The sequence below is a fragment of the Gobio gobio genome, assembly GCF_949357685.1.
Source record: "Gobio gobio genome assembly, chromosome: 4".
Taxonomy (NCBI): domain Eukaryota; kingdom Metazoa; phylum Chordata; class Actinopteri; order Cypriniformes; family Gobionidae; genus Gobio; species Gobio gobio.
In genome coordinates this window covers 4,517,403-4,585,754 of record NC_137100.1, presented here as the reverse complement: position 1 = coordinate 4,585,754, position 68,352 = coordinate 4,517,403, and the positions used below count along the sequence as shown (strand labels likewise).

The window sequence follows — 68,352 nt, the reverse complement described above, 5'->3', positions numbered from 1 at the left end:
GAGACTTCAGATGCCCCAACACCTGTGAAGAGACGACTCCACGCCTGTGAAGAGACGACTCAACGCCAGTGAAGAGACGACTCAACACCAGTGAAGAGACGACTCGACGCCTGTGAAGAGACGACTCAACACCAGTGAAGAGACGACTCGACGCCTGTGAAGAGACGACTCAACACCTGTGAAGAGACGACTCGACGCCTGTGAAGAGACGACTCAACGCCAGTGAAGAGACGACTCAACACCAGTGAAGAGACGACTCAACGCCAGTGAAGAGACGACTCAACACCAGTGAAGAGACGACTCGACGCCTGTGAAGAGACGACTCAACACCTGTGAAGAGACGACTCGACGCCTGTGAAGAGACGACTCAACGCCAGTGAAGAGACGACTCAACACCAGTGAAGAGACGACTCAACACCTGTGAAGAGACGACTCGACGCCTGTGAAGAGACGACTCAACACCAGTGAAGAGACGACTCGACGCCTGTGAAGAGACGACTCAACACCTGTGAAGAGACGACTCGACGCCTGTGAAGAGACGACTCAACGCCAGTGAAGAGACGACTCAACACCAGTGAAGAGACGACTCAACGCCAGTGAAGAGACGACTCAACACCAGTGAAGAGACGACTCGACGCCTGTGAAGAGACGACTCAACACCTGTGAAGAGACGACTCGACGCCTGTGAAGAGACGACTCAACGCCAGTGAAGAGACGACTCAACACCAGTGAAGAGACGACTCAACACCTGTGAAGAGACGACTCGACGCCTGTGAAGAGACGATTCAACACCTGTGAAGAGACGACTCAACGCCAGTGAAGAGACGACTCAACGCCAGTGAAGAGATGACTCAACACCAGTGAAGAGACGACTCAACACCTGTGAAGAGACGACTCGACGCCTGTGAAGAGACGACTCAACACCTGTGAAGAGACGACTCGACGCCTGTGAAGAGACGACTCAACGCCAGTGAAGAGACGACTCAACACCAGTGAAGAGACGACTCAACACCTGTGAAGAGACGACTCGACGCCTGTGAAGAGACGACTCAACGCCAGTGAAGAGACGACTCAACACCTGTGAAGAGACGACTCGACGCCTGTGAAGAGACGACTCAACACCTGTGAAGAGACGACTCGACGCCTGTGAAGAGACGACTCAACGCCAGTGAAGAGACGACTCAACACCAGTGAAGAGACGACTCAACTAGTGTTGTTTTTGGCGGCCTGTTTTCATTTTAGTTTTAGTCTAGTCTTTGTGTCAAGCTGTCATTTTAGTTTTTATTAGTTTTAGTCATAGTCATACTCTTTTTAGTCTAGTCAAGTTTTAGTCGACTAAAAGTCTGAGCATTTTAGTCTTATTTTAGTCAGAATTATCTATGACTATTTTCGTCTAGTTTTAGTCGACGAAAACTGATGACATTTTAGTCAAGTTTTAGTCAATGCAAATTGTATTTTAGTCTCTTTTTAGTAATGCAATTCTATTTAACCCAGTCAATGTAGTATAAGTACGTATTATAGACAAAACCAAAATCTTCTTTTAGCCAAACCCATTTCAAACAAGGTTATCTTATTATATTATTGTTACCTTAGACTCAAGAATACATCCATTCCAGACACGGAAGACGCTCTGATTTGAAGTTACAACATATTTATTTTACCAACTAAACATGTTAAAAGTACACACACATACATTTAAATTAAATAAATAAAAACATTGAGATGTCTCTTAAGGTTTGTGGTGTTTTTTCCTGTGATTTTTGTGGCCACATTTTTCCCTATCTATTTCCACAACACCCGTTTTATTTTCCACTTCAATGTAATAAAAGTTTTTCCAAATGTCTTAATAAGAATAAATGCATTTTTAATTTAATAATAGGAAAATAATTTCCAAATTATTATTTAATTATTTAAATATGTTTAAAATTAGACCCACATTATAGTTAAAATGTTTTTCTGTCTTGTATTTTATCTCAAAATAAAGGATGTAATTTTATTCCACATGGAAATGAGTGGAAATAAGTGAATATAGCCTCTTATTCGCTTATGAGGTATTCATAATGCTGCGGTTATTTTAACATATATAATTGCTGCCGTTATAACGGCACATTTCAAATGTTTACGTGCTTTTCTTTCTTTCTTTTTTTGAGCGGTGATGAAATATCTTGCTCTTGTAAATACTTACCAATATTTCAGTAATACAAGTCTAGATCTTTAAAATGCATCCAGATAACAGCGAAGCACAACCGCACGGTGCTCTGCAGTGGCCAAAAAGGATATAAACCGTGAATTCTGAAGTGATTGAAAACTCAGAGATGTGGATTCAGACGGCACCACACGACCTTGGTGTTTGTCAAACAGTAATTCAGTTAGGTAATTTGGCCGGAGATTTTTACACGGGTGGTGGGAGAAAAACACTGATATTCTGCATTAAGACGACAATAAAATCACTGACTAGCCCCTGTAAATGATGAAGACACCTTACGACCGCAGGACAAACAATTACCGTCCGAATAGGGCTTACGAACCCCGACTGGCCGGCCATAGGACCCGTTCACTCACCGGAGACGCCGCGCGAGTGGGGTTTGAAGAGAGTGATGTGGCCTGCGTCTGCGCAGTGAGACCTGATGCAGCCCCTGAATGAGACGCACAGAAATACTGCAAAATAAAAACACGACTTTTCGTCTCGTCTCATTTTCGTCAACGAAAATGAAGAGACATTTTAGCATAGTTTTTATTTTGTGAACCACATTTAGTCTCGTTTTTATTCGTCATCGTCACATGACCAGCATTAACGTTGCGTCTCGTCTCGTTTTCGTCACGTAATAAAGGTTCGTTGACGAAGATATTTAGTCATACTTTTCGTTGACGAAAACAACACTAGACTCAACACCTGTGAAGAGACGACTCGACGCCTGTGAAGAGACGACTCAACACCAGTGAAGAGACGACTCAACACCTGTGAAGAGACGACTCGACGCCTGTGAAGAGACGACTCAACACCTGTGAAGAGACGACTCGACGCCTGTGAAGAGACGACTCAACGCCAGTGAAGAGACGACTCAACGCCAGTGAAGAGACGACTCAACGCCAGTGAAGAGACGACTCAACACCAGTGAAGAGACGACTCAACACCTGTGAAGAGACGACTCGACGCCTGTGAAGAGACGACTCAACACCTGTGAAGAGACGACTCGACGCCTGTGAAGAGACGACTCAACGCCAGTGAAGAGACGACTCAACACCTGTGAAGAGACGACTCGACGCCTGTGAAGAGACGACTCAACGCCAGTGAAGAGACGACTCAACACCTGTGAAGAGACGACTCGACGCCTGTGAAGAGACGACTCAACGCCAGTGAAGAGACGACTCAACACCTGTGAAGAGACGACTCAACACCTGTGAAGAGACGACTCGACGCCTGTGAAGAGACGACTCCACGCCTGTGAAGAGACGACTCAACGCCAGTGAAGAGACGACTCAACACCAGTGAAGAGACGACTCAACACCTGTGAAGAGACGACTCAACGCCTGTGAAGAGACGACTCAACACCTGTGAAGAGACGACTCGACGCCTGTGAAGAGACGACTCAACGCCAGTGAAGAGACGACTCAACACCAGTGAAGAGACGACTCAACACCTGTGAAGAGACGACTCGACGCCTGTGAAGAGACGACTCAACACCTGTGAAGAGACGACTCGACGCCTGTGAAGAGACGACTCAACACTTGTGAAGAGACGACTCAACACCTGTGAAGAGACGACTCAACGCCAGTGAAGAGACGACTCAACGCCAGTGAAGAGACGACTCAACACCAGTGAAGAGACGACTCAACACCTGTGAAGAGACGACTCGACGCCTGTGAAGAGACGACTCAACGCCAGTGAAGAGACGACTCAACACCAGTGAAGAGACGACTCGACGCCAGTGAAGAGACGACTCAACGCCAGTGAAGAGACGACTCAACACCAGTGAAGAGACGACTCAACACCTGTGAAGAGACGACTCGACGCCTGTGAAGAGACGACTCAACACCTGTGAAGAGACGACTCAACGCCTGTGAAGAGACGACTCAACACCAGTGAAGAGACGACTCAACGCCAGTGAAGAGACGACTCAACACCAGTGAAGAGACGACTCAACACCTGTGAAGAGACGACTCGACGCCTGTGAAGAGACGACTCAACACCTGTGAAGAGACGACTCAACGCCTGTGAAGAGACGACTCAACCCAGTGAAGAGACGACTCAACACCAGTGAAGAGACGACTCAACACCTGTGAAGAGACGACTCAACGCCTGTGAAGAGACGACTCAACGCCTGTGAAGAGACGACTCAACACCTGTGAAGAGATGACTCAACACCTGTGAAGAGACGACTCAACACCTGTGAAGAGACGACTCAACGCCTGTGAAGAGACGACTCAACACCTGTGAAGAGATGACTCAACACCAGTGAAGAGACGACTCAACACCTGTGAAGAGACGACTCAACACCTGTGAAGAGACGACTCAACGCCTGTGAAGAGACGACTCAACACCTGTGAAGAGACGACTCAACGCCAGTGAAGAGACGACTCGACGCCTGTGAAGAGACGACTCAACACCAGTGAAGAGACGACTCAACACCTGTGAAGAGACGACTCAACGCCTGTGAAGAGACGACTCAACGCCTGTGAAGAGACGACTCAACACCTGTGAAGAGACGACTCAACACCTGTGAAGAGACGACTCAACACCTGTGAAGAGACGACTCAACACCTGTGAAGAGACGACTCAACACCAGTGAAGAGACGACTCAACACCTGTGAAGAGACGACTCAACACCTGTGAAGAGACGACTCAACGCCAGTGAAGAGACGACTCAACACCTGTGAAGAGACGACTCAACACCAGTGAAGAGACGACTCAACACCTGTGAAGAGACGACTCAACACCTGTGAAGAGACGACTCAACACCAGTGAAGAGACGACTCAACACCTGTGAAGAGACGACTCGACGCCTGTGAAGAGACGACTCAACACCTGTGAAGAGACGACTCGACGCCTGTGAAGAGACGACTCAACACCAGTGAAGAGACGACTCAACACCAGTGAAGAGACGACTCAACACCAGTGAAGAGACGACTCAACACCTGTGAAGAGACGACTCAACACCTGTGAAGAGACGACTCAACACCTGTGAAGAGACGACTCAACACCTGTGAAGAGACGACTCAACACCAGTGAAGAGACGACTCAACACCAGTGAAGAGACGACTCAACACCTGTGAAGAGACGACTCAACGCCAGTGAAGAGACGACTCAACACCTGTGAAGAGACGACTCAACACCAGTGAAGAGACGACTCAACACCTGTGAAGAGACGACTCAACGCCTGTGAAGAGACGACTCAACGCCAGTGAAGAGACGACTCAACACCTGTGAAGAGACGACTCAACACCTGTGAAGAGACGACTCAACACCTGTGAAGAGACGACTCAACGCCTGTGAAGAGACGACTCAACGCCTGTGAAGAGACGACTCAACACCAGTGAAGAGACGACTCAACACCAGTGAAGAGACGACTCGACGCCAGTGAAGAGACGACTCAACGCCAGTGTTGTTATGGCCTAAATTAATACATGATTGATTAAGTTTTTCTAAAATTTTTCTTTAACATTCTCTTTCTAACATTTTTCAATGTACGTTTATGAAATGCACTTTCTGTAAAGCTGCTTTGAAACAATGTGTATTGTGAAAAGCGCTATACACGGGTTTCCTGTTTACAAACATTACAGGGTGCGTGCGCATCCTGGAGGCAGAAAGATAGATCGCTGGTCCGCTACTGCAAGAACATTGAAGCTTTCCTTATTGTTTGTATATAACTGCTGACTCAATAAAACGTGATTTTAGTTGGATCTGTTTGTCTGTCTTTAATTTTGCAGTGTTGCTGTGATACATGTATGAATGATCATGTTAGGTAATAATTTTTTGGCAAACGCATGCTTCCCCCTAGGTATGTTAAACATCAGGCACCCAGCACTGGCTCTGTTGGTACAATTAAACACGCAGCAACTCCTTGGCATTTTGACTTACAGACACGCCGCTACTAACCTACAACACGAGAGGTTTCTTCTTTCTGCCTCTCGGGTGCGTGCGCAAGCAGTGATGACGTCGCCGAGAAATCCATGTATACAAATAAATTTGAATTGAATTGAATTGAATCTGTGAGTGTTTTAAACAACATAGTCTTCAGTGTATTCTTACTAGACCGCTTTCATTTTGCAGTGGTATGACTGCAACATCTTTGTTTTTAGTGTGACAATATGAACATGGACTTCAAAATTTATATTAATACAAAGAAATTGTGGTTTTGTTATAATTTTAGTTTTTTGACTAATAACTGCTACTTGTGATATGAACTGAACTGCTTTGCTCTTATCACTGAACTGAACTTTAATAAACTTTGAATTGGCAGATGAATATTAAGAATAGAATAAAAGTTTATAGTAAAAAGTTTTGAGACAAACGTTGATGTTGGCTTCAGAAAGCCTAGCCAGAAAGTCTGAAGATGGATGGGAATTAAAAAAAAATAATGAGCTTAAAGGGATAGTTCACCCAAAAATGAAAATCCTGTCATTAATTCCTCTTCCTCATGATGTTCCAAACCCGTAAGAAAGAACTTCATCTTCAGAACACAAAAGAAGATATTTTTGATGAAATCTGAGAGCTCTCTGACCCCTCCATAGACAGCAATTTAATGAACACTTTCAAGGTCCAGAAAGGCAGTAAAGACATCGTTTAAAACAGTCCATGTGACTCCAGTGGTTCAGCCTTAATGTTATGAAGCGACGAGAATAATGGCTTTTTTCAACACTTTCTTCTTTTTCGTTACGCTGTTCGCATTGTAGGGCTGTTCACAAAACCAAATTGTTAAAGTCGTTATTTTTGTTTGTTTTTGCACACAATAAGTATTGTCGTCTCTTCATAACATTAAGGTTGAACCACTGGAGTCACAAGAACTATTTTAACAATGTCAAGTCACCTTCATTTATACAGCGCTTTTTATAATACAGATTGTTTCAAAGTAGCTTCACAGTGATGATGGGAAATGAATGGAAGAGAGATTGTCCAGTTTTTGATTGATTTCCGTTGTAAAACATCATTAGTTACTTACTTTGGGGCTAAAATAGAAAACTTTTAATGCATTCTGGCCACTCATCTGCACGGCAACAGTGTTTGGTGGCTAGAGAATGCAAAAGGTTTTGAAGTAGTTTTGAAACGATACCGTTATCGTCTTCGTGTAAACTTCAAAAAACAGGAATCTGAGAAAATGGTGACGGCTTAAGCATTACGTGTTTAGACTATAGGCGAGCGCGTTTGAATACGCAGGCGCCTAGTTTTTCTTTACCAAATGACAGCCGAATTACTTGTCTGGCATGCATAATATAAGGGGTTAATTCCATGTGAACGGGAATCATTGATGCCGTTTTTATCTGTATAGAGGGAAAGTGAAGTGAAGGAGTCCTTCACAGGGGATTGTCTTGACGGTCTCTGCGGATCTTAATGCAAAGAGTAGCTCCTAGTGACTAAAATTCTAAGAAAATTCTTTGAAATGTGAGCGTTTACTCTTAAAATTAACAAAAAAATCTTAGTAAAAAAAAAGTAATTCAGAAAGCATCTTAACCCTTAAAAGAGGTCTTAAGGTCAAATTTGTTAGGAGCACGGACGAGAACTTTTAAGAGGCTTAAGAGTTTCTTTAGCAGCGGAGAAAATGGCAGAAAGACGAAGAGGGAGAAGAAATGTGTTGCAGACAATGGATGACAGTGACTTAATAAGACGCTATAGATCGTGCAGGGATCATGTTTGTTGCATTAAACCCAACTTTCAAACCACCAATTAAATAGACATGCCAGCAATCAGGAAAGAGTAGAACAATGTTTATAGTTATAAGCCAATCAAATACCTTATAGGAAATTAACAGCATGGTAAATAATAAAAGGATTTATATACAATTTGCGCTTGTAATTTCAAAGTGAAGGCTTAGAATAGACCCTATACTTAAAAGCGCTCCTTTTTTCCCCTTTTTGGACAACCAACCAATCACAGTCTTCAAAAGACTGTGTCATACGTAGCAACGGGGTCAGCCCCGCCTCTTCACTAAGATAAAGGTTTTTGTATTTTCCTTGCTCAGAGTTGCTCTCAGATCGGTCCCGAATAGCTCTTAAGCTAAGACTAAAAGCTAAATTAGGAGTTTTCTGAGAGGACTCTTAGAATCTTTATGAATACGGGCCCAGATCTGGATCCGGCTGACTACAGTAAACCTCGGGATAAACAGAGAGACTAACATTAGTGTAGATGCCATTCTTCTGATGAGTACATCAGGTGTTATGGGAAGTGTTCCCGGCTGACCTAGTTAATGCAGCCTAGCAATCATTTAACTGATATGCTAGGATAACAATGCTAGGAACACTTTTCCTTAGTTTAGGTGCTAAATAGGAAAAGGATCGACCGCCTGCAGTTGATTTTGATATTCTAGGTATCATCAACTGGCCAGAATTTTGAGACCGCAGTAGACGTGAAGGAGTATAATGTGTTAAGAGCTCGCTCAAGTACTGGGAGCTAAACCATTTAGTGCTTTGTAAGTAATAAGCAAGATTTTAAAATGTATGTGATGTTTAATAGGGAGCCAGTGCAGTGTTGACAGAACCGGTGCTTATATGGTCATACTTCCTGGTTCTAGTAAGAACTCGAGCTGCTGTGTTTTGGACCAGCTGGAGTTTGTTCATTAAAGGGTTAGTTCACCCAAAAAAAAAAAATTCTGTCATTAATTACTCTTACCCTTATGTCGTTCGACACCCGTAAGACCTCCGTTCATATTCGGAACACAAATGAAGATATTTTAGTTGAAAGCTGATGCTGAGAAAGGCTTCTGATAGGCCTCCATTGGCATTCAGTACATTCACACTTCCAAGACCCATAAAAGGCACTAAAAACGTCGTTACAAAGTCCATCTCACCACAGTGACTCTACAATAATCTTACGATGCGACGACAATAGTTTTTGTGTGCAAAAAAAAATCAAAATAACACCTTTATCCAACTTGTTATTGCCTTCCGTGTGTGCCTCCACGACGCATGCGCGAGAATATGAAGCAGATCCGGCGTTCGGACACATGACCCAGAAGCGATTTGTTTACAATCAGAGGAAGACGCGCGTGTCTAAGCTGTTGGATTCTACATTGATCGTGCTTTAGGTCTCGGCGTAGTGCTCAAAATGGGACTAAAGTGCGCATTTCATGGATTCCCGAACGCCGGCGCTACGTCATATTCTCGCGCATGCGTCGTGGAGGCATACACGGAAGACAATAACAAGTTGGATAAAGGTGTTATTTAGATTTTTTTTTGCGCACAAAAACTATTGTCGTCGCATCGTAAGATTATTGTAGAGTCACTGTGGTGAGATGGACTTTGTAACGACGTTTTAAGTGCCTTTTATCGGTCTTGGAAGTGTGAATGTACTGAATGCCAATGGAGGCCTATCTGAAGCCTTTCTCAGCCACCAGCTTTCAACTAAAATATCTTCATTTGTGTTCCGAATATGAACGGAGGTCTTACGGGTGTCGAACGACATGAGGGTGAGTAATTAATGACAGAATTTTCATTTTTGGGTGAACTAACCCTTTAAGCGAGCAGGGCAACCACCCAGTAGAGCATTACAATAATCTAGCCTTGAGCTCATGAACGCATGAACTGTTCACAATGTCTGTCCTTCCTTTCTGGGCTTTGAACGTGGTCGTTGTGTTGCTGTCTATGGAGGGACAGAAAGATCTTGTATTTCATCAAAAATATAATTTTTGTTTTGAAGATGAACGAAGGTCTTATGGGTTTGGAACTACATGAGGGTGAGTAATTAATAACAGAAATGTCATTTTTGGGTGAACCACCCCTTTAAGTAGTAGATCAGTATGTTGGCTTTCTTAATCCAACATAAATATTTGCAGAGAAGCTGGAGAAGTGACAGTTTGTTTCTCTGTTTATTTCGGTTCAAAGTTTCACATCAAGAAAGAAAGTTCTCAATGCTGGAGAGTTGGATGAACAGCCACACTTCTGATCTGACCTCTGTCAAATCTGATTTTCAGATCACAGGTGGGAGCTTTATCATCATCATCATCATCATCATCATCATCATCATCATCATCATCACAGATCAGTTTTTGGTAATGGACTTTTAATTGATAATTGTTTTTGACAGGTACTGATCTGGAAAAGAAGGTTTCTGAGCTGCAGAATTTGGTGTCCAGTCTGAGCTCATCTTTGAACACGTCTGGATCAAGTAACCCAATGACCAATGGTTAGTGTCTAGACTTTCGCCTAACTCTGTTTTATTTTGTTTTGTTAGTGATCCCAAGGTCATTTATGGATAAAAAAAAATACTGATGATAATTCATGATTTTTAAAAAAAATCTTTTTAGAACTACATTTAACCATAAATGTCCTTCAAATGCCCTCCATGAAAAATGTTACATTAATGTCTGTTTGGGGTCAAATATTTAAAGGTGCACTATGTAACTTTTCCATCCGCTAGAGGTCGCCTGTTCGAAACAAAGGCGTAGTTTGATGACGGCACGTTTGAGCGCAGAATCTTGAGACGTGGTCTTCTGCTCACAGCCGGTGGGAAAGAATCGGGAAAGGACTCGGGCAGAAATCATGTTGATGGATGAGATTATTAATGTTACTGTAGTTTGAAGCAGAGCAGGAGCGAGTGTTGTGGAGCTGAGGAACCGCTGGAGCGATAGTTAATGAGATGAACGCAACACACACCTCGCGAGCAGTGGGACTTTTATTATGAAGCCACAGTCGCCGGCGCCACTTCCGCTCCTCCGCTCATGAGTGTGCGGTAACGCAGCTCTGTTGATCATATTACACACATCTGAGTGTGTTGATGATGTTATGGCGTTACTCTGTGCGTTCTCTTGCCGCTGCTATGACACTTGTTCACACTGCAGTGAGAGTAAAGCGTTTCTGCAGAATAAAACCAGAAACCGAGGGGAACGCAGATATGATGTCATCGACAGGCCACGCCCTCACACGTCCCGGTTCCTCAGGTAAAATAGCATCTCACGATTTAACGATTTAACCAGGCTGATATGTTGTTCTGTTTGGCTTTTGTCTCGGTCATTGCACGGTATTCCACTGCTTTTGGACACTGGTGCCAGTGTGTCTCTCCTGAACATGCACACATTCAACATTTTCTTCAGAGCGCTACCACTTTCGGCACCCTCTGCTTCACTCTGTGGCTAAGGCGACTCAAAGATTGACCTAGTGGGTTCCCTGCAGGTGACTGTAGGGTATGGCAACAAGATGGTACCCAGCTTCACCTTCCATGTCGCCGTCGCGGGGCCAACCTGATGGGTCTGGATTTGTTCTCGGCTCTGGGATTCTCCCTAGTGGACACAAAGGGAGCTGCGATCCTGACAGTCTCCATGCCTTGGCAGCAAAAGTGGCCTTCCCTGTTTGAAGGTTTGGGTTGCCTTACTGCCTTTCCCCCTCAAATCTCTCCTGAACCCTGCCATTAAACCAGTCATCCAACCACTCCGCCGCATCCCCCTGGCTTTCCGTGATGGTGTCTCAGCTGAGCTTAAGCAGCTACTGGACGCTGGCATCATCGAACCAGTGGATGCATCGCCCTGGGTCTCGAACTTGGTGGTAGCTCAGAAGAAATCAGGGGCCCTACGGGTGTGTGTCGACCTGTGAGCAGTGAATAAGGCAGTAATCCCGGACAGGTTCCCACTGCCTACTTCAGAAGAGCTCATTGCTCAGTTCTATGGGTCAACCGTGTTCTCTAAACTGGATCTCAGACAGGGCTACCTACAAGTACTTCTCCACCCCAGCAGCAGAAACCTCACAGCTTTCGTGACCCATGCAGGTGTGTTTCGCTATACGCGTATGCCATTCGGACTTAGCTCCGCCCCCAGCTGTTTTCAAAAAATCATGGTGTCGGTGTTGGCTGGTATACCAGGGGTGGCCATTTACCTGGATGATGTGGTTATCCATGGGTCCACTCCCGAGAGCCACGACAAACAACTCAGCAGAGTCGTTGCAGCCCTAGCTGAACATAAACTAACAGTCAATGCTGAAAAATGGGTTTTCTCTGCACGACCATTGAGTATGTGGGTTTCCGGCTGTCGGCGGATGGCGGATGGCGTCACACCACTTCAGTCAAATGTAGACGCCATACTGGCAATTCCCGAACCCAGCTCAGCTGCGCAGGTCGCCTCCTTCTTGGGCATGACCGGCTACTATCTGAAGTTCCTCCCACATTATACTGCTACCACTGCCCCACTACGGCGTCTGCTGTGTAAGGATGAGCCATGGGTGTGGTCACAGGCATGCTCTGATGTGGTGCGTATGCTCAAAGTGCAGCTCACCACAGCTCCAGTGTTGGCTCACTTCAATATCTCTAGCCCCACCTTAGTGACCTGCGACGCGTCGGCCACAGCCATAGGAGCAGTGCTGTCACAGATCCAGCGGGGCGTGGAGAAGCCCATTGCCTTTGCGTCACGGGCCCTCAACCACAACGGAAACCAGACGGAGCAACGCCTGCATCTGGGCCTGCGAGAGGTGGCACTTGTATCTCTATGGCCGTGCCATAGAGACAGATCACCAGGCCCTGACTGCACTGCTTTCCACGTCTGGGACAGGCCACAGACCACTGAGGCTACACCGCTGGTCTGACCGCCTCCGCCACTTTGACTTGAAGTTCACCCCTGGCAGGGACAATGTTGTGGCTGATCTACTGTCTCGCTCAGCTCCACCTCACCCGGCCACACACACACACGCCGACACGGACCGGATGGAACAGGACATTGTCCAAATGTTACACACACCCCTCCAGGCCGTCATATCATTGCAAGAACTGAAGGAGGCATCTGAACAGGACCTGGCCCTTTCCCAGCTCCGTGTATATATCCTGAACGGTTGGCCTCAGGAGGTACCAGAGGGGATGGCAGCATTTTCCAGAATAAAGCAAGAGCTGTCCTGCTGGAACGACACCTGTGTGGCACGCGGCCTCTGCACAGTCATCCCCAGTACCCTGCGTGCACACGTCTTGGCAATGGCTCATGAGGGCCACCTGGGTATTGTGAAGTTGAAGCAGCGCTGCAGAGACTGGGTTTGTTGGCCAGGGATAGATAAAGACATCGAGGCCCTGGTGAAAGACTGTGCCGCCTGTCTCTTGAGCGGTAAGACGGGTCACCCGGCCCCCCCACCCTTACAACCTCTTGCTTGGCCATCGCAGCCCTGGGACCACCTGCAGCTGGACATATGTGGTGAGATACAGGGAGTTCCTCATCACCAACGCTTCCTAGTGGTTGTCTATGACCTGCACTTGAAATGGCCCGAGCTCATTGCCACCAGCTCTGTAACCTCTCAGGTCATAATTAACTTTCTGGACTCTCTGTTTTCCCACTGGGGCCTTCCAAATACCATCACTACTGACAATGGCCCGCAGCTAATCTCGGCTGAGTTCACCACATATCTCAAAAACAAGGGTATTCGTCACATACGCACGGCATACTATCACCCCCAAGCTAATGGTGGCGTCGAACGCTTCCACCAGTCACTGAAAGACAGTCTCAAAGCGCACTTGTTCCAGGGATGGACCTTCTCACAGGCCATCCGTCACACACTGCTGCATTACAGGGCCACCCAACACTCTACCAACACTCACTCTTTCCCTCATGCTTGGCCGTGAGCTCCACCTTCCCCTCGACAGGCTCAGCCCCTCACTACCTCAGGAACCACTACCGAGAGTTAACCCTTAATCGTCCCTTGGGGTCAGGCTGACCCCACTGGACTTTTCCTCCATTTTTTAAAAGTGTTCCCTTCATCTCAGGGCCATGAGACTCTGTGACTTTTCCTAAATAATCTATCTAAACATGCACAAAAAATCTGGGCTTGATTTGGTTGTTCTAAAGGTGTGTAAAAATTTTTTTACCGTTTAAGTCCCTCGGGGTCAGATTGACCCCACATTGAAAATGAATGGGAAAGTGTAAAAAAAGCTTTTTTTTCACTTTGTTTCTAAAAAAAAATCAACTAAATCCAGTAAAAATCTGAAAATGTCTACATTTATATCAAGATCTGGTCCTAGAGCATAAACACAAAGTGGAACGAACTTTCTGTCTCATACACACACGCACACACACACACAGAAACACACACATGTGTGTGACTGCAAAAGAGAGCATTTTTATAGAAACTGGCAAATAAAATCAACAAAACTGGCATAAATCTGAAAAAATTCCATACATAAATGAAGGACAAATACTAGAGCACAAATGCAACATGGAACAATCATGAGAAAGAGAGGGAAAAGGGCAAATAAAAGAAAGATGAAAGGCAGCTTAACTTTTGCATAACTTCCCTATGGACCTCTAGTGGATAATGTGGCCATTGCACTCTCTTTCTCTTTAACTATAATTCCTAAAGTTTTTCCACAAACCTACAGATGGCGGTATTCTATCCCTAACACATAGAGCAATGTCCAAAAACTATTTATATTTATTTAAGATCATCATTCAAGTGATTTTTTCATAAAAAAATAATTTTTAATGAGCCAATTTATGACATAGTTAAGTATTTGTGCAGTAAATAGGTAAAAAACTACCAAATACCCACAAAAATACAGCATAAATGTATAGTTGAGAAGTAAATAAAAAAAATGATATATAGTTTTCCATGTAAAAAAATTATATTTCCTTATGCAATCGCTCTGTAAAGGTTTGGGGTCTATCTGACCCCAAGGGACTCAAACGTAAACCCTACTTGAGGGACGATTAAGGGTTAAGGCTGCTGTTGCTCGCCAGCAGAGGCGGATGAAGCAGAAATTTGATCTCTCAGCACGTGCTAAGGTCCCTGACATACAGGCCGCAGATTGGGTCAGGGTTCGCAGGCCCCACAGAGACAACAAACTTGCATCATATTGGTCTTCCCCTCTCCAAGTTACCCATCAGCTGGGCCCAGTCACCTTCCTGCTCAGTGATGGCACGCGGTGGCACGCAAGCCGCCTCCGCAAAGTGCCGCGCCCGGCACATACAACGGGTGTCGCATCTCAAGCCACACCCCCAGCTTGGCAGGACACCCCAGGGTTTCAGCAGACACCTCAGATAGCTCCTGCACAGGCTCCAGACATGCCTATCAACCAGCCAGCTGAGATTTGTGCCTGCCCATCACAGGCTGCCCAGCCTCATCCACATGTTTCCCCGCGGCCTGTTCGCACTCGTTCTCGGCCGGGGCACTTACAGGACTTTGTGTCAACATTTCATGTTTGAAACCCCGTAGGAGGGGGGAAATGTTGTGTTCTCTTCAGTGTTGTTGGAGAATGCATTGAGTTCGTGTTCAGTGATGCATTGAGTTTGATTGTACTGAAGCATTCTGTTATGCCTGATGAATGGATGGGTTTGTTTACTTGGGTCTGGAAGTAGGGGTTAAGAACTAAAGGAGACGATAAGTCGATGCAACTCTCTGTGTCTGTGTAATTCTTACCCAAACATAACACTGGTATCATGGATTCTCGCAAATACCAACGGATAAAAAAAATCCAAACCTGATGCTTCTGCTAGAAATGTTACTTATAATGGGACGTGGTTGGATCTTCCATCAGGAGAAAGATCCAAAACAAGCATCAAAATCAACACAAAATGTGTCACTGAGCACAAAATGAAGCTTCTGTCATGGCCTTCCCAGTTCCCGGACCTAATCCCTATAGAAAATGAGAGGATGAACTGAAGAGAAGAGCTGGGAATCTGAAGGATCTGGAGAGATTCTGTATGGAGGAATGAATATCCAAACTCATCAAGCGTTATAGAACAAGACTCAGAGCTGTTATTGGACATTGAATACAAAAAGTATTTAATAAAAGGGTGACAAAAATTATGGCCAACGTGTTTTGGAGAAAAGCATTTATTTCATAATGTGATTTACCCCCCACTTTCAATTCTTTTACTTCAATGGAAGATAAGATTTTTGTGATTTTTAAAAAATAAAAGATCAAATGCAGATTTATTTTTACCGCCATGTTTGATCATGTTTACCAAGGGTGCCAATAATTCTGACCACCACTGTATATCCTGCCGTGATGAAGAGATAATCAGTGTTATTCACTTCACCGGTCATAATATTATGGCAGGAATGATCTCTGATCTCTTGTCAGGTGTTCTCCAAACTCATCAGGTGCTATAGGAGAAAACTCAGATCTTGGCAAACGGACATTGCAAAAAGTATTTAATAAAAGGGTGCCAATAATTATGGCCAACGTGTTTTGGAGAAAAGCATTTATTTCATAATGTGATATACCCCCCCCAAACACACACACACACACACACACACACACACACACACACACACACACACACACACACACACACACACACACACACACACACACACACACACACACACACACACACACACACACACATACGGGTTTATGTGTATTACAAGGACACTTCAGCCCAAACCAGTTTTTTGCTGTATTAGGGGGACACCCCTTTGCACTTGCTCTACAGAGTTGTGGTGCATATCAAAAAATTTTGTTTTAGCCACACAACACAGATTTCACTTCAGAATTAGTTTACACTCAACACAAGTGATAATGTAACAACCTGACAAAATACACAATTATGAGGACATATTATAATTACATGCAAGCCCCGCCTATGACACAAACCATTATTATAAGGACAGTAGCTATAACACACACACACACGTTATTATCGTGTATTAAAGGGACACAAATGTATTAATAGGACATATCTAAACATACACAAAATCAATGCATTGAGTATTGAAATGACATCGCTGACCTGAGGACAAATGGCTTATCACGTCAATATTTTTGTGAACCCTCATGAGACTACTGTCAGTCAAACCTTATAGTCACAAAGTTCTGGTCTGTTAATAATGCCCTGAATATCTAAATCCTTTAAAAGGTAGTAAACAGTTTTCTGACTTCTAAACTTTAAAAGCCTCCACAGCCCCGTTCTGAATTCAGACACACTTGATCAGTTTAAGTCTACAGACTCATCTCTTTAACCATGCATACACATAATTCAATGCAAAAACAATATAATGCCACAATAATTAGCTCAATCAGAATCAAGAGTAATTCTTTTTCTGTTCATCTTTTTACACTAAGTGTGAATGTGTGAGCTTTGTCTTATCCTTGGACAACCAAGCCATATATTTTTATATGCACCCCCTAGAACACCATTAATTGAAAACTTAAAAACGCAAACACAAGCGTGAAAACATTGTGTATTATAAGGACAAAGGTGATCTAGGAGGACAAACGGTTTAACACAAACACACAAACGTGAAAACATTGTGTATTATAAGGACAAAAGTGATCTATGAGGACAAACGGTTTAACACACACACACACAAACGTGAAAACATTGTGTATTATAAGGACAAAAGTGATCTATGAGGACAAACGGTTTAACACACACACACACAAACGTGAAAACATTGTGTATTATAAGGACAAAGGTGATCTATGAGGACAAACGGTTTAACACACACACACAAACGTGAAAACATTGTGTATTATAAGGACAAAGGTGATCTATGAGGACAAACGGTTTAACACACACACACACAAATGTGAAAACATTGTGTATTATAAGGACAAAGGTGATCTAGGAGGACAAACGGTTTAACACACACACACAAATGTGAAAACATTGTGTATTATAAGGACAAAAGTGATCTAGGAGGACAAACGGTTTAACACACACACACAAATGTGAAAACATTGTGTATTATAAGGACAAAAGTGATCTATGAGGACAAATGGTTTAACACAAACACGAAAAGTTTAACGCTAACCACTAGGCCATTTTTATATATATATATATATATATGTGTGTGTGTGTATAGGAACATAAAACAGTACACCAAGTACGGGAACAAGAAGCAAAGTTTAATGTGTGCTTTTTCAAATAAAAAAATAAAAAATAACTAAAATGCGAATTGAGGTAAAGCACTTTATCATTTCCCTTTGATAAACTTAAAGGATTAGTTCACTTTTAAATAAACTTTTGCTGATAATTTCCTCACCCCCATGTCATCCAAGATGTCCATGTCTTTCTTTTTGCGGTCGAAAAGAAATTAATGTTTTTGATGAAAGCATTTCTCCATATAATGGACTTCGATGGGCATCATTCTGTTCAAGGTCCAAATGACAGTTTCAGTGCAGCTTCAAAAGGGCTTTAAAGGTCCCGTTCTTCGTGTTTTTTGAAGCTTTGATTGTGTTTACAGTGTGCAATATAACATGTGTTCATGTTTCGCGTGTAAAAAAAAACACAGTATTTTTAACACAATTTACTCATCTGTACACCGCTGTTCTCACTGTCCTAAAAACGGCTGATGAGTTCCTTTATTCTATGAAGTCCCTCCTTCAGAAACACGTAACGAGTTCTGATTGTGCCAGCGGTTCCCGTGTTGTGATTTGACAGCAGCTTAGCGCACGTGGAAAGGTCACGCCTCTTAACGGGAGATGTATGCGCTTAATGATCTCTACAGCGTCCCTGGGAAAGCCAAACAAAGGTGATTTGACTCCGGGATGAAAATAACAGCGTCTCGACGACATGGCGACAAACACACTCAAACGCAACACTTCCTTTTCTCCACGCGACACTTCCTCTTCTCCACGTGGAACAGCAACAAGACCACGCCCCCTTTTTTCGCGTATTCTTGTGGGCGGAGGTTAGTCTGTTCTACCACTCTACTGACGTAATTAAAGCAGGCTGTACCAGGATGTAGTCCAAGCCAGCCGTTCGCTGTAGGCTTTGAAAGGGAACTTCTGTTAAATAAAATATCTCGCTTGGCATTGAACTTTGAGCTTTATAATTTTACAGGTATTATTTATGCTCTAACAGCAACATTACACACTAACTAAAGTTTGAACAATGGGATCACGAAGAACGGGACCTTTAAATAATACCAAACGACACCAGACGATTTACACTGAAACTCATTTGGACCTTGAACAGAATGATGCCCATCGAAGTCCATTATATGGAGAAATGCTTTCATCAAAAACATTAAAGGTCCCGTTTTCGTGTTTTTTTTAAAGCTTTGATTGTGTTTACAGTGTGCAATATAACATGTGTTCATGTTTCGCGTGTAAAAAAACACAGTATTTTTCACACAATTTACTCATCTGTATACCGCTGTTCTCACTGTCCTAAAAACGGCTGATGAGTTCCTTGTTCTATGAAGTCCCTCCTTCAGAAACACGTAACGAGTTCTGATTGTGCCAGCGGTTCCTGTATTGTGATTCGACCGCAGCTTAGCGCACGTTGCCCGGTTCCTGTGTTGTGATTGGACAGCAGCTTAGCGCACGTTGCCCGGTTCCTGTGTTGCACGTTGCACGGAAAGGTCACGCCTCTTACCGTAACGGGGAGATGTATGCGTTCAATAATCTCTACAGCGTCCCTGGGAAAGCCAAACAAAGGTGATTTGACTCCGGGAAGAAAATAACAGCGTCTCGACGACATGGCGACAAACACACTCAAACGCAACACTTCCTCTTCTCCACGCAACACTTCCTCTTCTCCACGTGGGAGAGCAACAAGACCACGCCCCCTTTTTGGCGTATTCTTGTGGGCGGAGGTTAGTCTGTTCTACTGACGTAATTAAAGCAGGAAGTAGAGGGATGTAGTCCAAACCGGCAGTTCGCTGTAGGCTTTGAAAGGGAACTTCTGTTAAATAAAATACAGTCCCTCCAGAAAAACGCGATTAGGCGATCGCAAGAGTTAATGCATAATCAGCCAAAGTCTGCATATTTATGCGGGGACAGCATTTTTTTCCAAATACGCCGCACTTTCGCTGCGTAAATTGCCTATTTCCGCGTGCAAAATATTTGGGGCTAGCATGATTTCATAATCCCCGCATTTTCGTTGCAATAAAGTCACATATATTAGTAGAAAGTTGAAAAATGTTCGTTTACTTCACACAAGAGCCGCCATTTCCCCCTGTTGCCATGGGAACGCTTTGAAGTGACGCCACCCGACGCCAACGGTCATCGAAAAGCTGCAAACCCCGTGGAGAAACCATAGATATCGGTGAAACCAGAACGCACCTTAAGACAGCTGGCTAAAAAAAAAAATGTAACCTTTAAACTGCGGAAGAATAATAGTTTAATTCTATAGTTTAGAGCAATAGAGCAAGCACGATTTCACTTTTCTAACTTTAGCTAGTGTGTAATGTTGCTGTTTGAGCATAAACAACATCTGGAAAGTTACAACGTTCAAAGTTTAAAGCAAAGGGAGATATTGGCTTTTAAAGAAATCAATTTCTAAGGACTACAGCAAACGGCCGCTAGGGACTACTAGACATTCCTCAGGGGTCTCTGACATCACCAGCCCCAATATTTGCATAAACCCCTCCTCCAAGAATATTAAATAAGGGTGGGCGAGGCCATTTTGTATCGCCGCGGGGAATAGTTGTTGTGGTAGGCTAGTTAGTAGGCTGGAGTGTTGCTGTGGTATAGTTAGTAGGCTGGAGTGTTGTTGCCAATGCCGACGAAACGCTGTTATTTTCATCCAGACTGCAGGTCCACTTTGTTCAGCCTTCCTAGGGACGGGGGGGTTGCAGTGCATTTAACATTCAACATGTTATATGCATGTGTGTATGAGACAGAGGGGAATAGGTCGCATCTGCAGCAGATATATGCTGCCCATCATAAATCAAAGCACGAGACAGACAGGGGTCGGAGGAGAAGACTGGAAAATGTGACAGAATGGACAATATTTGCCTGTATTTGCAATCCACGAGCCGCGGTTCAGCTGCACGGGACACACACTGCCAGTGTGAGCGCCGCTGATCCACTGGAGCTCACAACTCCGAAAACGCCAGATAAAATGTACAAATAGGCACTCTTTATATAAATAAACCACAGATTTGAGCTTTAAACAACTAGCCTGGCTCCGCCCTCCTACGTACTTCCGCTCAATTTTCATTTTCCTTCAGTACTACGTCTGGGACTGCGGTGTATGCTTAGGTTTTCCCCCGAACAATTTTTTACCGGTCCAATCAGCGCACAGAGGGAGTGGCTGAGAGCGATGACGTTGATGTCGTGCGCTAGTTTGAGTTGTAGTTCAGTAATGGCGTCGGAGAAAGATGCGAGTGTGTGGCAGCGCTGACGAATGTCCAGAAGTTAAAAGAGTGGCGAGGTGGACGAGCGAGCGAGACCGGTGTGCGTGATTGAGACACACCGGTCTCGAGTCCTCTCATGAGGGAGCACGGAGGCATATAAGGGCGAGCGACACCGGTGAAGGACGAGAGAGGACCAGGCCGGGATTTTAAGTTGGGTTTTGTTATGTTTGTGCGCGGCAGTCGTCCGTGAGGGGCTGCCGCTTTTACTTTCATTTTGTGTTTATTATTTGATTAAAAGTTGTTAAACGTTCGCCGGTTCCCGCCTCCTTCTTCCCTGAACAAACGAACTCCCGTTACACGGAGCAAGAACAATCACTGCTGTACTGCTGATGTTGTGGTCCGGGAAAAGTCTTTTCCAGCTCGCTCCGTTAGTGGTGAAGGAGTTGCTGAAGCCGTCCGTCTCCCACCACCCGCGAGAAAAACCCAGGCTGAATTATCGACTTTTGACAAACACCAAGGTCGTGTGGTAATGTAATTGCTGTCCGAATCCACATCTCTGAGTTTTCAAGAATATGTCACTTCAAAACTCACTGTTTATATCCTTTATAGACCCTTTCAGAGCACTGCGCGGTTGCGTGAGCTGTAATTTGCATTTCTAGACTTGTATTTCTTTAAATACTGGCAAGTGTTTACAAGAGCAAAATATTTCACCACCGCTCAAAAAATAAAAGAAAAGCACGTAAACATTTGAATTGGGCTGTTATTCAAGGCAGCATTTATTCTTATCATACTAAGCATATGACATTTTATTGACAGCATACAATCATGTTATGATTGCATGATATATGCACCACGAGAGCAGCGCGTTCCGATCACAAAACTCTCCTCCACTGTGAATAAATAACAATCCGAATGCACGAGGTTTTATCACTGATACTGAGGTGGTGTGCTCAGTTAATGTGAGAATCTAGGCGAACGGCGCGTGACATACGTCACGACCAAACGTTAGCGATTGGTTAGGCAGATTCAGAGCGGCTCTTGGCAGATCCAATAGTTTTAAACTTCAACAGAGAACCCGCCTTCAAGGAAGTAAACGCTTGTCAATGGAGAGTGGCCAGACTCTATGTACAAATGAAATGTACGAGAGTCTGGTAAAACCAGGCTATTAAACAACTACATTATCGACTGAAAAAGTCTTAAAACTCCGTTTTGTCACACATTAACAGTAGATTTTAACAAAAAAAAGATGTGTAGCAGCCCATGTCAGCCATTTCTCAACGAGACGAGCCGCTGGCAGAAGCCCCGCCCATGACACGGATTTGCGTCTGTTGTGCAGTGAATGTCACACGCGAATGAAGCGAATTTCACCCGCGAATGAAGCGAGTAAACTCAAAATGTTCAAGCGTCCACCTTCGCGCGAATAGCGCGATTTATTTGCGTCAATCGCGTCCGGTGTGAACGCCACATGAGACGGGCGTGCGCGGCTCCCGCTGCACATGTTCAATGAGTTCAATGCAGGATTCGCACAACGGCTTGTCCTGAAAGATGGATTTAAAAACAGAAGCTGTTTACGGGCCACAACCTGTAAGTGTGATTTATTTTTCTTCGCAGTGTTTTCCTGTAATAGTTTGTATTGTTAATTGTACGTTAGCAAGGAAATAAACAGATGACAACGCTCATTTGGCTCTGCAAACCAGTTCGTTAAATGCTCATTCATACTTAACGTTATCCGACAAACACTTAACGTTACAAACTGCTCAAATTTGTATGGTTTTATAGACGCCATTGTACTACCCAAAGCACAGGCTAGTAGCCTGAGGCTACCGGTAAAGGGAAGGGGCGTAGCGTTTCCGACATACGTGCACTAGGCGGTTAGCGAATCACAACACACTGGGCCAGCTAACCAATCTGAGCCCATTGCGTATTTTTGAGGAACCGGCTTCATACAACCCGGAAACCATCAGACCGTTTTTACAAGGAGGGACAGAGCAGTGTAGAATAAAGGTCAAATATATGAAAAATAATGCTTTTTTTTTAAACGAAGCATGAACACATGTTACATTCCACCCCACAAACACAATCAAGCCTTCGAAAGAATGTGTTTTACCACCCCTTTAAAAGTAGTGTAGTTTAGGGGGATGGACTTGGCATCCCCAACCGCTTGGACTGTTCCAATATGGTGAATTACCTACGTATAGCGGCTCATAGAAACAGATGCTAAGGCGGCTTGATCTACAGATCTAATAAAGTGTTTATTGTACATTTTTGTTGGTGTTTTTTACTAGCTTGTTCATGCTCTTCCCTACTGCTGTGCTGCTTCTTCTTCTTCTTCTTCTTCTTCTTCTTCTTCTTACATTTTTGGTAAACTGCTTAAAAACAAAACAGAAACATGTGCACATCTAATTTAAATCAATCAAGCAAATGCAAAAAGTGATCCAGAATCTCAAATTCTAGATATGCCACTGATTTTTTAGCTTCGACTAACATTTATATATCTTTAAAATCGATTAGTAGTTAAAAACTTCCATCTTGTCTTACCAGCAGATTCAAGGTCAGGGCTTTCCAAGGCTAATAATCCAAGAATAAAATAATACTGTAATATACAGTAGGCACTGCTTGGTCTACATGAACTGAATCAAACCTTGCTAAACATGCTAGTTAAATGAGATTAATGCCCATACCTTCTGAGGTGCCTGGAAGATCCTCGACAGGTCGCCTAACTCGCTTCAGTGCTGTGGTATGAATAATATAGTTTAATATTAAGGTTTTGGTGTCGCATGTTTATTTATATACAAGAATAAACTAGAGTAAACACCATGATGGCTAGATTTCATCTCACTATTCTTTTAACCAGTCTAATAATTATCTTTGGTCTAGGCTTGTTTGAATGATTGCTAGTCTTTACTAAAGTGTTGAGGGGCTGTTTTGGCCTGCTTGTTTTGTAATAGGGAAGCAGGTTTGTACCATTAAAATTTTTTACCATTCTTTTAAGATTAATGTTTAATTGCTTTCCCAACCTGTATATACACCGATCAGGTATAACATTAAGACCCCCCTTCTAATATTATGTTGGTTACACAGTAAATATGAGGACATTATACACAACACGTATCCCTATCTGACTGTAGAACCCTCACCTGGATCTTCACTCAACCCCCACAACATGACATCAACAGTAAATATGAGGACATTATACACAACACGTATCCCTATCTGACTGTAGAACCCTCACCTGGATCTTCACTCAACCCCCACAACATGACATCAACAGTAAATATGAGGACATTATACACAACACGTATCCCTATCTGACTGTAGAACCCTCACCTGGATCTTCACCCAACCCCCACAACATGACATCAACAGTAAATATGAGGACATTATACACAACACGTATCCCTATCTGACTGTGGAACCCTCACCTGGATCTTCACTCAGCCCCCACAACATGACATCAACAGTAAATATGAGGACATTATACACAACACGTATCCCTATCTGACTGTGGAACCCTCACCTGGATCTTCACCCAACCTCCACAACATGACATCAACAGTAAATATGAGGACATTATACACAACACGTATCCCTATCTGACTGTAGAACCCTCACCTGGATCTTCACCCAACCCCCACAACATGACATCAACAGTAAATATGAGGACATTATACACAACACGTATCCCTATCTGACTGTAGAACCCTCACCTGGATCTTCACCCAACCCCCACAACATGACATCAACAGTAAATATGAGGACATTATACACAACACGTATCCCTATCTGACTGTGGAACCCTCACCTGGATCTTCACTCAACCCCCACAACATGACATCAACAGTAAATATGAGGACATTATACACAACACGTATCCCTATCTGACTGTGGAACCCTCACCTGGATCTTCACTCAACCCCCACAACATGACATCAACAGTAAATATGAGGACATTATTCACAACACGTATCCCTATCTGACTGTAGAACCCTCACCTGGATCTTCACTCAACCCCCACAACATGACATCAACAGTAAATATGAGGACATTATACACAACACGTATCCCTATCTGACTGTAGAACCCTCACCTGGATCTTCACCCAACCCCCACAACATGACATCAACAGTAAATATGAGGACATTATACACAACACGTATCCCTATCTGACTGTAGAACCCTCACCTGGATCTTCACTCAACCCCCACAACATGACATCAACAGTAAATATGAGGACATTATACACAACACGTATCCCTATCTGACTGTAGAACCCTTACCTGGATCTTCACTCAGCCCCCACAACATGACATCAACAGTAAATATGAGGACATTATACACAACACGTATCCCTATCTGACTGTAGAACCCTTACCTGGATCTTCACTCAGCCCCCACAACATGACATCAACAGTAAATATGAGGACATTATACACAACACGTATCCCTATCTGACTGTGGAACCCTCACCTGGATCTTCACCCAACCTCCACAACATGACATCAACAGTAAATATGAGGACATTATACACAACACGTATCCCTATCTGACTGTGGAACCCTCACCTGGATCTTCACCCAACCTCCACAACATGACATCAACAGTAAATATTAGGACATTATACACAACACGTATCCCTATCTGACTGTAGAACCCTCACCTGGATCTTCACTCAACCCCCACAACATGACATCAACAGTAAATATGAGGACATTATACACAACACGTATCCCTATCTGACTGTAGAACCCTCACCTGGATCTTCACCCAACCCCCACAACATGACATCAACAGTAAATATGAGGACATTATACACAACACGTATCCCTATCTGACTGTAGAACCCTCACCTGGATCTTCACTCAACCCCCACAACATGACATCAACAGTAAATATGAGGACATTATACACAACACGTATCCCTATCTGACTGTGGAACCCTCACCTGGATCTTCACTCAACCCCCACAACATGACATCAACAGTAAATATGAGGACATTATACACAACACGTATCCCTATCTGACTGTAGAACCCTCACCTGGATCTTCACTCAGCCCCCACAACATGACATCAACAGTAAATATGAGGACATTATACACAACACATATCCCTATCTGACTGTGGAACCCTCACCTGGATCTTCACCCAACCTCCACAACATGACATCAACAGTAAATATGAGGACATTATACACAACACGTATCCCTATCTGACTGTAGAACCCTCACCTGGATCTTCACCCAACCCCCACAACATGACATCAACAGTAAATATGAGGACATTATACACAACACGTATCCCTATCTGACTGTGGAACCCTCGCCTGGATCTTCACTCAACCCCAACAACATGACATCAACAGTAAATATGAGGACATTATACACAACACGTATCCCTATCTGACTGTGGAACCCTCACCTGGATCTTCACTCAACCCCCACAACATGACATCAACAGTAAATATGAGGACATTATACACAACACGTATCCCTATCTGACTGTAGAACCCTCACCTGGATCTTCACTCAACCCCCACAACATGACATCAACAGTAAATATGAGGACATTATACACAACACGTATCCCTATCTGACTGTGGAACCCTCACCTGGATCTTCACTCAACCCCCACAACATGACATCAACAGTAAATATGAGGACATTATACACAACACGTATCCCTATCTGACTGTGGAACCCTCACCTGGATCTTCACTCAACCCCCACAACATGACATCAACAGTAAATATGAGGACATTATACACAACACGTATCCCTATCTGACTGTAGAACCCTCACCTGGATCTTCACCCAACCCCCACAACATGACATCAACAGTAAATATGAGGACATTATACACAACACGTATCCCTATCTGACTGTAGAACCCTCACCTGGATCTTCACTCAACCCCCACAACATGACATCAACAGTAAATATGAGGACATTATACACAACACGTATCCCTATCTGACTAGAACACACACCTGGATCTTCACTCAACCCCCACAACATGACATCAACAGTAAATATGAGGACATTATACACAACACGTGTCCCTATCTGACTGTAGAACCCTTACCTGGATCTTCACCCAACCCCCACAACATGACATCAACAGTAAATATGAGGACATTATACACAACACGTGTCCCTATCTGACTGTAGAACCCTCACCTGGATCTTCACCCAACCCCCACAACATGACATCAACAGTAAATATGAGGACATTATACACAACACGTATCCCTATCTGACTGTAGAACCCTCACCTGGATCTTCACCCAACCCCCACAACATGACATCAACAGTAAATATGAGGACATTATACACAACACGTATCCCTATCTGACTGTAGAACCCTCACCTGGATCTTCACTCAACCCCCACAACATGACATCAACAGTAAATATGAGGACATTATACACAACACGTATCCCTATCTGACTAGAACACACACCTGGATCTTCACTCAACCCCCACAACATGACATCAACAGTAAATATGAGGACATTATACACAACACGTGTCCCTATCTGACTGTAGAACCCTTACCTGGATCTTCACCCAACCCCCACAACATGACATCAACAGTAAATATGAGGACATTATACACAACACGTGTCCCTATCTGACTGTAGAACCCTCACCTGGATCTTCACCCAACCCCCACAACATGACATCAACAGTAAATATGAGGACATTATACACAACACGTATCCCTATCTGACTGTAGAACCCTCACCTGGATCTTCACCCAACCCCCACAACATGACATCAACAGTAAATATGAGGACATTATACACAACATGTATCCCTATCTGACTGTAGAACCCTCACCTGGATCTTCACCCAACCCCCACAACATGACATCAACAGTAAATATGAGGACATTATACACAACACGTATCCCTATCTGACTGTGGAACCCTCACCTGGATCTTCACTCAACCCCCACAACATGACATCAACAGTAAATATGAGGACATTATACACAACACGTATCCCTATCTGACTGTAGAACCCTCACCTGGATCTTCACTCAACCCCCACAACATGACATCAACAGTAAATATGAGGACATTATACACAACACGTATCCCTATCTGACTGTAGAACCCTCACCTGGATCTTCACTCAACCCCCACAACATGACATCAACAGTAAATATGAGGACATTATACACAACACGTATCCCTATCTGACTGTGGAACCCTCACCTGGATCTTCACCCAACCCCCACAACATGACATCAACAGTAAATATGAGGACATTATACACAACACGTATCCCTATCTGACTGTAGAACCCTCACCTGGATCTTCACTCAACCCCCACAACATGACATCAACAGTAAATATGAGGACATTATACACAACACGTATCCCTATCTGAGTGTAGAACCCTCACCTGGATCTTCACTCAACCCCCACAACATGACATCAACAGTAAATATGAGGACATTATACACAACACGTATCCCTATCTGAGTGTAGAACCCTCACCTGGATCTTCACTCAACCCCCACAACATGACATCAACAGTAAATATGAGGACATTATACACAACACGTATCCCTATCTGACTGTGGAACCCTCACCTGGATCTTCACTCAACCCCCACAACATGACATCAACAGTAAATATGAGGACATTATACACAACACGTATCCCTATCTGACTGTAGAACCCACACCTGGATCTTCACTCAACCCCCACAACATGACATCAACAGTAAATATGAGGACATTATACACAACACGTATCCCTATCTGACTGTAGAACCCTCACCTGGATCTTCACTCAACCCCCACAACATGACATCAACAGTAAATATGAGGACATTATACACAACACGTATCCCTATCTGACTGTAGAACCCTCACCTGGATCTTCACTCAACCCCCACAACATGACAACAACAGTAAATATGAGTACATTATACACAACACGTATCCCTATCTGACTGTAGAACCCTCACCTGGATCTTCACCCAACCCCCACAACATGACATCAACAGTAAATATGAGGACATTATACACAACACGTATCCCTATCTGACTGTAGAACCCTCACCTGGATCTTCACTCAACCCCCACAACATGACATCAACAGTAAATATGAGGACATTATACACAACACGTATCCCTATCTGACTAGAACACACACCTGGATCTTCACTCAACCCCCACAACATGACATCAACAGTAAATATGAGGACATTATACACAACACGTGTCCCTATCTGACTGTAGAACCCTTACCTGGATCTTCACCCAACCCCCACAACATGACATCAACAGTAAATATGAGGACATTATACACAACACGTGTCCCTATCTGACTGTAGAACCCTCACCTGGATCTTCACCCAACCCCCACAACATGACATCAACAGTAAATATGAGGACATTATACACAACACGTATCCCTATCTGACTGTAGAACCCTCACCTGGATCTTCACCCAACCCCCACAACATGACATCAACAGTAAATATGAGGACATTATACACAACACGTATCCCTATCTGACTGTAGAACCCTCACCTGGATCTTCACTCAACCCCCACAACATGACATCAACAGTAAATATGAGGACATTATACACAACACGTATCCCTATCTGACTAGAACACACACCTGGATCTTCACTCAACCCCCACAACATGACATCAACAGTAAATATGAGGACATTATACACAACACGTGTCCCTATCTGACTGTAGAACCCTTACCTGGATCTTCACCCAACCCCCACAACATGACATCAACAGTAAATATGAGGACATTATACACAACACGTGTCCCTATCTGACTGTAGAACCCTCACCTGGATCTTCACCCAACCCCCACAACATGACATCAACAGTAAATATGAGGACATTATACACAACACGTATCCCTATCTGACTGTAGAACCCTCACCTGGATCTTCACCCAACCCCCACAACATGACATCAACAGTAAATATGAGGACATTATACACAACATGTATCCCTATCTGACTGTAGAACCCTCACCTGGATCTTCACCCAACCCCCACAACATGACATCAACAGTAAATATGAGGACATTATACACAACACGTATCCCTATCTGACTGTGGAACCCTCACCTGGATCTTCACTCAACCCCCACAACATGACATCAACAGTAAATATGAGGACATTATACACAACACGTATCCCTATCTGACTGTAGAACCCTCACCTGGATCTTCACTCAACCCCCACAACATGACATCAACAGTAAATATGAGGACATTATACACAACACGTATCCCTATCTGACTGTAGAACCCTCACCTGGATCTTCACTCAACCCCCACAACATGACATCAACAGTAAATATGAGGACATTATACACAACACGTATCCCTATCTGACTGTGGAACCCTCACCTGGATCTTCACCCAACCCCCACAACATGACATCAACAGTAAATATGAGGACATTATACACAACACGTATCCCTATCTGACTGTAGAACCCTCACCTGGATCTTCACTCAACCCCCACAACATGACATCAACAGTAAATATGAGGACATTATACACAACACGTATCCCTATCTGAGTGTAGAACCCTCACCTGGATCTTCACTCAACCCCCACAACATGACATCAACAGTAAATATGAGGACATTATACACAACACGTATCCCTATCTGAGTGTAGAACCCTCACCTGGATCTTCACTCAACCCCCACAACATGACATCAACAGTAAATATGAGGACATTATACACAACACGTATCCCTATCTGACTGTGGAACCCTCACCTGGATCTTCACTCAACCCCCACAACATGACATCAACAGTAAATATGAGGACATTATACACAACACGTATCCCTATCTGACTGTAGAACCCACACCTGGATCTTCACTCAACCCCCACAACATGACATCAACAGTAAATATGAGGACATTATACACAACACGTATCCCTATCTGACTGTAGAACCCTCACCTGGATCTTCACTCAACCCCCACAACATGACATCAACAGTAAATATGAGGACATTATACACAACACGTATCCCTATCTGACTGTAGAACCCTCACCTGGATCTTCACTCAACCCCCACAACATGACAACAACAGTAAATATGAGTACATTATACACAACACGTATCCCTATCTGACTGTAGAACCCTCACCTGGATCTTCACTCAACCCCCACAACATGACATCAACAGTAAATATGAGGACATTATACACAACACGTATCCCTATCTGACTGTGGAACCCTCACCTGGATCTTCACTCAACCCCCACAACATGACATCAACAGTAAATATGAGGACATTATACACAACACGTATCCCTATCTGACTGTAGAACCCTCACCTGGATCTTCACTCAACCCCCACAACATGACATCAACAGTAAATATGAGGACATTATACACAACACGTATCCCTATCTGACTGTAGAACCCTCACCTGGATCTTCACCCAACCCCCACAACATGACATCAACAGTAAATATGAGGACATTATACACAACACGTATCCCTATCTGACTGTGGAACCCTCACCTGGATCTTCACCCAACCCCCACAACATGACATCAACAGTAAATATGAGGACATTATACACAACACGTATCCCTATCTGACTGTAGAACCCTCAACTGGATCTTCACTCAACCCCCACAACATGACATCAACAGTAAATATGAGGACATTATACACAACACGTGTCCCTATCTGACTGTAGAACCCTCACCTGGATCTTCACCCAACCCCCACAACATGACATCAACAGTAAATATGAGGACATTATACACAACACGTATCCCTATCTGACTGTGGAACCCTCACCTGGATCTTCACTCAACCCCCACAACATGACATCAACAGTAAATATGAGGACATTATACACAACACGTATCCCTATCTGACTGTAGAACCCACACCTGGATCTTCACTCAACCCCCACAACATGACATCAACAGTAAATATGAGGACATTATACACAACACGTATCCCTATCTGACTGTGGAACCCTCACCTGGATCTTCACTCAACCCCCACAACATGACATCAACAGTAAATATGAGGACATTATACACAACACGTATCCCTATCTGACTGTAGAACCCTCACCTGGATCTTCACCCAACCCCCACAACATGACATCAACAGTAAATATGAGGACATTATACACAACACGTATCCCTATCTGACTGTAGAACCCTCACCTGGATCTTCACCCAACCCCCACAACATGACATCAACAGTAAATATGAGGACATTATACACAACACGTATCCCTATCTGACTGTAGAACCCTCACCTGGATCTTCACTCAACCCCCACAACATGACATCAACAGTAAATATGAGGACATTATACACAATTCGTGATCCATTAAGGGAAACGCCTGTTTTACACTGCACATGTAAGCAGTATATTGATGATGTGGGGGCATAAAGGGTTTATTCACTATAGGAGAGAGTGATTTGTGATGCAATCATTTTTCCTTTTTTTCATATTTGTGAATGGCGAATGAAATGTGTAGTTTGAAGCCCTTCTCCTTTACTGTTCTTGATGTATGGCTTCTGTGTGAATGACTAAACACATGACATTGCTCCCTATTAAAGCAACATGCGCTTGATGGAACAAAGCTGGCTGAGATTTTAGCGGAAATATGTCATCGCCACATAAGCATATACCCCAGTCAGCATGAGCAACGCAGTAAAAATAGACTTGGCTCTGAAATTATGTAGGGCCCTATAAATTCCGCGATCACGGATGGGCAGACGGAATCGCAGAATTGGCATATTAACGCGGAATCTAGTGTTAACACGGAATTTCACTGAATTTTACATATTTGGAATGCAATGCTGTTTTGTGTGGGAGAAGAACGCATGTCTGGGGAAAATGCAGACCGGGGGAAGCACAACCCCCCCCCCCCCGTCATTTCAGCCCCCCCTTCAAAACAATGAAAGCATGGCGAAGCGGATCACCACGGCTCTGCTTTCGCTGGTGAAAAAGTTAAGAAACTCAACGCTAAGCCCTCGGTACCGAGCAGTTCCCTCGCGGGGAGTACTTACTGTATTTTCCTTTGCTTTTAATTCACTTTAATGTACTGTATGGAAAATTTCTTAAATTAACTTGTGAGAAAATGAGATGCGCGGGACAGCGTCAGATCTGCGTCATGTTCGTCAGTGGCCGTTTTTAAAGGGACAGGAGCACTGATGATGTCTGTCATTAATGTTCATCAAAGAACAAAAGGAACAGAGACAAATGTAGCTTTAATGATGAATAATCTAGATTATTTATGCAGTTAATAAAGGTGTTGATAACTTTATTCAATTTCTATTTAGGCTATGTCTAACAGGGCTAGGCCATGGGTAAATATAACATTTATTATAATGGGTTTATGTAAAGATTGTTTTAAAAGTTTTTTTAAAGCCTAATAAATGTTAAATTGGTATCTTTCAGTGATACTGTAATGTAACGTCATTAATGTTTTACTAAGAGACATTAGTATCAGTGATACTGGCCTTCATTCATAAAAATCTGCTGTCTTTAAAATTGTATCTACATTAATTTGGAGAGTAACTGAAATTAATACAATATCAAAATATTAAAAACTCCAATGTTTTTTAAATGCAATTAATCATGATTAATTACAGAATTTTTTTTATTAATTTGAATTGATCTATTCACAGCACTAATATTTTGTTGTGACTTGAGGTACTTAGAGTGCAGTGTTATGTTGCATCATGCAGTATTTGTCTTGAAGTACAGAGTAAATGTTTGTTTGTTTCCTCAATCAATTTTAGGTCATTCCTATGTTCTATTATATTAACATTAAAAGCACAATCTTTTTACGACTAAAATAACAGTTAAGGATGAAAAAATATATAATTCCCAAAAATTTTAATGGAAAAAAATGTAATTTGGGGAAATAAAACGGAATTTGGGAAAAAATAAAACAGATTTTATAGGGCCCTAATGATGGCTGCACTGCTTATGAATGCTTTGTGATTTGCTCTTAGGTGCCAAAAAAAGATGTGTTGCTTACGCATTGCTTACACGTGCAGTATGAAATGGGTGTAACTCTCTGAAGGACATTGGCTCTCTAGGAGCAGGATTCCTTTACCCTTATTAAAGGGTTAGTTCACCCAAAAATGAAAATTATGTCATTAATTACTCACCCTCATGTCGTTCGACACCCGTAAGACATTCGTTCATCTTCGGAACACAAATGAAGATATTTTTGTTGAAAGCTGATGCTGAGAAAGGCCTCCATTGACATTCAGTACATTTACACTCACAAGACCCATAAAAGGCACTAAAGACGCCGTTACAAAGTTCATCTCACTACAGTGGCTCTACAATAATTTTACAAAGCGACGACAATAGTTTTTGTGCGCAAAAAAAAAAATCTAAATAACGACTTTATTCAACACAAACTTTGGCCTCTGCCGTGAACTCACGAAGCACCACGACGCATGTGCGAGAATATGACGCAGATCCGGCATTCGGACACGTGACCCAGACGTGAGGAGATGTGTTTACAAGCAGAGGAAGACGCGCCGTATCTAAGCTGTTGAATTCTACATTGATCCTTCTTTAGGTCTCGTCGTAGAGCTCAATATGGGACTAAAGTGTGCATTTCATGGATTCCCGAACGCCGGTTCTGCGTCATATTCTCGCACATGCGTCGTGGTGGTTCATGAGTTCACGGCAGAGGTCAAAGTTTGTGTTGAATAAAGTCGTTATTTTGATTTTTTTTTGCGCACAAAAACTATTGTCGTCACTTTGTAAAATTATTGTAGAGCCACTGTAGTGAGATGGACTTTGTAATAACGTGTTTAGTGCCTTTTATGGGTCTTGTGAGTGTAAATGTACTGTGACTGTGTTCGTGACTGTGTGCGTGACTGTGTGCGTGACTGTGTGCGTGACAGTGTGCGTGACAGTGTGCGTGACAGTGTGCGTGACTGTGTGCGTGACTGTGTGCCTGACTGTGTGCCTGACTGTGTGCCTGACTGTGTGCCTGACTGTGTGCCTGACTGTGTGCGTGACTGTGTGCGTGACTGTGTGCGTGACTGTGTGCGTGACTGTGTGCCTGACTGTGTGCCTGACTGTGTGCCTGACTGTGTGCGTGACTGTGTGCGTGACTGTGTGCGTGACTGTGTGCGTGACACTGTGCGTGACTGTGTGCGTGACTGTGTGCCTGACAGTGTGCCTGACTGTGTGCCTGACTGTGTGCCTGACTGTGTGCCTGACTGTGTGCGTGACAGTGTGCGTGACACTGTGCGTGACTGTGTGCGTGACTGTGTGCGTGACTGTGTGCGTGACTGTGTGCGTGACTGTGTGCCTGACAGTGTGCCTGACTGTGTGCCTGACTGTGTGCCTGACTGTGTGCGTGACAGTGTGCGTGACTGTGTGCGTGACTGTGTGCGTGACTGTGTGCCTGACTGTGTGCCTGACTGTGTGCCTGACTGTGTGCCTGACTGTGTGCGTGACAGTGTGCGTGACTGTGTGCCTGACTGTGTGCCTGACTGTGTGCCTGACTGTGTGCCTGACTGTGTGCCTGACTGTGTGCGTGACTGTGTGCGTGACTGTGTGCCTGACTGTGTGCCTGACTGTGTGCCTGACTGTGTGCGTGACTGTGTGCGTGACTGTGTGCGTGACTGTGTGCGTGACAGTGTGCGTGACAGTGTGCGTGACTGTGTGCGTGACTGTGTGCGTGACTGTGTGCCTGACTGTGTGCCTGACTGTGTGCCTGACTGTGTGCCTGACTGTGTGCGTGACTGTGTGCGTGACAGTGTGCGTGACTGTGTGCCTGACTGTGTGCCTGACTGTGTGCGTGACTGTGTGCGTGACTGTGTGCGTGACTGTGTGCGTGACTGTGTGCCTGACTGTGTGCCTGACTGTGTGCGTGACTGTGTGCGTGACTGTGTGCGTGACTGTGTGCGTGACTGTGTGCGTGACTGTGTGCCTGACTGTGTGCCTGACTGTGTGCCTGACTGTGTGCGTGACAGTGTGCGTGACAGTGTGCGTGACTGTGTGCCTGACAGTGTGCCTGACAGTGTGCCTGACTGTGTGCCTGACTGTGTGCCTGACTGTGTGCGTGACTGTGTGCGTGACTGTGTGCGTGACTGTGTGCGTGACTGTGTGCCTGACTGTGTGCGTGACTGTGTGCGTGACTGTGTGCGTGACTGTGTGCGTGACTGTGTGCGTGACAGTGTGCGTGACAGTGTGCGTGACTGTGTGCGTGACTGTGTGCCTGACTGTGTGCCTGACTGTGTGCCTGACTGTGTGCGTGACTGTGTGCGTGACTGTGTGCGTGACTGTGTGCCTGACTGTGTGCCTGACTGTGTGCGTGACTGTGTGCGTGACTGTGTGCCTGACTGTGTGCCTGACTGTGTGCCTGACTGTGTGCCTGACTGTGTGCGTGACTGTGTGCGTGACTGTGTGCCTGACTGTGTGCCTGACTGTGTGCCTGACTGTGTGCGTGACTGTGTGCCTGACTGTGTGCGTGACTGTGTGCGTGACTGTGTGCGTGACAGTGTGCGTGACTGTGTGCGTGACTGTGTGCCTGACTGTGTGCCTGACTGTGTGCGTGACTGTGTGCGTGACTGTGTGCTTGACTGTGTGCGTGACTGTGTGCCTGACTGTGTGCCTGACTGTGTGCGTGACTGTGTGCTTGACTGTGTGCGTGACTGTGTGCCTGACTGTGTGCGTGACAGTGTGCGTGACTGTGTGCGTGACAGTGTGCCTGACTGTGTGCCTGACTGTGTGCCTGACTGTGTGCGTGACTGTGTGCTTGACTGTGTGCGTGACTGTGTGCTTGACTGTGTGCGTGACTGTGTGCCTGACTGTGTGCGTGACTGTGTGCGTGACTGTGTGCGTGACTGTGTGCGTGACAGTGTGCGTGACTGTGTGCGTGACAGTGTGCCTGACTGTGTGCCTGACTGTGTGCCTGACTGTGTGCGTGACTGTGTGCTTGACTGTGTGCGTGACTGTGTGCCTGACTGTGTGCCTGACTGTGTGCGTGACTGTGTGCTTGACTGTGTGCCTGACTGTGTGCCTGACTGTGTGCCTGACTGTGTGCCTGACTGTGTGCGTGACTGTGTGCGTGACTGTGTGCGTGACTGTGTGCCTGACTGTGTGCCTGACTGTGTGCGTGACTGTGTGCCTGACTGTGTGCGTGACTGTGTGCGTGACAGTGTGCCTGACTGTGTGCCTGACTGTGTGCGTGACTGTGTGCGTGACAGTGTGCCTGACTGTGTGCGTGACTGTGTGCGTGACTGTGTGCCTGACTGTGTGCCTGACTGTGTGCCTGACTGTGTGCGTGACTGTGTGCGTGACTGTGTGCCTGACTGTGTGCCTGACTGTGTGCCTGACTGTGTGCGTGACTGTGTGACATGCATGTTTGAAGGAGAATATATAGAATAAAACGAGAAGACCCAAAATGCAGTCACTTTTCATGAACACTTACCATCTGCGATGCTTTACTTCCATCTCCACAGACGAGTGAGGCAGGTTCTTCAGTCTCCGAAGTTACCTGCGTAGATTAACAATAAACTATAAATAAATCTTTAACATGATTAAAGCTTATGTTTGAATAATTGTTTAGAGCAAAATAACATTTAAGAAATAAGGGTTATGAAAGTCACTAGTTTACTATTACTATTGCTATTACTTGCAGAAAATGCAGTTTGCATTTCTGGTTCACTTACAACTTACAAATATATTTATAAGAACCAATAAAACCATATACATACCATAATTGTTTTCCATTAAAACGGAATTCAAATAAAAACACTTCAAGTGAACTGTCATAGGTTTGGAGTCTTCTTTCATATTCCTCTTTATTAATGACCTCTCCTCGATATTCCATCAGAACATCTCCTTTTTGAAAGTGAGAAGTGGTGAACACTCCCGACCTAACAAAAGAATTAGTCTGATTAATCAGAGAAAAGTTTTAAATAAAGATTTAGAGCAGGGGTGGAAATCCCTGACTCAAACATAGGTCTGCGTTACTTACCTTTGAATGAAGTGATATATTTTGCTTCAAATCCATCCTTGTCTTTTTACACATTGATCATAATATACAGCCTCCTCTTCTGGGCCTTATTCCTGCAATTTTCTGCAAAGGTCCAGCAAGTCATTTTTTTGTGATTTATTGTTTTATACATAAAAGCATCTTACATAATGAAAGAAACATTCTGTGAAAACATATCCTTGATATTTTGAATACTGAATAATACTGAACTTAATGATTTGACAGACAGGGTTACAGCTGAAACCTTAAGACACATTATAACTCATAGCGATCTATTAGCTCAGACTAAGTAAAATGACAACATTAAAGTTATCATGCAGTTACAGAATCTGTTGCATTTCTTAGGGATGCACAAATAATTATTTCAGTACCGTTATCATTCAGATTCAGATTAATGTGTTACAGTAACAGCTGAAGCTGAGAAGCATTACGACATTTCGCTAAATAATGTGATCTTAAACGACAGTAATTATAGTTAAACTAAAGTTTGGGGTAAAACTGTGGTTATTTAAATGGTAATCAGTAAGCCAAACAAAACATGGTTACACTTTTACTATAATAAAACCATGGTTTATTTTCGTAAGGGATGTTTCACCAAAGCTAACTTGATTAAAAGTTCATGCTCTTTAATTTCACAGTTGTCTTAATAACAGTCATAGTTTAAATCGTTATAAACTAAAGCAGATTTTAACACAGATAGCAGCTGTGCTGATCATTGATCTTACCTGTGCGACTGCGATGAGTGATGATATCGTCAGAAAAGACTTCGGTCAGGAGAAAAGGCTTCAGTGTGCAGTGTTTTTATAACTTAGTCCATGTAACATGTGGCTATTATTTTATACTTAGAATGATATATTTTCCAATACCGTCGTTGTCGTCGACCTGTGTTAAAGGGGCTTGAGTTTGACAAATTCCAACATTATGAGGACTTCTAGCGGTCAGCCAATCAGAAGCCGCGATTCATACACACGTATTAATAATTAATGAGGAGGCGCAGTACCAAGTCCGTCCTACAGAGGCGCACTTCCGATACACACGTCATACACAAATTCAGGTCTATGTGAATTATAAAGACATGTGGAGAAATTTTGGATTTTAGCTCCCCCTAGCTTCTGGAGCACTTCTACATTCCCCGAATTATGAGGACATCGGCCCTGTCCTCATAATTCAAAATGTCCTCATAATGTGGCGTGTATTCATGTCAAATGTCCTCGTAAATCACATAGGCGCACACACACACACACACACACACACACACACACACACACACACACACACACACACACTTTCAATTATTTTACTTCAATGAAAGGTTAGATTTTTGTGAATTTTTTTAATAAAAGATCAAAAGGATAATCGATGTAGATTTATTTTTACAGCCATATTTGATCATATTTACCAGGGGTGCCAATAATTCTGACCACCACTCCGAAATTAGTTATTATACACAACTGATTTAATTTATTTAATAAAATATCAATACATTACTATTTAATAACACGCATTGTTTTATTAACATTTAAAAAAATAATAATGTACATGAAAAATTAAATAATTTGAGAATTTCTTCGGTTCGTCTCTGCTTTAATAAAGGAAGAAAAAGCTTGATGTCACGAATTTAGTACATATCTTTTTAATATTTATTTTTTAATTTGATAGAATAACTTGCTTTTTTTAAACTCTGAACTCTGTTTACGGTATATAAGATTGTAAAAATGCAACAAAAAAATGCATTTACACTTCTACTTCTGCGTGTACTCAAAATTCACTTCAGTACATTTTGAAATTAGTTTTTACATTATTTATTGAGTTTAGAACTGACCAATTATTAATTTTTTGGTCTATTATTGTTCATTACTGTCGTATATTGTTTTTTGTATTTGTTATTGTTGCATAATAAAAACAAACAAACAAATACATAAATAAAAGAACTGACCAATTATGTTATCGGCAAGATGTTAATTTCACGATTATCGGTCTGACCAATATATCTATTTAAAAATCCACGTAAAATTATTATTTATTAAAAGTTTCTAGCTAAAACTATATTCACGTTAATAGTTTATAAGAAAGAAAAACACCTTTCCAAGTCCGTTGTTCAGTAGCACTGCGGTCCTCCAATCACACGGCGGCGCTGTAGGTCCGTATATGATCGTCACTTCCGCTGTACTGCAGCAGGACCGTCGTGCACTGGCGGGAGTTCACCTGATTAAAGCCTTTTAACCTGGTTATCGGTTAGTATTGTACTTAAAAACTATATTTGTGTGTTTAACCACTGGTTTTTAACATTTATTGAACGTTATACGTTCAATTTATCCAAGTTTGTCTGAACGTGTCGCTCTTTGTCGCGGTTAGCGACTTTTTCCCTACGCAACTCGACGGAGCCGGTATGAATACGCGCCATTTGTTCTTATTCTATGAATAATCGCGTTACTTGTTCATTTGGGTGTCTAAAATATGCCATAATTTACACTACACTGGTTAAGTTGACGGCTGATTTATCGGGACACGAGTTCGACGCACGCGCATGGCGCTTTCTATTGTGTCTATAAGTTAGTCTGTGTATTAATGATACAAGTTTTTGTATTCATAATTGTGTTATTAATTTCATACACAATGCTCTGTGTATCACACAAGCTATTAACAAAAGATAGGATGTGTCGAGTCAGTGTTTTAAAGGGACAGTGCACCCAAAAGTGAAAATTCTGGCATTTGACGTTACTCACCCTAAAGTTGTTCCTCAAGTGTCTTTCTTCTGCTGAACGCAAAATAATTAATTTTGAAGAATATGGTTAACCAATCAGTTGATGGAGCCCACTGACTTTCAAAATATCATCTTTTGTGTTCAACAGAAGAAAGAAGTTCATACAGGTTTGGGACAAGGTGAGGGTCAAACAATATTGGGTGCACTGTCCCTTTAAGAGAAATGGGGATTTGGTAATTGAATGCATTTGTGCATTGTCATCTGCCAATAATTAACATTCATCTGCACTCTGTGTGTCACAGCAAACCTTTCCTGATACTCGCCCTTGTTTGAACACCATGGGCGACAGCGACGACGAGTACGACCGCAGACGCAGAGACAAATTTCGCAGAGAGAGGAGCGATTATGACCGATCGCGGGAGAGAGAGGACCGCCGGAGAGATGACTGGAATGACAGGTGAGGGAGAGCGAATTAACCCTTTCACACACTTATATTTGAATATACAATGCCCACTTTACTTGACATCTAGATTTGGAAGCGAGGTAGAAAAGAGACTGCTTTCTAATCTAGTCAAATAAACCTGGCCTTGTATATTACAATAGGGCTGGGTATTAAAATATTGATTTCTCGATTATAATCGATTCTCACTTTTACAAAACGATATCGATTCTTAAATCCCAAGAATCGATTAGTCATCCTGTTTCAGTTGATGAATGAACGGGACATTACAGCGCGCCTCCCATTCAATAAATCGCATTAATATTTGTGCTTTATTACTATTGATATGAAACAAAGTCTCAGATTTCAAATTACGTCTATTTTTATTTATTTATACGAAATTCAAAAATATAAATAGCGTTTATCGCTCCGGTGTAGCTCAAGAGAACCGGCAGATGAACGGATCTTCTCTTCCGCCTTAATACCAGTAACAGCACGAAATAAACATGAATGAGCTTCTGAAAGTGTGTTAAAGATACAGGACAACTTACCGAAATCTGTATCAAGTCACACTCTAGAGAGGAGCGTTTTGCTAGTTATATGCACCACATTACATAGGATATTCATTGTCAATGTTCTTCAATATTTAATGCATGTATGTATGAATAAATCTGGCACGTTTTTATGACAGCCACCATTTAAATGTTTACATTTCAAAAAACTAATTAGAGTAGAATTATGATTACGTAATTGTAAAGTTAATATTATAACTTTATTATTATAAAAAAAACATAATTTAGTGTCATTTAAGTGTTTGTATACAAATCTGTTCATATTTACCTTCAATATTAGTAGGCTAATGTAGTATCAACTGACTCCCATAGTTTACAACATTAGTTCAGAAATGTTTTCCTTGAGAACATTTTCCATGTATTATACCTGATACATATCCAAAATAATCGAAACGAATCGAATTGTGTAATTTGTGTCAATACCCAGCCCTAATATTACATGCATTGTTGACAAATTGCATCCTCTCGGTTCTGCTTTTGTAAGTCACTTTGGATAAGAGCCTTTAAGAGTCAACCACACTTTATAGCTTATACCATTAACAAAACTCAAAACCAATTGGTTGCAAAGTATTACTGTATGCACAACTGACTGTTTTTCGCATGCTTTGGCAAGTGGTATTTATAATTCAGGAGGGCATGTTCTTGATTTTTAATTATTGGGGTATGATATTAGTCAATAGGCTTGTATGTTTGCACTTTTTTATGTATATTTCTTGTGGTTGTCGTTTACTGGCGGCCCTCGGCGAGAGAGTGGGACCGGGGCCGCGAGCGGCGAAGCCGAGGAGAATACCGGGACTACGAGAGAGGCAGGCGAGAGAGATTTTCCCCTCCGCGTCATGACATGAGCCCCCAGCAGAAGCGCATGAGGAGAGACTGGTAAGAGCATTCATAGAAAGAAGAGCCTGTTATTCAGTGCTGCATTGATTGTATTTTTGTAGGCCAGCCTGGAAATTGGCATCGCCCTGGTTCCCTTGTGTAAAAACAACAATAGGGTTTTTCCATTGGCTTTTGAATTATAGCACGAAATAAGCCCTGCTGTGACCAAACAAAAGTTTATAATTCTTATTTTTGTTGATCATTTTCACAAAAGAACAACTATAAACGAACTACACCATGGTCACATTACTTCAGTGTCACCACCATTTAATAGGGGTGTGCCAAAAAATCGATTCACAGAAGAATCTAGATTCTCATTTGCAACGATTCAGAATCGATCTGAAATGTCCAAGAATCGATTTAATAAATTAATAAAATCAGCTTAATAAATTAATAAAATATACGCGACGTCCGGACGTCACCACGCAGCCAGTTTTTGAACGCGAGCGGCAAATCACTAAAACAGAGAGGAAGCAAATATGGATTAGAGGGAGATCCAACCAGCCCCGTCTTCACTTAAAGCTAAAGTTTGGCGTCATTTCGGTTTTTACCGAATGCCTGGAAGCACTGCGCTGGACATGACACACACAGTGGGCAAGCTTTGCAAAATGAAGACCAAGTACTTCGGCAGCACAACAAATGCGCTGGCTCCTATTACTAGGCATCACCCGGAGCTCAGCGACACGGAGCAGAGTCAGCCGCCAGCTGCAGACCAACGCACACTGCAGTGTTTCACGAAACTCCCAGCACTTTATTTTCATAACTTGTTATTCTTTACGTTACTTTGTCTGACTGAGAAATATAGATTTTTTTTTTGGTCTTCACCGGTTGTGTTCTACATGATATTTGTGGTAAACTGCAACTTTCCTGGGAAATGCATCTATTTTCAACCATTTTGTATTTTGAAGAAGCACTTTATTTTTGTTCCAACTTATTTTATAGCTAGCTACTAATGAGTAGCAATTGAGAACCAGACAATGTTTTTGATAAAAGGCACTTTCCTGAGAATTGAACTTAATAAATGTGAAAAAGACACTTTAATGTATTTGTTTGTCATTCTGTATAGCAAAGCAGATGAGAGTAGATCATGATCAGAAACCTGATTAGAAATCATTATGGATAAAATCGAATCGAAAATCGATTATGAATCGAATCGTGGCCTCAAGAATCGGAATCGAATTGAATCGTGAGATGGTAAAAGATTCCCACCCCTACCATTTAACCAAACTTTTAACATCTTTCAATATTTAATTATTTTTTGTTAAAATAGTTTGCAAGGGCTCGATTTATAAACTCAATAAGGGCGTGTTTACACTTGACGTCTTTTTTTTTGAAGCTGACAGCGTCTGTTTTACATTATAATCCTATTGAGTAAAGAGTGTTTTCAAAAAAGTCATAAACGCCAACGTCTTTTTATGCAGCTCAGCGCGTCTTTTCAAGTTGAGAAAATTTAAACTTTTCGAATAAAAATGCCCTACGTGCCTTTTTGACAGCTGACCAATGACAAGCGTGTAGCGAGACCTGAAAGTAGAAAAGGTGCTGGTTATCTCTATGTATATTTTAGTCTACAATAAAATGAAATGTCATAACACAACCCTGCCTCTTTTCGTTTACATTTAAAACTATATTAAACATTAATATGTGGTTTAGACAAGTGTGCATATATGATTATCACTGTAATAAAATTAAATATGACATAAAACCCAACAGTCTCTTTTTGTTAAATGTAAGTTTGTGTGATCAATAATAGCCATTATAAAAGTATAAGTAAAAGGTATAAGAAGCTATACAATAAATAAAGCAAACAATTCAGTCAAACATACAAAGTCAGCACTAGAACAATGGTACCGTTAAATAGCCTAAAAATATGAAGTAATGAAACTTCACTTTGCCCTCTGTTAAAACGATTTGCCAGGGAACAAATTATAGATTCATGAGACCAAAGATTGGACGTTAGATCTACACAAAACAAATTATATCTCATGTTTAACCACCACAGAGACATCAGAGCCAGTGGCAAATGTCAACTTGTCAACTTTTTCTTGCCAAAAAAGACGTCAAGTGTGAACTAAGGCTGTGAAAGTGAACTAGTGAGTTTATGAGTTGACCTGTTCGGTATGCTGACTTTTAGCCCTTTCACACGGATCTGCGAAGATGACTAAAAAGGCTGTATTATGCATGCCAGTCCAGTAGATGGCGATGTCACTTAAAAAAAAAAACTTTGAACACGTAACACGCATGATGTCACCGTTTTCACAAATTCCCGTTTTTTTTGTTGTTTACATGGAGACGTTAAAGGCATCGTTTTCAAAACCTTGCATTTTTAGACATCTAAAACTGTGTGAATGGCCAAAATGCATAAGTTTTCCATTTTAAATTTGAAAACGGTGTTGTGCAAACCAACCCTTAAAGGTGCAGTGTGTAAATTTTAGCGGCATCTAGTGGTAAGGTTGCGTATTGCAACCGCCCACCGCTCACCCCTCCCTTTCCCTGTCCTGGCCGACACAGGACAAAGATGTCGTTGTCTGAGACCACAGAGAGTAGCTAGCGCTCTGTAGAGCAGTTTGTCCCTTTAGGGCTACCGTAGAAACATGGCGGCGCAAAAAGGCGACATCACTGTAAGGAGACCCGCAGTGTGTGTAGATAGAAATGTCTCATTCTAAGGTAATAAAATCATAACGCTTCATTATGTAAGGTCTTTATAAACCACTGAAAACATAATTATGTATATTATATTGCATTTCTGTCAATACATCCTCATAAATATTACACACTGCACCTTTAATGTCCTTGACAACCTACCCATTTAGACACTTATTAGCAAACGCCTTTTTCCAAGACAAATAAAAGCTTTACTCTTGTGAATTAAAAATAAGTTATTTGTCTTCGAATAAAAGGAAAACACATCTTGAGCTTGTCTACGACAGACCTTGTTTCAAGCATTTAACACAAACAAAAAAAGTTGGCCAGGATGGTGGAACCGGCAGGTTTTGGACTACAAATGTAATCCCTGCATCACTCTCGTGTAGACCGATTATTTGCTTGGGGAAAAACAGTTAGAGCATTAGAGACTATAATGCATTCTGCATGTCTTTCTCTCTCTCGTGTATTCTCAGGGATGACCATGGAGGTGACCCTTACCATGGTGGTTATGATCTGGGTTATGGAGGCGGTGGAGGACCCAGCTATGCCCCTCCTCAGCCGTGGGGTCACCCAGACATGCACCTCATGCAGCCCCATCATGGAATCCCCATTCAGGCCAGGTGAGCAGGAAGGAAATAAGCAGCTCTAAAGTCCTTGTGTTTAACCTGTTAACCTCCTTCTCTCTGGTCTTCCTCCAGGCTGGGAAACATCCACGATATGGATCTTGGTCCTCCACCTCCTGTGATGAAGACCTTTAAGGAGTTCCTGCTGTCTCTGGACGACTCCGTGGACGAGACGGAGTCGGTCAAACGCTACAATGAGTACAAGATCGATTTTAGGCGTCAGCAGATGCAGGACTTCTTCCTGGCCCATAAAGAAGAAGAGTGGTACGACAACAGTTGCTGTTTTTTCTCTAGTGTTTTGTTTAGGTGATGTTTGCGCATTTAAGCTAGTGATCGCAAGAGAGTGGCGAAACAAGTCCTGCATCTCAACAAAGAAGAGGCTATTTTCTGCATCCTCCTGAACCTCTGAACTGTCTTCTGTTTATAACTACATCCGGCCTTTAGTTAGAATGGTTTGTTAAAAGGCTTTTGCCACACAGTTTTGTCTTTTTGTACCAATGAGTACGACTTTATAGTCAAATATACAAGTGATGCACCAAAAAAAAATGTTTAACTCTGAAAACCAATAATCAAATAATTTAAGACAATAGTTTTTCCCCCCAACATACCTTCTGATGTTCATGTTTGTGTGCTATAACTAGTAGTAAAGAAGGAAGAGATGATAATTTAACGTGCGCTATGAACTGATGCGGCTACAGCGTAAATAGACAATATGGGACGCATTCATATTTTCAGTTGCTGAAGTTTTGGTGCATTACGCATAGTTAAAAATAAATGACCACAGTAAGTTGTGTTTTAAGGCTTGTTTACACTAAATTAATTTACTTTCCATATGGTCGAATGATAATGTCTTATGACATCAGTTTGTCTCTACAGCAACTGAATTGATCTCATCATTGACTTTATGCAGATGCTTTAAACATTCATTTCATTTCAGGTTTTGGCATATTGTTTTTTACAAATTAACAAACCCTTCTTCCCTCCATCAACACAAGGTATTGGAAGAAAAGCGCTTGGACCCGTCGCAGGAGTCGCTGTTAGTTAGTCAGGGTTTGCACTGCGCACAATGCAGCTGCCATTAGAATCCAAGTACCAGGGCTCTTAGTTAGACAGTCGAACACTCACAATCCAAACCTGCCGTCGCGTTCACGGAAAGATTTTTTTTCTTTTCTGTAGTGTGTGATGCCTTTCTTCCCTTTTCTTTTGTCGTTTTTTGATATTTGGATCAATCAAACCCCCCCCAATGTACACACTCCGCTGAGAAGACCGCTCTCAGTGTAAATGTGTTGTAATGCGGGGAGTACATCAGGTAAATTTAGTGCACACAATGGAAAATGTTTCACCCAACTGTTTGACTTTCATTTCCTGATAATGCATCAGTTTTTATTGTTTTTTACTTTTTTAATTTTTCTTCTTTGGTGGTGAGTGTTACTGTATTACACACACTTGAACACACATGTTCTTTTTTATAGTATGTAGTAAGACTGACAAGTGCACTTAAAACTTTAACCAACAAATTGGTGTCAATGCTCTATTCAAAAACCTAGTGCTGTCTAATGCCTAAGGCTACGTCTACATTAATCCGGATACATTTGAAAACGGCGTTTTCATTTTAAACCGCTCTCCGTCCACACTAGCGTTTTCAAAGTTTTGTCCACAATGAAACGTTCGGAAAAACATTAAATTCACCTTACTCTGCATGCGTTAAACCTCATAAAAGCTCATGAGATGACGGACAGAACAAAACATTATCTAGTTATCACACAAATATCTCACCTTTTACTGATGCATCCAGGTCCCACTCACCATTTATATGTTTGGTCTAAAACGCAAATTTTGCCACAGGACAGCAATTGCGAGTAAATTGTGTCATCTTTGCAGGTCTGTGACTATGAAGAGTGTGCAAAGTCTGTATAAACATGAATACCTATTGGCAGTGTTCTAGTCTAAACCACCTAAACCGAGACCAAGACCAGCGTGTGCCAAGACCAAGACTTTGTCTTGCCCTGCCTTGGTCTCAACCCCACAGAGTCAAGACCAGACCAGTGCTCCTTAAATTAATTTAAAAGATCCATATCTACTGTCTGAGAAATGACTTGTATTTAATGAATAAATACAATTAGAATAGTAAGACACTATAGCACTGTTACCAATCAAATCACTAACAATAAAATTAATGGCACAGAAGTTGGTATAATTACACCTGCTTAAATAATCTTTTATTCAACCGATTTGTTCAAAGCAGCCGATTCATTTAATAACGAAACGTTGCTGAATTAGCAAAGACACAGTTTAAAATGTTGTTTAATATTAACTTGTTTATTGAACGTTTGTTTAAATCAATATAATTTGCAATCACGCTTCTATTCATGAAAACAGCTCTGTTGTGCTTGCGATATTGCTTATATTCTATGTTAAATAAAAAAAACGAAATCTCAGAATTTTGTGGGAATTTATATTAATTTTGGGCATTTGTGACAATGCTGCAATGATTTTGAAACCGGCAGCACAGAAACAAAAGAAATCACATTTTTAACAAGTTATTGATTGCATTAAGCTGTTTTACATCGAAGCACATTAATGATGTTCAATCAGACAATGCACCAGCAATTTAGTGATATCCTTACAGTTGTGGTCTTGACTGGTCTTGAGATAAAATCCCGAGTCCTCTAAGTCCGAGACCAAGACAAGACCATCAAAAAAGGGTCTTCAGACCGTTCTCGAGTACTACAACACAACCACAACATGACTAAACATGCATCATTGTTTTCAAATACCTCCGTTTTCACAGTCCACACTACAACGCTAGGCGGCGTTTTCAAATTGATCCGCTTTGGAGAGCGTTTTCAAAAAGCGATTGTTTTTGTTAACTTAAAACGCGTCTGTGTGGACGGAAGGCCAAAACACAGAGAAAAACTTACGTTTTCAAACAAATGTGTATTCGTGTGGACATGGCCTAAATATGCTACCTTCTAAGACAGCATCTTTACTGGAATGATTTGGAGTGCTCTACATAAATATTTAGCAACATTAGTGCTGAACTGTATATGTTTATTAATAATAACTTATCATTTCTCTCGCCTCATCTTGAAAGGAGGCATGCAATGCTGTCTTTCAATCTAGCCAAAGAAGGTGACAAAAATCATGCTGCCTAACTTTTGGAGCAGTCTTCATATTAGGAGGATGCTTATGTCACCTGTGTAGTCAGCTCACTAGTTTTAGAATAGAGCTACAATATCATATAATGATAAGGTTGGTAGATTATAATTGTTTAGTTTAAAAATTGGTGGTTTACATAAGATCATCAATTGTCAAATCACTTAGATCTATTTAGATGGCAGGCTAGGACTAGAACGTGACTAATTTCTGAGGTTGAAGCTCACATGACTGGGAAATGGTTGCTAATGTCTTGTTTTTATTTCCCCAAACACCCCATTTGTCCCTCTTTCTCCTCTGTCCGCTTGTCAGGTTCCGTTCAAAGTACCACCCGGATGAGGCTGGGAGGCGCAAAGCAGAATCCCACAGTGCTCTACAGAACCGGTTGAACGTCTACATGTTTCTCATGGACAATAGCTGGTTTGAGTCCGTCAATTTGGACATCGAGCGTGCTCCACAAATCACCAAGATTTTAGATGCAGGTTTGGAGAAGTGCATGCTCATTTTAATCATCTAAAAGAAAAGAAATAAAAGAAAAATTTAATTTATTCACCCTCATGTTATTCCAAACTGTATAATTACCCAACTGTATAATTGCGAGGGAACACGAAAGCGTTGAAATATATTTTTTCCTCCCATCTCATGTATTTCAATCACCATTTTCCTCTTTTCATTTTCTTTCTGAACAACACATGTGGCTATGGGCACATCCCTAATATCTGGGCCTTTACTGTACATTTCCTCAAAGCAAGCGTTTTGTTTGTTTTTGTTAGCTGTCATAAAGATGGAAGGAGGAGGGGATAATGACCTGCGCATCTTGGAACAGCCCAACGAGGAGGAGGAAGAGCGAGAGCGAGAGAGACTCTCATCTGGTGGGCCTGGTTCTGAACCTCCCAAACGAGACGAACCCAGGCCTGTGGATGTTGAGCGCAAGCCCTCTATTGAAAAAGACAAGATGGTGAGTGAACGTTGCATAATGGAGCAAAGGGTCATGTAGTATTAGGAGGAATGATGATGTTTAATTTTGTACGTCAATAGGGAGAGGGTGATGAGGTGAATGAGAAGGATGCAGCCGCTTCTGCAGGAGGGAGTGAAGGAGAGAAGACTGAGAAAGAAGCACCTGCCGAACCAATCCCAGAACCCAAGAAGGTTAGCCAAGTTCTGCCAGTTTGGGTAGTTGATGCGCCATCGTTGGGCTAGACTGTTTTAATATAGATTATATTTAATTAGTGTTGTAGTCAAGACCACCTAATCCGAGACCAAGTCAAGACCAAGACCAATGTGTGTTGAGACCAAGACAAATTAAATTACCCAATTACATTTATGATGTTAATAAATAAATCAGACAATGCACTGGCAATTTATTGATATCCCGGCAATTTATTGATATCCCAGCAGTTGTGGTCTTGACTGGTCTTGAAACAAAATCCAGAGTCCTCCAAGTCTGAGACCAAGACCTTGTGGTCGAGACCGAAACAAGACCAAGACCTTCAAAAAATCGTCTTAAGACCGGTCTTGAGTACTACAACACAATTTTTTTTAATTGATCTTAGCATGTCTACTTGCTTTCAATAGAATCCAGTGTTTCCCATTAATTAACTACATTGTGATGGCCCGCCTAATAGTCTAACCTGCCACACAAAAATATAAAAGATCTCCATTATTCTTTTCTGAGCCCTCTATCAATCACAGACATGTCTGCAACACTGATCACAAGCGAACAGCTAGTGATTTTTACAGCATCTCCGTTCACAAACTTGATCTCTGCATGTGCTGAGAGTTTTAAGTGCGTTTGGGATGCATGGAATATGCGTTACTCTTTTTCATATTCGCATAATTTCTAACATTTGTTCGGACAGATGATTACAGTATTTCACTAGATTTGTAATAAAGTCTACCCGTTTGTCATAGAAATGCAAAGGTCTTCCAGCAGTTTTCTGCCTAAATAAAAGACTAACTTCTTGCAAGGATTTAAGACATGTATTTTTACTACTGGAGTGTAAAGTAAATTAAGTATTTTTGTCGTAGAATAATAACAAGGATTATAATACTACTACAACAACTCTGGACCACAAACCCAGTCATAAGGGTATTTATTTATTGTAAATGTATACATCATCTGAAAGCTGAATAAATAAGCTTTCCATTAGGGATGGCTCGATAGCACAATTTTGGCTTTGGTACGATACCACAATCTAAAACCGTTCCAATATTAAATCAATACCATGCAGGGTCTGAATTTTAGCGCGGGTATTGCGCATAATTTTACTCACTCTCGCAAGTTCGGGGTTTATGAACTGGGAAATTACTGCAAATGTTTATTATTAAATGAATCAACAAAGATTATCACATCAAATCAGGCATTTGGAAACTTTCTTGTGAGAAATAATTTCAGCAATACTGCGTCTCCCTTCTCTAGATCTCAAAATGGCTACAAAAGACATCGCACCTGCACTATAAAAGCAATCTGCGCGCTCAGATTCAACACTTTCGCTGTCTTTTCGGGAGAGCTGACGGAAATCACTTGCCCACATCTTTTTAAACCTTGCCAATTTGAACGTACAAACGATTTATAAAATTTTGTAATACAAGGTATGGGAGCTCTTTGAGAGTTTTCTAGGCGCTCATACCAACAACAAACACACAAGCCTAAAGAGCTTGCACATTCCAAATTAAGCTGTTTTTCATTAGTCAAATACACACACACACACAATTGTCAAAAATGTCCATCTTTAGTGAGTAGTCACATAAACACAGTCGGTTATGTCTTACGCAAATGTAAATAGTGCAAATATGAAATCTAAACGTCACTTGTATTTAAATGATACGATCTTATGTATGTGTGTTGATCAGTGTTAAAAGAAAATAAATGTCTAAATTAGATCGTTTGAATTATGCACTCACCTGTCGATCTCTTAATGTCTTGTACAAGACAGGAATGGCAAGTGACAGATGCTTGGCAAGGTTTGATGGTTCTTCAGCAGTTTTATAAGCAAAGTAATTCCAAATTTCACTTCTACTCCTCTCTTTATTAAAGAGTTTTGAGCGATTCAAATGTTCAAATGTTGGGTAGTGCACTGCCACCTAGCGGTGAACTTCGGAAAAGCAGCATATACCAAAATGAGCAAAATCATGAAATTGTACCGTTTGAAATAAAATGTATACAGGTATTTTCCCAGTACCGGTATACGGTGCATCCCTACTTTTCATTGATGTATGGTTTGTTAGGACCGGACGATATTTGGCCGAGATGCTTGGAATCTGAGGGTGCAAAAAAAATTCTAAATAATGAGAAAATCGCCTTTTAAAAGTTGTCCAAATGAAGTCCTTAGCCATGCATATTACTAATAATAATACATTTTTTATATATTTGTTAGGAGGTTTACTAAATATGTTCATGGACCATGATGTTTACTTAATATCGTAATGATTTTTGGCATAAAAGAAAAATGTATCGTTTTGACCCATACAATATATTGTTGGCTATTGCCACAAATATACCTGAGATGCATGACTGGTTTTGGGCTCCAGGGTCACAAATACAAATAGTTTGATTTCCTAAATACACCAGTATGAATGTGATGCATACTGAGGTACTATCACCACTAAAAAGAGGTTTGAGTCCCAGTACAAGTCAATGCAAAGACACTTTCTGTTCATTTTTGCTCTCAAAGTGCACCAGATTGATGCATTAACTTTAAAATGCATCATTTAAAATGTAAACTCGGATGGAAAACACTGCATTCTCCTTCTCTCGCCAGCTGAGTAAGAAGAGGAAGAGGAAGCACAGTGGAGACAGTGAAGATGAAGCCAGTGCCTCCGAGAGCGAATCCGACTCTGACTCCGACTCAAACTCTCACTGTTCTGAGAAACCCTCCGAGAAAGAGAGAGAACCCGACGAGGGAGAGGACAAGGAGGAAGAGGAAGAAGAGGAGGGGGAAGGTCAGTGTCAAGGCTTCTGACAGTGAATCAGCAGAGTCAAAGTCTCATGGTTGCTGACAACCCTGTTCCTGTTCTTTTAAAGCCGCTGATGTAAAGGAGCGGACGGAGGAGCAGAAGGAAAGGGAGAAAGAAAAGGAGAAGAAGCCGAAGGATGATCAACCTCCACGACCTCGCCCTCTTCACAGGACGTGCTCGCTCTTCATGAGGAGCATCGCTCCAACTATATCTAAAGCGGAGATCGTCGCTGTGAGTTTTCACGCAAAACACTGCTGAGTTTATTGTCCATGTTGTTGAATCCTGATGATTAAAGACATGTCACTTTCTTGGCAGCTGTGTCGACGTTATCCAGGATTTATGCGCGTTTGTTTGTCAGAACCACAGCCAGAGCGCAGGTAAGTTGAATTTGATTTCAACACACTTGAGGTCAAGTGGTATAGCTGAGAATTGAGGATATTTGACTGGAATTTGCATTGAATTTTCTGTTTGGCTGCTTTGAATTTATGATACGAAGGACCTGCAGGGACTCTGAATACATATTTTAGTTTCATCAAATTTGAGGTCATAAAATATCTCTTAATAGTTATAACACATTTCTTAATTATTGTAAGAGGTCTTAAATTTGGGCATGGAAAAATAAAATGAATTGTAATACAACCGAATGTGATTTATTAAACTTCAGAAGTTGTAATTTCATTTATTAAATGAATGTAATCACACATTTCGGTAACACTTTATGTGTGCATAAGACTGACACCCATATGTGGGTGTGCATAAGACTGACATGACACCTTCATAATCATGACACGACATGAATATGAAGGAGTTTTTATGCATGTTCATGACAACTGTCATTAAGTGTTATTCGCTCAATTATGTCATTCTTAATGCAAAGATGACATTATTTGAGATGTCTTAGTTATGACAACTTGACATAAACCAATACATAATAAACTGTCATAAACATGACATAGCAGATTAATTATCAAACTTAAGTATTAAAATATTAAATATTATCCAAATTAAGTGTCAGTACTCTGTCAAATTATTTTATAACTGTCATGAATATTTTTCTTGACCTAAACTACAGTGGTACAAGTTGAATTTGTCATTAAAATGTCATTAAGTGTCAATACTCTGTCAAATTATTTTATAACAGTAAAAAAAACTCAAATGATAGAGTGGCACCACTGGTTAGGTGTACGCCATTATGATGGTGTCTTGGCTAGACTTATCCATGATGTAAAAAAGCATTTCAAGAAAATATAAATGTGTGGGATGCTGTAATTAACTGTTTAGGAAACCTTTTTTGAAAAAACATTATGAACTGAAAAATATTCATGACGTTGTTATAAAATAATTTGACAGAGTATTAACACTTAACCTGTCATGAATCTTTTTTTGAAGTTGAATTTGTCATTTTAAAATATCATGTTGTCTTGGTTATGTCAAGTTGTCATAACCAAGACATCTCAAATAATGTAATCTTGGCATTAAAAATGATATAATTGAGCGACTCTTAATGACAGTTGTCATAAACATCTATACAACTCCTTCATATTCATGTCATGTCATGATTATGAAGGTGTCATGTCAGTCTTATGCACACCCCTACAAGTAAAGTGTTACCCACATTTCAAAGTAAAAAAATCCATAGGAATGTATTGATATACTGGTACGAACCTGAATCAAACATGCTCTTAAACTTGCGGTTAGCCATTTTGCTCAAGCAGTTTTAAGATAAATGTTTAATCAAAAGAATATGAGAGGCATGATTTATTTTGAGATTGTATGGGTTAGTTCTGTAAAACTTTAGTTTAGGCTCCAATTCTTATAAATAGTTGCTTATTGACATGCATATTGGCTGTTTATTAGTACTTATAATGCATATATTAATGCCATGACCATATTCTACATCCCTTAATCCTAACCAATAACCAAACTTAACTACCTTACTAACTATTAATAAGCAGTAATCAGGAGTTTGAGGCAAAAGTCGTGGTTATTAGTTAGAATTGGACCCTAATCTTAAGTGTGACCATTTGTATGGACATATAATGTTATTTGTGCAGGTCTTAAATGTTTTTAAAAACTCTGAACCTCCTCTAGTACTGTTAAAAGAGCTATGAAAATAAGTGACTATTAAATTAAAATCTTAGATTTTTTTTTAATTATTTGTTTTTCTTCATTCAAAGGATGTCATTTACGTCAAACAGTATTTATTGCCAAGTAGATTCAAAACAGTTTGATATACCACCCCAATATTTTTACTAAATTAACAGTAATTTATGTGCCTGTATATGAGGTATGGGAACTTCTAAAAATGTAAACATCTCGTCTCTGTGTGGCTCAGGTTTTTTAGGCGTTGCTGGGTGACCTTTGACAGAGGCGTGAACATCAAGGAGATCTGCTGGAACCTGCAGAACATCCGGGTGAGTTCTAGACTCGTCCGCCTGAAGAACCATCATGCATAGCAAACGTCTCGCTCATTCTTCCTCCTGTTCCTCTTTGACCAGTTGCGGGACTGTGAGTTGGCTCCTGGAGTCAATCGAGATTTGGCGCGTCGTGTGCGTAACGTAAACGGAATCACTCAGCACAAGCAGGTTCTCCGTAATGACATTAAGATGGCTGCTAAACTGATCCATGCACTGGACGACAGGGAGCGGCTCTGGAGCCACAAACCCAGAGAGGAGACGGCCGCTCTAGAGGTATTCTCACTTGCACAATTTCAGACTGATACAACTTTAAATAGCCTTGACTAGTGATGCACAAATTTCTGCAATTTTCGGTTTTGGAGAGCCAAATCAGTGTTTTTTAAATGGCACTTCTCTGATGCGTTTTGACTGTTTCAGTGTCTATTTCGTGCACACAATGTGGATAAGCTACAATAGACCCTTTTCACATTTCCGGGTTTCTCAGAGCGGAAGTCGTCATAGTTGGGTTAAATATTATAGCTGTGAATGAGAGAATACATTAAAGGGTTAGTTCACCCAAAAATGAAAATTCTGTCATTAATTACTCACCGTCATGTCGTTCGACACCCGTCAGACCTCCGTTCATATTCGGAACACAAATGAAGATATTTTAGTTGAAAGCTGATGGCTGAGAAAGGCTTCAGATAGGCCTCCATTTGCATTCAGTACATTCACACTTCCAAGACCCATAAAAGATCTGCGTCATATTCTCGCGCATGCGTCGTGGAGGCACACACGGAAGACCAAGAACAAGTTGGATAAAGGTGTTATTTAGATTTTTTTTTTGCGCACAAAAACTATTGTCGTCGTATCGTAAAATTATAGTAGAGCCACTGTGGTGAGATGGACTTTGTAACAACGTTTTAAGTGCCTTTCATGGATCTTGGAAGTGTGAATGTACTGAATGCAAATGGAGGCCTATCTGAAGCCTTTCTCAGCATCAGCTTTCAACTAAAATATCTTCATTTGTGTTCCGAATATGAACGGAGGTCTGACGGGTGTCGAACGACATGAGGGTGAGTAATTAATGACAGAATTTTCATTTCTGGGTGAACTAACCCTTTAAAAAAAATGTGCCCATTTGCTTACATAGCAAAAGAAAAACGCCACAGTAGTGATTTCACAACTTTCAAAAAGAGGGAAAAATAGAGTGAGATTGATAACGGCAGTGAAAAGAGAGAAATGTAAATTTTTACCATCACTCCCATAGACGCTATTACTAAACACTAGGGGTGTCCCCGACTAATGATTTACACATTCGAATCAGAATTGTCGAATCTTTCTATAGTCGACCGATAGTCGAATCATCTATGTGTGTGAATTTTACACACTCCACACAGCAACAACTTTTAATAAAGCGACCAAAACTGCCTGCCAATTGACAGACGAACTGACAATGGCTTTCTTATTTAGGTAATGTGGTGGATAAACATTCGTAAAACGTTTTCTCGTAACTTTTTACAACCGCGATTGAAATACAGAACATCACACAAATATATAAAAGAACATTTTGATAAATAAACCTAAACAAAATACCTGCCTAGAGAGGAAAAGAACACACTGACTGCAGACAGGGTTTGCATTTCACATTTTGCGAAATTAAATTAAATCTGCAAAATTGCTGTGCCAGCATGCTTTCAGTGCAGCTGCAGCGCAACATCGAGACAACGAAAAACAATAAAAAGCATTAATTTACAGAATTAAATTAGAACAGAATATACATTACTAATAATAAAAAAATAGATAAAAACGAAATCAAGTCACAGGGAGCATAATAAATGTGTGCAAAATGCCAAAGTGCAGGGGAACATAGACGGACTTAGAGGCTTTTGCATCTGAAGTCTTCATGACATCTTTCTTTAAAATAAGCATTTTTGGCAGGTTTCTACCCAAGTACCGGTACTTCTGAATGGGCTGAGGCTGGGATTTAGTGGGTTTGAAGTGAAAGTATTTTATGAACGTATACTATATGAGGAGAGCATTCACTCAGTGCATCTGAACTTCATATATAAAAAACAAAAGCCACAGTTAAATTAAGTAACCCTGAGTGACCAATAAATAAAATAAAAATAAATAAATTATTAAAACAACGAAAGTTTAGTCAGAATTGTGAAATTTCTCTTTTTAACTGCCGAAACAACAATAAACGCTAAACTGGCAGTTTTTTTTAGCTAAACATGTTCACAGCAAATTAAAATTAGAAATGGCTGAAATGTTTGAAAACACTTGTCCCCTACCCGATCGAAAAAAATCCATTCTTTCACTCTGCTTGTGTGCGTTTGAGTCTTTTCGAATTGTGTGCGGGGAAAACCAACTTGTTAACATTGGCCGGCTGCAATGCGCTCTTAAACTTGCCCGTTTTAAGTGGAAAGCCATGTTTGTTGTTGATGAGTGGTAGGACATGAGCTGTTGGCACAACTTGCATTTTACTTTTTTTGGATCATCTTTTACTATTTCAAAGTGCATCCACACTTTAGAGTTTCTTATTCCAGACATTAAGTAATCCCTGCCGCCAAGATGCGCCTCGTCTGTCACGGATCAGGGAAAGTGAAACTTAAATCTGTCACAGGGGTGGTTGGATTTATTCACACACACGTTAAAAATATTTATTGAACGCTTCTTTCTTTTCACGTTTTTTTTTTACAGCATTATCATAATTAAAGGCTGTATATAACTTAATATAACCATACAAAACCAGTAGTTCTGTGTGAAATTAGACATTACGCACCCCCATATTGCCAAAATGGTATGATCCTCATTTCATAACACCCGCAAAGATTCGACTGTGAGATCGGTGGTCGAATCAGGCTCAGCATATCGATGCATCGAATCTTCGACTATTCGGGGTCACCCCTAATAAACACCCTCACAGCAGGTAACTTTTGTTTATTGTAATTTGATGCAAAAGTAATAAAATACAAAGTATTAGTGTTATAAATGTACATACATCTTTTTTTTAAATGAAAATACAAAAAAAGTTGCAGGATTTACGATATTGATGACCGTTAAAACGCGCCATCACAGTCTGTGAAAAGGTTCCATAGGTAAACATGTCAGCTGTTATTTATATATATATATATATATATATACAGGGCTCTACGCAAACATTTTTCTTGAGGAGCACTTGTGCTCCTAATTAAAAAAAATTAGGAGCACAGTCAAAAATTTAGGAGCACTTTCTGATCAATAACACGCATTCCAATTATAACTTTCCCATAACAGGACTATCTTTGTCCCTTTAAATTAATGTCCAGGGGCATTTTTACCATTATAAGAGCAATTTTTTTCTAATCTTATTAAATATATGGATCATCTTATCAATTTCTTCAATTAAAATAAAGTTGTTTTTAAAATGTTAATTTAAACAATAAATTCAGTTAGAGCAATAAGACACAATCAGACTGTTACCAATCTAATTAAATCAGCATCAAAAGATCCATCTTTGCAGTGTAGAAGTGGCACAGCAGCTCCATCTGAAGTGGTGTTTAGACACATTTACGTAGATTTAATGCAGCTCATGGGTAAATAATGTTGTATGAATGTTTTAAATATAAGTTTTTGAATTTAGAAATGGGTTATGTAGGCCTACAGGTTAAACTTTAAAAGTTGTATATTTTAAATAAAAAGTTCATGCAAAGTATAAATATGAAAATAAAACCGCCAGTAGGGGGCGTCAAGTCTATGTGTGAGTCATTCATTCAATCGTTCAAACGCAGATTCATTCGATCGAACCGCTTGGAGATGCGCAACAGTTCTGATGTAGTTTTGATTTTCACGAAATAAACAGTATTGTGGCTAAAACGTTGTTACTTAACATCAGCTTGTCTATTGGACTTTTGTACACGGTCAGTATAACATTTGCATAATGCCAACTCGGAGCAATAGCAGTCCGTAACTTTAGGCGCTCTGGCGCTAATAAACAGAACTGCAGGCGTCTCGCGGAAGAACATTTTAGCCGGATCTACTTCTCTCTGTTTGTGTCTATGGCGAGTCACACAGGGACTGTGCTCCTCCGCAGCGCTGCGACCCGAACTGGAATAAAATAGTCCGAATATAAACACGTATTATATGTGCACCGTAGTGATTCAGGGTAAGATAAAAACACGGTTTGGAAAATGGATTCATGATGTACTCACTCATGTATACATCTAGTAATTTTTAAACACGAGAGAAGTTGTGGACTGAAGCTGATAAAGATTAAATCAAGAACTGATACAGGGGATTTTTTTTATTATTATTTAGTAATTAATTTTTGGTGGCATTTTTGCCCCAAGACTTTCAGAATTTCCGACCTTGTTTATGATAATCCAAATGTGGTATTTCTAGTTAATTTGGATTTGGCTGCAAATAAACATCAGCGCGAGGCGTCTGGTAAGTGCTCATGGCCGCGTCACACCCGTTTCACATAGTAAACAATCTATGAAGTGTAGTCCGTCGCACACGTTTTTTGCACATACTCTGCTGACAGAAGGCATGACTAGCAGTCGATCGCAGAACGAAACGCAACTGTTGCTCAGTCAGTGTTGATGCACTTTGGCAGTTGTAGTTTTTATTCCGATTGTATTATAGGCCACATTTATTCATGAGAATCGATCGGGTCACTCGCACCAGTGCCCCGAAATATTTTTTCACAGTCGCACGCAGTAATTTTCAGGCGCAAATGCGCGCAAAATGGTCGCTATGTAGAGCCCTGATATATATATATATATATATATATATATATATATATATATAAAAATAATAAATAAATAAAAATAAATAAATAAAAATAAATTTATATATATATATATATATAAAAAAAATTGTAATTTTTTTTTTTAAAGAAACGATATGGATTGAGGCAATACCCTTTATATCGATATACAGTAGTTTGATACGAGCGCATCTGAAAAATAGCGGAGTACGCAGAATGAGCTGATGCAGGGTGTGCATAATCCAAAAATGACTGCTTTATATCTAGGGCTTCAATATAACTGGTAAGATATAGTCAACACGTATAGTTTAAAGCGGCTTGCTCTGACAGATACTTGTGCTGACTGATGGATACATATTTTTGCTGTTTAATGCATTTAAGAAGTAGTGCTTTTTTACTGGTATATTGTACCATCTGTAAATGTTAGAAAGTCAAGCAAATATGTCCATTTTGAGAGGACGAGCTTCTGCATCTCCGCTAAAAGTCAGGCTTCCGAGGAAGAGCACACCAAACAAACGTAACAATAGAATAGGAGTGCAATAATTCTGACTAAAATATACATCTCACTAAAATATTTGTTGTTGGAAAATGAATGTGCCATATGTGGAATTTAAAACCTACGAGTAAGTGTATTTTTATGAAAGTGACAATTATAATGGGGTAACCAAATGTAAGTCTGCTTTTTTCTTTTTCTTTTTTAATTTGGTGAATTTAAAAACAAACATATAATGTTACAAATGTTAGAATGTAATGTGGTTTTATGGGGGGCATAGCCTACATTACATTCACTATATTTGTTTTCATACCCTTCAATATTAACATTGTTTATATGACATCATTGGGCAGGATGTGAAATAACAATAAATACAGATTCTTTAAAAAAAAAATCCAAATAGAATAAATGTAGAAGATACAGAGATATGTACTGTATATTACCATTTAACCAAAAATACTGAAATAGTTTTTTTTTTGGCCATATTGCCCAGCCATAGCTATTAGGACACGAATGTGGCATGACCGATCATCTCTTCCTCTTTACTAGTTATGTCAAAAAATAAACATAAATGAATATCAGAAGGTGTTAGTACAACTTACTCAAATGTATCATGTCTCATGTAATTCAATCAGTTTCACTAATGAAAAGATGTCAATAAAACGGCTTGTAAACAATGTCAAGTAATGTTACGTTTACCTCAGGAATTAACTGTCCATAGCTTCTTAGTCATTATATTATCAGAAAATTGATATAAAACTGCTTTGTGTGCAGTTTAATGTTTGTATACATATATTTTTGATTAAATACATTTAATTAATTGATGATTTTGGTGCGTCATCTTGTGAGTGACTCTTTATAATTGGTTCGTTTTTTTTCTCCCTTTTTTTTTTTTTTTTTTTCTGAAGATCCCTGCTCAGAACCCCATTCTGAAAAACATCACTGATTACCTCATAGAGGAAGTGAGTGCAGAAGAGGAAGAGCTTCTAGGAAGTGCTGGAGGAGCCGACTCTGAGGAGGGATCCAAAGAGGGAAACCCCACCGAGATTACTGTGGAGAGAGATGAGAAACTTGTCAAGGTCTGAAGGAGACTTTAATGAGTGTGATTATGCAAGAACATGTCCAGAACATATTTCACACTAAACATAAAATAAGAAAATTAAGCCTATTTTTAGGACCATTCTCATTATTGTCAATTCTTGTGATTAAATTGCCATGGATGAAATTGTGCAAAACCTTAACCTGTAAAATAGGTTTAATTTTCACCGTAGGCCACTTGTTCCATGTTTTATGTATTTGATTCTGTCAGTGAGATGAATTTTAAATCAGACTTTCGGGTCTTTATCTTAGTTTGTTGCTTTGGTCCACTAGCAAACGTAGATTGTACTTTGAAACCCATTCCTCAGGAGTGTAATACATTTTGTTTTTCTGCCAGGTGTTGGATCGTCTCCTCTTCTATCTGCGTATCGTACACTCTATCGATTATTACAACACCTGTGAGTACCCGAGCGAGGATGAGATGCCAAACCGCTGTGGCATTATACATGTGCGAGGGCCCATTCCCCCCAACCGCATCACTCACAGAGAAGGTACCTGCTGCTTTCACTGCTAAGAAATGACTAGTGTACAAATGTGGCCTTAAAATACAGTCTCTTAAAGCTGGGCTGCTTCTGACTCAACCAATGGTGAAATGTTTACGACTGGACTAGCTGTAGGTTTGATGTGAAGAAGAGTAAGTCACTGATTCTGTTTGACCTGGTTGTATCTGTCTTGTAGTGGCTGACTGGCAGAAGTCATTTGAAGATAAGCTGGGACACTTGTTCAGTGTGAAGGAAAGCCTGTCTGAAGATGAGGCGGCAAAGATGGGCCGCAAAGATCCAGAACAGGAAGTTGAAAAATTTGTTTTGTCGAACACACAGGAACTGGGCAAAGACAAGTGGCTTTGTCCTTTAAGTGGCAAAAAGTTTAAGGTGGGTGAATAAATACATGTTCATGTGGTAGTTCATCTGGTAGCCTTAAGGCCCCGATAGACTCACAACAACGTTTTTATCGTTGAAACGGGTAAAACAAAATTTTAAATACGCAACCCGCGATTATACAGTTAGCAAACATCCCCTACTCTGCTTGGAGCAGCATTTAGATGAATCTGTAAACGTGCTTAGATTGCTTAAAATCAAGCAGATTTACCATATTAGACATGAAAGCCAGTGTCTCGTTTCATCAGAATTACAACTTCATTTTCTACTATAATGCAGTGAGTTCATGTTTTTACTCGTGGGCGTCTGACCTCGACAGACTGAGAAGGAGAAATGAACCAGAAAAGATTTCCATTTGAAAGAAGGCGGAGCCTCAGCACACACCTACCTATTACGTAATCGCCCGTCATAAAAAAATTCAGAATCGGGTTTGATTTTCTGCGCTTTTCGCATCCATAGCAAGTATTTTGAGCGATGCTTTGACAATTCAGTGCCGCCGAACAAGTGAAAGATTGATTAATTAATACGCATCGGACTTAGTGTGCAAGATTTCTGTGCGTGACGAATACGAAAATGTCAGACTTGTGTGCAAATGCATTTAGGGAGGATGTTAATTTGTTACAGAATTACTAAAAAGATCAATCAATCTCTCTCTCAAGGGCCCAGAGTTTGTGAGGAAGCACATCCTAAATAAACATGGAGACAAGATTGAGGAGGTAAAGAAAGAGGTGGTGTTTTTCAATAACTTTCTGATGGATGCGAAAAGACCCTCCATCCCAGAGATGAAACCGCCACCCCCTCCAGGTCCAGGACAAGGTAAAGCAAGCTGTGAAAGTTGTAAATGAAGATTATTGGAGTGAGTTTTACAAGAAAATACCATTTCAGTTTTTCTGCTTAATTTGCAGATTGTGGGTCACACTTCAGCTTAGGGTCAAATTCTCTCTATTAACTACGACTTTTGCCTCAATAAACTCCTAATTACTGCTTATTAAAAGTCAGTAAAGTAGTTGTTTAGGTATTGGGTGGATTAAAGGATGTAGAATGATCATGCAGAATAAGGAATTATGTGCTTTATAAGTACTAATAAACAGCCAATATCCTAGTAATATGAATGATGATAACTTCATGAGAATTGCACCTGAAAAATAAAGTGTTACTGAAAAGACACTTTCAGGTTTTCTACTTAAATTTCACATTTTATTTCAATGTTACCTGCTGTTTCTTTTGTCAATTGTTTCAGTGCATCTGTCAATCACGTTGATTTGGTGTTGAAATAAATCTATCAGAAGTTGGAGATATGAAATGAAAAATTTTTGTTTGTCTCTCTCTCTCTCTCTCTCTCTTTAGGAGTGCTTTCACCCGGAGGTCTCCCATTCCCACCTCAGGCTCCTCAAGGTCTAATGGGTTTTGGCCAGCCCAGACCTCCAGTTATGGGATATGGAGGTGTGTGTTGGTTTAAAGAAGTATAGCTAGAGTGAGAACGGTGGGAATCATGCAATTGCAAATAATTTTTTAATGCAGCTCAGTGTTTCAAATGTGATACAGCAATTGATGCATCTAGCTTTTACTTTTAAAAGTATGTGAAAGCATTTATGCTCACTCAGATTATCTGTACATAATTAACACGCCAGGGATTTTAATTGTTTTTCTGCAGTGATAATTCATTGAATTTGTGCATTGATGGACCGTTTCATAACAGTGCATCTCTAAATCAAATTTTCGCCCAACCCTATTATGTTTTTGTCTGGCTATCACCAGACCAAGCTCAATTTAAGATTGAACATTGGTCTGGGGAGTCTGCTCTGTATTTTCTACTGCACACGCGAGCATAAACGAACATAAATTAAATGACTCTGTACGCAATTGGATAGTCCTTCAACCAATCAGACCACAAGAGGCGTGATCAACGGGCTACGACCCATCGCTTCTCTATCCGTCATCGTGATAATCCCTCCAATAGCGCGCCAGGTGGATAAGCCAGTCTGTGATTGGTTCCAGCAAAAGTGTAACAAGCAGTAGAAATGAATGTACGGGTTTCCAGACTGAGTTGCCGGGCGAAATCAAATCGCTGGAATATCAGTATGGGTTTACCCAGTCTAATTATGTCTACTTTTTCAATGCTAAATCATGCCATGTTGTCTTTTAACAGGTGGTCCTCCTTACCCACCGAACCAGTATGGTGGAGGAGGCCGGGGTAACTACGACAACTTCCGCGGACAAGGCGGGTACCCTGGAAAACCTAGAAACAACCGGTGAGTTTGATTTTGTATTTCAGTTTGTTTTATTTTAAGACAGTGGCTATTTCCACTAAGTGAAAATAACACATTTTCTTTGATGATATTTACACTGTGCAAACGGCTGTAGATGCTATTAACTAAGTGAAAATAGTGATATATTCAATTTGCATCATGTAAAAGTAGCAGTTCTTTGCATCTAATTACTGTTTGCACCTCAGTATTGTTGTACATTAACAGGATGCAATAATAACATGGTGTAAATTATTATTAAAGTTATTAAATGGATGCCGCCTTAATGGGACAATAAAAGCCCTCCCTACACCAACCACTAACCCTACCCAATAAATGCTTTTATTATTATTAAACATTTCATTAGATGCTTTATTTCCACTTTTGGAACATTTTCTTAATTTTTATTGTAATTAAATGCTTTTCCGATGTGATGGGAAAAGGGAGAAGAGCGAGCTCAGCAAAAGGCGAATTCGAAGCCGGGTCGATCGCATCCAAACCAAGATCCTCGAGCCTTACGCTTGACTAGGGCTGGGTAAAAATATCGATTTCTCCATTATAATCGTAAGGCTCGAACCGATAACGATTCTTAAATCCCAAGAATCGATTAGTCATCCTGTTTTAAGTTGAAGAATGAACGAGCATTGTAGCGCTCCTCCCATCCAATAAATCGCAATGATCTTTGTGCTTTATTACTATTGATATGAAACAAAGTCTCAGATTTCAAATCACATCCGTTTTATTACAGAATTCAAAAACATAAATACCGTTCTTGCGCAGATCAAGAGAAGCGGCACATGAACTAATCTTCTCTTCCGCCTTTGATACCAGTTACAGCGCAAAAACATGAATGAGCATCTGAAAGTGTGTTAAAAGATACAGGACAACTTTCCGAAATCAGCATCATGTCACATGGAATCGCTCAATCAGTGTTTCAACCATAGTGTCAGTAAAACGGCTTGTAAACAATGTCATGTTGCATCACATTTACCTCAGAAAAACCATATCCAGTGTCCATAAACTCGTTAGTCAGCAAGAAAAAATAACTCTAGAGAGGAGCATTTAGCTAAATATAGGCACCGTATTATTCATTATAACCTTTTACTGTTTTTCAATATTTAATGTTTGAATAAATCTGTCAAGTTTATGACGGCCACCACCATTTAAATGTTTATATGTCAAAAAAGTTAATATTATAACTTTATTATTATAATTTAATTTGTGTACAAATCCTTTAATTGTAGGCTACAATTGACTCCCATAGTTTACAGCATTAGTTCAGAGATTTGTTTTCCTTGAGAAAATTTGCCATGTATTGTACCTGATATACATCCAAAATAATCGATATTGAATCGTATTGCAAGCTTGTGAATCGAAATCGAATCGAATTTACATTTTTGTCAATACCCAGCCCTACGCTTGACTGACTACACCACTGAAGACGTTGAAATACGCTGGGTTTTTTTTCTTGTTTGGCCCAACCAGTCATTGTTAGGCGGAGCCAACAAGGCAAGCTATTTGCACTTGGTCTAAATATACACTCCGTTATTTTATTGCAGTCTGGACACCGGAGTGATAATGTACTATAAGCTCTTTAGGATGTAGCTCTAATAAAATGTCCTTTTCGTCTGTCTTTTCCAGAATGATGCGTGGGGATCCTCGCAATATCATTGAATATCGGGATTTAGACGCTCCAGATGATGTGGACTTCTTTTAGAGCTCCAGTTTTATTCTCTTCATTTTAATCCTTTTTTCTTTTTTTATAGTTGTCTCAGAATTGTTTTGTCATTCATTCCAGACACTGCCCATCACACTCTCTGTCTGTCCACGCCCATGTATACGCCCATGTATTACAGTAGCGCTCTGCCTGAAGTGAATGCATGTCCTTTATGTTGAACGTCATTGAATACTCAGTGTTATAGAGGGAGCTTGTGCTTGTGGCCTTTTTTCTTCCAATAAAACTTTGATTTGGACTCATTTTGTGTGTTGGATTGGTTTTTTAACCTCTTAAGCTCTGGGACCACATTACAGCTCAGACAGCATGTACTTGCATGTTTATCACTTTTAGCAGTGTTTTGTGAAACTTCAAAGAGTTTCCTGTAAAATGACAGCAGTATTGTGTATTTAGAGACAGGGGCGCAACTACCCAGTGCCAGAGGGGTATGCAGCAACAATTTTGGCGCCCCCCCCATAACAAATAGTTATTAATAGGGTAATAACAAACATAAAAATAAATATTTGTTTGAAATTAATTAAAGAGGAAATTATGAGTTAAGCAATATCATACGAGCAAGAGTGCTATTTTCCAGAGTAGCCTATATCAGCACAATTGCAAAATGCAATATTAATTTTATACAACAGCTCAATAAACAACAAGTTGTCATTTTTTACAGTTTTTCTCTATTTTTCTAACAAAAATATTCAAACAAAGTATAGGTTTTGTTCTCGAATAATTCACTGTTTTTGAACAGTCGGTTAGAACGAATTAGTTGAATGATTCTAGAATCCACTCACGCCGCCAAATATACTGGCAGTTTATAGTTTCATAGGCCTGGAATAATTTCATATCTCTATAATTAAAATATTATATTTAGAACATAAATCTAAAAATCTCATTACATTATTTAGGCAATTGTAATTACAGTGTAAGTGGATTTTGATAAATGGTTAGATGGATTTTGTTGATACTGATTTAATTTAATTCTTATAACAGCCATAGTGTATCGTGGCAAATAGTGTAATGACTTAAAAATGGTCAACAATATGTAACTTTACTTTATAAGAGGTGTGCCCTAAAAAGTAAGCATGCAATTTTGAGAACACAAAGAGCACATTCTTACTTCAAACACAAGTTTGCACTGCTTGTTTGGTTTACCGGTTTAGCCTACACGTTAAAAGCGTGCATTTTGTCAGACTCATAGCGCGCGTCCTTGACGTGATTTACCATATAAGCGCGCGTTCTTAACGTGCGCTCTGGGGTCACGGAAAACCCGCGTCGGTTTTTTAAATAGCAAATCACGCGTCGAGGATGTGCGCTTTGATATAAAAACCCGCATCGGAAATGCGCGTTTTCCTTGACCCCAAAGTGCACCTTATAAGAAGTCAAGTGGCCGCATGTTTTGCTGTTAGATCACATGCTTTTGACAGTGCGCAATCAGACGCCCGCTCAAGCGTATATGAACACTTTGGCTTGCCACCGGCGCGCCCACTCGCGATATTCCATTATTATCCAAAATTCTATTATAGAATCTTATGAGGGCGCCTACTCTAGCCTGTTAGTCCTCTAAAATGTTATATAATATTGAGGAAATACAGAAATGATTTAGAAACGCACAACAGCAGCTA

At 41.1% G+C, this 68,352-nt stretch overlaps 1 protein-coding gene across 1 annotated transcript; it reads left to right on the top strand.

The window, feature by feature from the left end:
- Positions 1-40,327: 40,327 nt before the first annotated feature.
- LOC307124607 (serrate RNA effector molecule homolog) lies at positions 40,328-66,985 on the top strand. The gene is made up of 20 exons (XM_079813954.1): positions 40,328-40,407; positions 41,180-41,335; positions 42,622-42,764; positions 45,881-46,027; positions 46,106-46,294; positions 49,499-49,668; positions 49,960-50,144; positions 50,225-50,335; positions 52,948-53,128; positions 53,211-53,374; positions 53,459-53,520; positions 55,479-55,557; positions 55,642-55,833; positions 61,694-61,864; positions 62,221-62,374; positions 62,562-62,755; positions 63,421-63,577; positions 64,109-64,204; positions 64,911-65,013; positions 66,649-66,985. The coding sequence occupies exons 2-20, from the start codon at positions 41,216-41,218 to the stop codon at positions 66,722-66,724; spliced, it is 2,694 nt and encodes an 897-aa protein (XP_079670080.1). The 5' UTR covers positions 40,328-40,407; positions 41,180-41,215; the 3' UTR covers positions 66,725-66,985.
- The last annotated feature ends 1,367 nt before the right edge of the window (positions 66,986-68,352 follow it).

What these genes read in the sequence shown, in the direction of transcription:
- LOC307124607 (XM_079813954.1), top strand. Translation starts at nt 41,216, where the DNA reads ATGGGCGACAGCGACGACGAGTACGACCGCAGACGCAGAGACAAATTT. An exon ending in CTAAAGCGGAGATCGTCGCT is followed by an intron (nt 53,375 to 53,458) that starts GTGAGTTTTCAC and finishes CTTTCTTGGCAG; the next exon opens with CTGTGTCGACGTTATCCAGG. An exon ending in GAGATGAGAAACTTGTCAAG is followed by an intron (nt 61,865 to 62,220) that starts GTCTGAAGGAGA and finishes TTTTTCTGCCAG; the next exon opens with GTGTTGGATCGTCTCCTCTT.